Here is a 72089-nt window from a genome sequence, read left to right as displayed (position 1 = left end):
CATTTACCATTGAAAACTCTATGTGAGATGCCAGCAGCACCTATAAGCGAAGTCCAGATGGTAGGTGGAGGCATTCACTTTAGGAAGGAAGACAAAGAAGGGAAAAGAAGGCAGATGAAGGAAAAGGTGGTATTTTGAGGTAAAGAAGATGGATTGATTGAATGGTGAGGTGGTGAAGGTTTCTGACCCTCAGGGTGTGTGGGTCTGAGGGGTGAGAATTACAGAAAAATTACCGGGACACGGAGGGAATAAAGTGAAGACTTAGAGGCCTGATAAGCAGCCCGGTTTTGTTCTCTCTGGTCTTCTGGATGCACCTGCGGGCCTCAACTTCAAGCCACCCACAGGGGTCCCTTCAAAACCGCAAGGTCCCAACTCTAGGGTTGGGAATTCCAGGCATCAAGCCATGCCATTTGAGACTGCGATGAGAGGTGTTCCCAGGTCTCTCATAAAGAAAAGAGAGGCCTGGCGACAAGGCAAAGAAGTATCGTTGAAGAACCGGACGGGAGAGGAACCGTCTTCTCCCACTCGCTGTGCTGAAATGACAGAATTAGAGTAAATGCTTAGCTTAGTTTCTTGGGAAGAGTGAGGTGTCTATCAAAAATAAGAATCCTAAAAAGCTCATTGTGGAGAGCAGAATCCTAATAATTCGTCTTTTGATCCCTTTTAAATATTTGTGAAGTGGGCACTTCAGGGGTAAGGTAAATAGCCCCATTTTGTGGGGCACTTGATTAAATTCCAAGCATATCAAAGTCACGGGGCAAGCCGGGCGACTCTGCTACATCTCGGCAGGATTGCCAAGAAAGTGCAAATGTGAGACAAGCCCTGTGGGACAAGGAGGCCATTCTCACAGCAGCAAGCTGCAGGACTGTTCCAGAGAGGAATGCTCAGACGTCCGTCTCCCCAGCCAAAGGATATAGGAATGGAACAAATTAGCAGCATGGACAAGAGCTGTTACTATAGAACAATGATACCTTGTGCTGCACTCAGGAACCCTGCCCTCTGACAAGTCCTGGGCTCCTGCTTTCTCTTTGGCCTCTGAGAAGGCACTTGCGAAACTCATCTCAGGTCCCCACAGCAAGGTGAGCACGTGTCCCCATCTGCTCACTCTCGCCACACCCTCTGCTCCTTCTCAACAAACCTCTTGCCTTCCCGTCCTCTTGGCCCACTTTTGCCCATCCTCCACCACCAAGGAAGTCGCCTTTGTCTAGGACGGTGACGAATACACCGAGGATTCGTGGTGGTGGTACAGACAATCGCTTGCTGAGGTCATTCTGTGAGCCTCACGAGAACTGTCCAGGTGGGGTGGGCTGAGTTATGTACCCCAACCAACACACACATGTTTTTCATCTTAATCCACCACCCTTGGGTGTGAGTGAACCACCGCAAACAGGACTTTTGAAGCTGTTATTCTTAGTTACGTTCCAGCCTTCATGCGGATGACTGGAGGCCTCATAAAGAGAGAACCAGAGGGAGAAGCCAGAAGCTGGACATCAGCAGAAACTGGAGGGGCAGGGGGAGGGGAGGGGCCATGGGCATGTGCCATGAGGCCAGCCAGGGTGCCCCAAGGATTGCAGAAACCCAGTGCCAGAGGGTCACAGACCTGCTGTTTCTGAAGCTGTGAGACAATAAGTTCCTATGGTTTAAGCCAATCCATCACTTTCATTTGACTTTCACATTTCTTTAATTTCTCTTTCACTTCTAGCATTTATTTTATGGATATGTCTATTCAATTGTGTGTTGCCTGTCTAAAATATAAATGCATAATGTCATAGGATTCAGTGCCTGGTTCCAAGCCTGTTACCTGAAAGGTGCTCAGTAATATTCTTTGAATAAATGAATGAGTTTAAATGGCAAAAGGGTCTGCCTAGAACTATCAAGTAACAGCAGGAGGGAGCTATGCTAGGAAGTGGACACAGGTAGAGACAGGAGCTTCATTTCTCTGAGTCTTGTTTTCTCCAGGACTGACTTCAGGTCTTCAGCGTGGTGGGGGGGCAGGTGTGTGGAAGGGGAAATGTACTAGGATTCAATGAATATTTTTGGATCTTGCTTCCTTTTTGAATGCTTCCATTGATAGTTTGGATAATAAGAGGACAATTAACTTTAGAAAACAGATTCAGAATGGAGTCGAGCTGCTCCTTATTGGATTGGTTTTCCAATCACCAGGTGAAGGCCCCTCTGTCCTCCCCTTCACCTTCATTTGTGTTGGAAGGTGCGTATTGTTAACGTTGGGTATTAGACTTTATGGAGGGCCAGGAGAGAGGGAGGCTGTCTCGGTAAGCTTGACTCTGTGGTTTGGCAGTCATGCAATAAAATGACTTTATCCCTAAACCAGATGTTCAAGTTGTTTTAATAATATCTTATGATCCCTCCTCTAAATAAAACAAAAACTCACTCTATCAGAATGTTCTACAGAATTAAAAGTTCGATCTCTGCTATCTGGTTTTACCCACCAGAGGGTAGCACTAAGACAAAATTGGAATAAATCCTTGACCTTGGTTTTGGATAATTAGTCTTGGATTCTGTGTAGAAGCACCTGAGGCCACCAAGATATAGCCTTAAATGCCTTATAAAGTTTCTAGGGAGACCATAGCCTCTATTTGTTTCCAGTAATCGTGTTGGGACATTGAGTAAAAACTCATAACTTGGGACTGATTCACGTTCACCTTGCATAATTCGTATACCTGTAACCTTATTGTCAGCTTTTCTAGCCTATACGAAGTTGGGTTTAATTGTGAAATCTCTTGAACTCAATGACCCTAAGACATTTTTTTAAAGAATAACTTACATCCAGACTTGACAAAATCTGCTTCCAACTGTCCCACTGAATCCAGAGGATATTAATTCGGGGCATACCCATAGGGTGACCCATCTTACCCTTTGGGAAGATTGGGGAAGTTTTTCTCTGGGAAACAGGGCTTGTTTTGCTCAGTAGGATACGTTCTTGTCATACCTTATTCTTTTCTCCAGTATCAATATCCCAGTTAATAATGATACAATCCTGACTCTCTGTCCCCTGACAGTAGACTGAAAGCTTCTTATGAGCAGAAACCATGTAAATTTTCTGATCATGGTATTGCCAGACCCAGGAGAATGCTTAGCACAGAGTAGGGCCTCAAGAAATATCTGTTGAGTGAATGAATGAATCAATGAGTAGATGAAATAATGAATGGATATATGCATCAATAAGCACTCTTTTGTGATAAGCCTCTTGGGAAGTTGAAAATAAATTGCAATGTTTTTCACAATTAATTAAATGAATATTCCTTGAGCACTAGGTTCTAAGCGTAGAGAGATGAAACTCACAGGAGATTCATGAGGGAAGCAGGCCAGGAAACACAGGTCACAGGGGAAAGCGCAGCAAAGGGCTTTATAGGGAAATAGAGGACAATGTTGGCTGCGTCTGCGGGAGATTAGAGGTGAGTCCCGGAAGGGGCAATGCCCAATCTTACCGGGTAGGTGAGGGAAAATCCTTTTAAGGAGTGCCTCTAGCAGCACTAGAGTCTCCCTTCTGAGCATAAACCTCCTGGGGGGGGGGGGGAGGGTGAATAGCCACACAATAGACAATGTGGCAGAGATGCTAAGGCTTCAGTCCCTGGAGGCAGGATTCTGCTTCCACACCACCCATGACCTATGTGACCGGGAGCGAGTTACTCAACCTGCTTACCGCCCTTTCTTCATTTTAGACTGAGAATAACCATAGCACTGACCCCATGGGGTCCCATGAGGAATAATTGAAATGAAACATGCAAAGTACTTGGAGTAGTCCTTGACAACTGGAAGGACTCAATAAATGTAGTTATTGGTATCATTGTCACTGAAGCTGAGTACTTTCTGAATGAGACATTTGTTGAAGGCATGGTTTGGGGACAATGGGAGCGTTCGGAAAGAACCAAAAGGGTTTTTTTAAATGGTATCAATTGTGTCTAAATAATGACCACTAATTTTGGCCCACCCACCAATCCCCCATGGGATGAGCTAACATTGTTGATTGTCTGAAGAATCAAATTGCAAATCCACAGGTCTTGCCACATCACTTTCAAAAGAGCCTCCACAGTTCCTGGAAGAGGTTGGGAAATCAAACCATCATCATCACCACATTTATAAATATGTGAAAACCAGTCCACTTTTTCAAACTAAGTGCCAATTGTCAAACTGGTTTGATTAACCTTTACTGAGCACCTCCCATGTGCATGGGTGTCAAGGCAGACTGTGACACGACCCTTGCTTGTAGCATTTAGAGCCTTTTGAACTGGCAGACACATACACAGAAAATTGGAACCCAATGAGTGTGATGACCGTGGGAGGAGAAGTCTGCACAAAGTGCTGCTGAAGCATAAAGAGGGGAGCAGTAGGATTTGTCCAGGAGTCAGAAAAGTCTCCACAGAAGATATGTAGGAAAATGGTGAGCAAAGATGGAGGAGTCAAGAAGTCTCTAATCCACCTCGCTATACCTCCTTAGTCTAGGAAAGTCGTTGTTCACCGAGGTGCCCAATAAATAGCCAGAAAATTATTGAATGAATGAATGGATACAGAGGCTAGTTTTCCCCACTGACATATTCTTTTCTACCCCCTCTTCCTAACTGCTTTCCCCCACACGCGTCTTCAACCCCACAGACAACCTCCATTGGATTATTCATCCCTTTCACTCCCGGTCCTTTGTAGACCTCTCAGAGGCCCCCTCTGTGATTGCTCAAGAAACACAGGTGTGCTGGGTGAAGCATACAGCATTTGGATCATGAGGAAAGACTGAAAAAAATGAGCCTTTCCCATTAACTCTCCACAGAATGTGTGAAACGCTGAATCCAGGGAGGAAAGTGTGTGCCGAGTGGCTGTTATAAATCCCATGCCATGTCCTCCCTGCCTTTTCCCCACAACATCCCAGAGGAGACGCCTGTCCGGTCCGTTGGGTCTCCCACTGACATTCACGACCCAAAACATGTGCTCCCCACTGCACCATGAGGGCTGAGCTCGGCAGGCGCTTTGTCTCTTCACCACCTCATCAGAAAGAATGAAGACCCACAGGAGCCTAGAAGAAAGGGGCTGCAAACCCTCCTACAGCTGCAAGCAATGTAGCATCTCACTCAGCGCCAGACCCTGCGTCCTGTCCAGGCCAGCCTTCCCCTCCATGGCAGCCCCAGCCCCAGCCTCTCTCCCCCGCTTTCTGCACCCAGATTTTATTCTCAACACCAGACAGCCAACGAGCTGAAAGGTCTTCCAAACAAAAGTGCATTTCCTCCTCATGCTCTGGCTTACTTCTCTTTTCATCCCCAGAGCATGATGTGTCCAAACCACGTGGCAACTTCACTCCTCATAAATCAACTGTCTAATTGACAGGAGAGGGAATTTTATGTAGAGGAACACAAAACTCAGAATTTCATATGAACCGTCTTCTCTGAATGCCCAGAAGACTTTGACAGTCTATTGTTTTCCCGGGAAATTTGCAATCCCACAGTTTGGAGAGGGGTCTAAGAACCTCTCTCTACTTCTGTCCTCATTTCCCTCATTTAGGAAGACAAGAATATCGTGGGGGATTTGTGGTGAAGTAGAATTTGTGTGGCCTCTTTGCGTGAGGATGAGATTGAATGTTTGGTTGGAGAGTTTTTTTCTTATCCATATATGGCCCACACTGCTATACAGAGAACTCTCCAAGTTTTGGAGTGAAAAAAGAAAAAAAAAGAGCCTTCAAATATTTGAGGACGCATTTTAGAATGTGCTAAGGGTACAGAAAGTGGTAAGAAGATTATAGAGAGAAAGAAATGGAGAGAGAAAGTTTAATTATTTTCCTCCATTTCTTTCTTTTTATAATTTCAGAGGGAAAAGGAGGAGGAGAACAATGAGAGGAAATATCCACAATTTGAGCAGGCCTTCCACTTAAATGAAATTCTAAGTTCAGAGAGCAGGTAGTCAAAGTCTGTGCACTGATTTCCATGAGGCTTATCAGAGCATCAGTAAGTGGACATCTAAAAAGAGAGACACAAGAGGGAACAGCCCTGCTTTTTAATCAGAAAATGTGGGCTATTGCATCAGCTCTGCCAATAAAACATGTGATCTCTAGCAAGTCTTCATCCCTCTGGCCTCAATTATGTATCCTGTATGGTAGTCCAAATCCAACCTCTGACACCTCACTGCAACCACCATAATCTTCCTGCTGGAGAACTGTCCCCGCGTCAGGAAGGGTGGAGCGAGCCTCAGACCCAGTGATGCCCAGCCGTGCACACTTCACAATCACCTGGGCAGCTTTTAGAAATAACAATACCTCGGGCCTCCCCCAGCCTCCTTACATGGGAGTCTCTGGAGGATGGAGTTTGGGTACCATATTTTTTGAAAGCCCACCAGGGGGCTGTTGAGATAAGTTTCCACTTAGTAGACTCCAGTCCCCAATGCAAGAGACAAAGTTGAAAGTCCTGAAACTGCACCAATGGCAGGTGAGTTGCCACGCTGTTACAGCTGAGTTGGGTAATGAGCTGCCCAGGTGGGCCCCTCCCAGGGCGTCTTGGCTCCATGCTTCTTGCAACATTTCACAGCTTATCAACACCTCCACCCCAGAGAAAGGAACAGAGAAATTCCAACCACGTTATCACTTTCTATTAGCCCTGAGAAAGGTACTCTGCAAAAAGGTTAAATTTGTTTATCCAATGTTTGTTTCATTAATGTACTTAATTGTCTTTAAATACATAAGTAATGCATGCTCGCATTTTCCTTATTATAAAGCTAAAATGTTACAGATAAGGTGAAAGTCCTCTTTAGATACTACTTCCCAATCCCCAGAAGTAACTTCTATTAGCAGTTTCTACGCATTTGGGTACCTATCTATGCACCCATGGAAATGTACAGAATTTTTTTTTCTTTATGTCAATGGCATCACTGTGAGTGACTGCAAGGATGCCTGACCAAGAATGCTTACTGCAACATTGTAAAGAAAAAGTTATATGTATGGCCATCAGGAGGGAAAGGTTGAATTCTTTGAATATATTCAAATTATGAAATTCTATGCAGCTGTTTAGAAAAGGGAAAAATAAGAGAGTTCTAATTGCATAGTTAAAGCTTCAAGGCACGTTGCTATTGCTGAATTTCCTTAACTTTTTGTGGATTTAGTTTTGCTGTTTCTTTAGTCACGTCTCAGGGCTTGGGGAGGCCAATTACACACAGCAAGTCAAGGTGGCTGGAAGAGGGAGCAAAAATGGACCCCAGGCCTTCCCAGAAAGGTGCAGTGGGGAGATGTAGAGTGAGAGAGAAGGTTCAGTTTCGCAGGCTAAGCACAGCGTCCAAGGGGAGACGGCAACCTCATAATGGCTCAATCAAACAAGTAGTAATTGGAAAATAGTGCCCCAGAAGGTGGATGCAGCCCAGAGGCAGAGAATTTGAGCAGGTGCTGTGCCAACATGCTCAGCCATGGGCGGCCCAGCTAGTAGTAACCAGGTTTGGAAGCTGGGCTAGAGTTCAAGATCAGAACCCCACTTCTCAGAGGGAGCCAAGGAAGAGCAAGGCAGGATTGCCACCCATGGTTCCATTATTTATTTACTCATTCAATTTCATCACAAATCTTTTATGTGTTAACACTGATCTATGTGCTACAGATACAGCTCTTAAAAGGACAATGAATTCTGGCATCATAGAAGAATACATTTTCAGAAAATGACAAATAGTTAAGGAATTAAAGAGGGTCAGGTGTCTACGCCATGAGATAAGGGTCATGGAGGGCCTTTCTAAGGAGGTGCTATAGCAGAGACTCACATGAAGTAAGGGATAGAGACAGAGCAACCAATCTAGGGGAAGAAAGAGGATTCCAAGAAGAGGAAAAAAGAATGCTAAAACATGGAGATTCTCAAATGCAATGAGTGGACTTCAATCCACCTGGCTCCATTCATTCATCAAATATTTGTCAAGGACCCACTGCTCAAAGAATTCTGCTAAATCTTGGAGACAGAATAATAAACAAGGTAGACAGGGCTCTGCCCTCATGGATCTTATATTTTATTTGGGAAAGAAAGAAATAGCAGACATAAGGAACATATACAAAGACCTTAGGCATGGAAGAGCTTGAGTGTTTGAGGAATTGAAAGAAGGTCTCTGTAGCTGGGCTGAAGCTACAGCAGGGCTGAGGAAGTGGCACTAGGGGTCAGAGAGATAGGTAGGAGCAGTCTCTAAATAAGAATATGGCATTTGCATAAATTCAAACATAGTTGAGGGACATTGAAGGTTTCAGCTGTAGAAGGGGAGAAGGGATGGCACGATCCAGTTTATGTCTGAAGAATTTTGGAGAGAAGCAATGTGCAGCAGAGATTCTAGTGATGAGGCTATTGGAATGGTCTCAGCAAGATACGATGCTGCTTGCACTACAGTGGGGCAGGAGAGACAGAAAGAGGATGGCATATACAATCAGAGATGGACTGCAGAGCCTGGCCAAAGGATTGAAGTGAGGGACGAAGAAGAGCTAAAAGGAAGCAGGATGATATGCAGGTGGGTGATGGCCCAAAGGACTGGGCACAGGGCTGTGTGAGAGGAACAGGCTGTGGGGTGCCCAACTGACTTGCACACGTGTCCTCTGCCATGTTTTCAAATTGCACCCACCCTCATTTAGAGAGCGGCTAACTAGCTGTCCTACAGCATTCTGCAGTCCTTCAGATATTTTTTAGTTAATTGTGTCACTTATTAACAAGTAATACATCTACAGTCAAGCCTCAATATTCACAGAATCCATATTTGCAAACTCGCTTACATGCCAAAAGTTATTTGTAACCCCAAGATCAGGACTCATGCTTTTGCAGATGCAATGAACACGTGAGAGCCCACTCATGCAGCCCCCAGCCGAGGGCCAACGGCCTGGAGCTCAGCCTTCTCATCTCACTTCTCATATGTAAACAAGTGTCGTTTTCACATCATGTTTAGTGTCCCATTTTTCCCGTCTGTGCTTTTTGCTGGTGATTTCGCTGTTTAAAAAGGTCCGCAAACATTGTTCCGAAGTGCTCGCTCGTATGCCTTAGCACAAAGGTTATAAAGTGCCTTTTGGAGAAAATATGTGTTCGATGAATTTTGTTCAGACATGAATTCAATGCTAATGAATCAATGATGTGCATTAAATAAAGTGTCTTCAGACATAAGCACACAGAAAACAAGGTTATGCATTGACTGATTAACAAAAATCTTGTCACCAGAGGCTGGCGGGAATCCAACCCTTTATTTCCCCTACGAACAGGTTCAGCGTTCACTCATTCAGGGCTCACAGCTTTATGGACTATAGCTACTGAAATAACTTAGCTGTGCAAGTTTCAAAAATTTAAAGTGATATGCTAAGCCTCTGAAATGAGGCTTAACCACATTGAAATGAGGTATCCACATTGAGAAGTCCAGCTAATACTTCTGTCCCCATACCATTTCCCTCCCATCTCATTCTTTTTAGGTCTCTACTTGTATCAGCTCTTGTGCAAGAAACTTAGTGGCTTAAAACAATCACTTATTTAGATCATGATTCTTTGGTGGGCTCAGCAGTTCTGGCTGGAGCTTCTTGGCCGGTCTCTGTTGAGGACATGCACGCACTTGTGGTCAGCTGGGCAGCCTGACTGGAGGCCGCATGACCTAAGTGGTATCGTGGTTATACTGCATTAACTCAGCTTAACTACAAGGACATTTCCAAGAGTTCCCTTTCCCATAAAATTCTGGATTAGGGTAGACAGTGCTTACCAGTGGCATGTTTGGAGAGCAAGGCATTACGCTAGGAAGGTGGGTGCAGGCCCCCAGGCACTGTTTCAGCTCCCACATGCCACCCCTCATCTTCTGGCTCATCTCTCTGTCATGGGGCAGGGGAGGCAGCCAGACCCCCAACTCTTTTCGCTTCCATGGATCTCTTTCTTTAGCGTCCCCAAGTCCTTGCCGGGTGCATGCGCAGATCCATGGCAAAGAGGTTAGATGCAAAGGAATGCAGACATGGATTCCAGTTTGTTTTCATGGATTCTGGTTTGTCCTTGCTCTCTCCGGCTTTGTGTCTAGGGATTTTCTTCTTGACTCCCTGCCCTGCTGAACTCCAATGACTTCAGATGCTGCACCAGCTGCAAAAGCAACAACCTTCCATAGACTTCTGCACTGGCTCTCATTTGTAGTCTCTGGCTAATAATTTTCAATTATGCAAGATCTAACCCTTATAATAAATCCCTTATTCCATATTATTGCGCAGTTAATAGGCTATCAGCTGGGTTATGTGGGTGGGAGATGGGTGGACAGCTGGTCATTTATCTCTCATCATCCATCAGGCTAGCCTGGGCTTCCTCTCATGGCAGTCATGAGGCTCCAAGAGCAGCAGGAGAAGCCAGTTCCCAGTGGACACATACTTTTCCAGTTCTACTTTCTTCTCATTGGTCAAAGCAAACCACATAGCCAAGCCAGAGCCAGTGTGGCCAGAGACTACCAAAGGCAGCGGAGAAAGGAGGCGCAACATATGAGAACTTCACTGCACATAACATGTCACACCACTTTTGTTGGCTTCTTTTGTATCCCTTCAGCATTTTTATGGGAACCCAGCAAATATGAACATCTGTTTTACTTTCCCCCTTTATTCATGCTAAAGATAGTCCACTATACATACTGCTTTTTTCATTTAATTATGTATCTTAGCAGTAAATAATCGTCTCATTCTTCTGTGTAACTGCATATTATTTATTTATAGGAATGTCCCATAGTTTAAACATTGCTCTATATGGATACTTGAGTTTTGTCCAGTCTTGCTGTGTCAGTAATACTTCAGAGAATTAGCTTATGCATGTGTCATTTTTATCCTTGCTAGTTGCTCTTAAAATTTAGATTATTATATAGTTTCCTCCAGTAATTTTTTATAGAATTGGGATTTCTCTCTCTCCCTGTTTGCCATGTGGATGTCATAAAGCCTAGATAAGATAGGGGCTTATCTGTTAATCCCTGATACTGGGAAGGACACCTGTGACTCTAGGCATTATCCTTGGTTCAGCCATTCAACCCTGGAGAGCTAAATAAACATTCGTACTGCCAGGTCACATGCCCTAGAGCCTCCGAGCAAGTAGTTCCGAGGCGGAGCCAGAGATCTGTATTTTATACAAACATCTAAGACCATAATGAAGCAAATGATCCGTGGACACACACAGAACTAGGCTTTCAAATATTGGTTTCCTGGTAGACTAATAACATACCAGGAAGAAACTGCAGTGTTAAAAACAACCCACAATCTAGCACAAGTGTTCATTTGTTGATTCATTCATCCGGTCTTTTCTGATAATGCCCCGCGCCCCTTACGTATTATGGTATGCAAGTCACTGTGGGGATAGGGTAAGGTAAAGAATTAGAAGGTGGTTATGGAAGAATCAATGGGCTCTGAGATTCTAGGAGGCGGCTTGAGTTCACCAAAGTCTTCTAGGACACAACCAGACTGGGCTCTCTCCTCACTATGTTTTCTAACTACGCCAGGAAACAACGCTGTCGGCTGAGCACAGCAGATCCCTCTGGCGGTGACAGAACTTGAGACCAGGCTTTATGACATCCACATGGCAAACAGGGAGAGAGAGAAATCCCAAGTCCCTCTGTGACTCAGATCCGACTCTGTCGCTTTCCAGGTTGGCCATACTTGGTTCTCAGGAACCTCCTGGCACGCCCTGCTCCAACGTGGCCAGTCCCGACATGGTGGGCTGTCCCAATTCCAGCACCAGGATGCCGGGCTCCTCCCTTGCCCTGTAGTTTCCACAGGCAGGGGGCATACCTGGTCCACCAGGCCCCAGCTGCAGGCTCGTCTCTACTCGCCAGGTGGCTGAGCAGCTTGAGCAGAAAGCCCAATACAGGTGGAAGCTCGCCGTGGAAAATGAAATTCAGGAGTGAGGGAGAGGCTCTGTTATTCAATCTAGGGCTCCAAGGCGGGGTCAGATGCGCTCCCTCAGACTCCCAACCACATCGCCTGGGTCTCTGCTTTGTACTTCTTACATGAGCCATTACATAGTAATTACTGGTCAGCGTCCTGGCTTATGCACCTAACAAAGCAATGCTCATTTCCTCCAAAGCATCTATCGCCCATCTTGTTAAGATGGTTAACTGATGACTGTATGCTTCTCCTTAGCAGGCTGACAGCGCCATGAAATCAGGGGCATGGCTGGATTTTTCTTCCACTGCTCACTGTGTGAACTCTCTGGTGTCATGAATAGAAGGTGCAAAACCAGAGGCTGTTTCTCAAAATGAGTGGGTCCCGCAGTGATTAACACCAGAAGTCCACGGGTGGAGGAGAAGCCAGGCTGAACTACATGAAGTAAAAAAATCACACTGTTGAAAATTGTTCTAATCATCACACACGTAAGAGTATAAGCAGAGAATCAGTTCTCAAAGATGCTTACTTACAACCCACTTAAAAATGCAGTATATATAACCGTAAATGTCCAATGCATTTATTTACTTTTCTTTTTAGGGGAAAACAAATGAGATCAAATTTATAAGAATATATGTCGTTAGTACCACATACAAAACTGTAGCGGTAGTATAAACAAATTTAGGTCCATAGAAAGACAATATCCTCTTAGTTTATTTTCAGACAAGTGGTACCACTAAGCCATTGTCATATGAAGAAGCAATAGAAGAATATGCCATAAAAATGTACCTAAAAATATTACATCGGTATGCCGGGCAGTTAATAAAAATGTTACTTATAGTATTTTTCAAAATGTAATTTATAGCTTTTAAAATTTGGTAATTTGTTGAGATTTCTTTTCTTAGATTCAGATCCTAATAGGGGCCCCCAAATCCTGGATTTACCCATGAATATGTCCCCAGATCTTTCTGTACACCTTTAGGTAGCCGATACTTATAGTTATTTTAAATTGAGACTATCCCATCACTCCATTCTGAAATTTTCATGGCAATGAAACCAGGCAGCAGAATTTTGTTTTTTTCCTCCTTGTCCGTCTTAACTGTCCAGGTGCAAACTCAGGGCAGTCAGAGAATTGGTGTTAACTCAGTTTGGGCTTTTCCCAGGTGGGTAAAATTGCAGGGAAGAGAGGTGAAGTAACGGTGAGTATGTACAGGGGAGTTTGGGGTATTATTATAGTAGATCATGGAATCTAAATTGTTCAAAGAGGGAAGTGAGCATACCAAGGAGTATTGCATGAAAAATTGCTTGAGTTGGGGAACTAGAGAAAGCGAGCTTGGAAAGTAACATGGGGTTATTTTAAAAGCCTGCGGTCAGCCAATCTTTCCTCCTTAGTTTGGAAGTACTTCCAGTTGGAAAGGTGCCGGTTGATTTCTTCCATATTCCTCTACCTTGTATTTCTCAACCCTGTCCCTTCCTAGCTGGCCACTGGTTTCCAACCCCGCAGGCTGAGAAGGCAGAGGTCAGGAAAGGTCTTGATGGAGTGATAGGTGCTGTCCTGCATCTAAGCCCGTGTCTTCAGGGCGACTCTGAAGGAGTCTGGGAGGGGGGCCTTCACGGGGCTTCTCTTCCAGCAGGTCCTTGATCTGGGAAGTTGTGGATACATCTCTTTTCCTGACTCCTTCCTCATGTGAGATGCTGGCTTCCAGTTCCTCGGTGCTGAGATCCCTCTGTGACTCAGATCCAACTCTGTCTCTTTCCCTGTTGGCCACACTTGGTTCTCAGGAACCTCCTGGCACCCCCTGGTCCAACCTGGCCAGCCCCAACGTGGGGGGCTGTCCCAACCCCAGCACCAGAACCTCGGGTTCCTCCCTTGCCCTGTAGATTCCACAGGCAGGGGGCATACCTGGTCCACCAGGCCCCAGCTGCAGGCTCGTCTCTACTCGCCAGGTGGCTGAGCAGCTTGCCACCTGCACCCCCCTTCCTACCCTTTCTATGGTTTGATATGGCTGAGGGGTCAAAGCATTCATCAGCCTTTTCCTCGGGACCAGTCCCTTTGTCAGTATGCAAATGGGAACCTGGTACCTTTTTTTGGAATTTCCTGTCTGTTATGTTTTGAGGCATCACATCAATTTTAACATCCTGTTACAGCCTGAACGGCCTCTGTTCATTTCATGGTCTGCACCACCTTTGTTTTTTGGACCACTAAATTGACTGACTGAAAAGGAGGGACCTCTCATTTTTTTGTTGTATGCTGTATGGTGGGGTCACATTTCAGTATTTTTCCATATGAGTATCCTGTTACTGCAACACTGCTTGTTGAATTTTGTTTGTTTTGCTTGCCGTTTGTTTTTTGGGAAAGTGCATGGATCGGGAATCAAAACTGGGTCTCTAGCATGGCAGGCAAGAATTCTACCACTGAACTGTCCTTGCACCTCCAAGGGACCCATCTTTTTAAATGCTAGATATTGTGTGTTCAATTTAGCTCACTCACTTTTCCTTTCATATTTGCTTATTTTTTTATCCCTTTGGAAGGAACCGAATTGCACTGAAATACCTTTGCTCATGAAGGGTCCATATAAATTCAGTTATTTAGTTGATACCTTTATTCCATCAGTCATTGACCACATACTGAGCAGTTCTGTGCAAAGCACCGCACTGCACACAGAAACATCAGCACAGAGGGGAGGTAGGAAGAAAAGCTGTGTGGAGTGGTCTACATCCATTTCCCAGGCCCTCGGCCTTCTCACTTTGCCTACACTCTTCACAAATCCCAGAGACACTGAAGCTAGTGTGGTGGCAGGGCGCCTTGATGACCTGTCAGTGCCTGGTCTCAGTGTAACCCCACACCCTGCGTACTCTGAAACTGAGATGTCTTCTCCCTCAAGTTCCCCCAAAAGGGTTAACTCCCTTGGCAGTTTTGCTCAACCTCTCTCAAGTGCTAGATTTCAGTGCAGCAGCCCTTCTGCTCAGAAGGAGCTAAAACATCCTACCAACATGAATTCTCCTCACTCCTGGGCACCCAAAACTTCTCCTTGGTTTCCTACCTGGATTCTCATTTTTAAATTGGCAATTTTTGTTGAAATTAGGTCCCTCATATTGCACTATTTGATGGAATTTTCACAGTTCCTGTTGCTTATACAAGTTAGTGACTAATTCCCAAGTCATAGAAAAAGGACTTTTTCTATCTTCGGGCTGGGGTTTGGCAAGAATACTTTTCATGAGCCCTGAAAGAAGACAGAGTCCTTTTCCTGAAGTGTTAACTTCCTCAATCAAGCAAGCTGTGCTTAGAGTTGGCTCTCCTGCCAAAGCTCTTTGCCTTAGATGGGGGGGGGAAGTAAGTAAATTGCTTTCCTGGAACTCAGGAGAATATGGAGTGACCTTAGATGTCCCCTCCTACAGACTTCTGGGAAGATGTTGCAGCTGCCATTTTAGGATTCTTACAGACAGTATCCTGTGTCTTTTTTTTTTTATGGTTTCAAGGAGTAAAATCAAATATATCTTCCTTATGACCATGCCAGGTTCTACATTTTGCTAAGCTCTAAAGGTTTTCTTAGGTCTTAAAACAAGTGTCAAGGGTTTTAATTCTACAAAAAAGAAAGAACTGGATGTTCCAAAGGCAGACCACATGGTCACCACTTAAAGTACAAGTTTATAGCAAATGGCTGAAACTTTCTAGTAAGGCTGAAATAACTTTGTATAAATGTTCTGTTTCCAAATATTTTTCAGGATTCAGTTGGGAATGATTAAGCTAATGTTACATCTTTTCAGTGTTATGAAAAAGATGACTTTCAGTCAGAGAGAGAGATTTCAGTCGATCACCAAGGAAATAAGACTAACCCTGGTCCTCTTCTCCCCTCTGTAGGTGGAAGGCATGGGCACTTCAGGACATGCTAGAGCTCTCCTATGTATCCCAAAGAATGAGAAGCATGCGCTCTCTGGACCTCCCTAGGGAGTTTAGGACTGTGAACTGAGGGGTTAGAACTTTCAGTTAGAGCAGGGTATTTCTATCATATGCATAACCATCTTGGAACTTTCAGAAAGCATGCCATCAATTTACTCTACCGTTCCAGCAAGGATGTGCTTCATTGCATTACACAAATATACAAATGAAATGAAAAGGACCTGTCAGACCCATCTGGGAACAGGTCAAGAGAAGAATTTGTAAAGTCCATCCAGCCAACAGCTCAGTGGGTGTTGTAAGGACAATGTGCCTATGGGGGTCCCCTGCATGCATTTGGACAACCAATGCATGCTGGCAGGGAGGTGTCCTGAAAGTTTTATGAGCTGGCTACATTCCCTGAATACTTGCCTGAAGTCATTGATACATCATGAAGAAAGACACAGTTCACCCAAGATAAAATCTAGGAGAAGAAAAAGCAAAGCAGATACAGATAAAAGATGATTTACAAGTCTCTGGATTGGTTCCCCATTGTATCAAGGGAGGGTGGCAGGGCTGGAGATGAGGGCCCAGGATTGCTAGAAGACAGTTATAGACTAGTCTTATTGACCATATTAATCCAAGTACTACTTAATATGGCTGTATAAATCCTCAGGAAGTGCTACTTTATGGATTCTTATAAATTGTGTGTGTGTGTAACAGACAGAGAAAGGGGGAAGGAGGGGAGAGTGAGGGATATTATGTTTGGTGGTAGAGCATGTAGGCAAATGGATGAAATTTGGGGGCTTCTGGAGGTTAGAACTCTAAAGTCAAAATGTCTGGGTTCGAATTCAGATTCTGCCTTTTTACAGATGTGAAACTTTGAGCAAGTCACTCTACACATTTATAAATCTCCATGCCTCAGTCTCCTCACAGGGCTGTTGGGTATTTTAAATGAGCTGATCCTTGTGAGGCACTCAGAATGTGCCTAGCACATAATAAGTGTTCAATATTACCTATTCTTCCTCTCATTATCATTATTGCTATCATCATTATTAGAAACACTATTCCTTTAAAATCTGGAAAGACACAGAAACACACCTTAGAGACATGGGAAACGAGCAGCTGTGGCTTGTAATAGGCATTTTTCATTCAAGAAGTTGAGAACCACCTCAATATATGCCCTAAGCAATGGCACCAATTCTGGACTCTGATGAGCATGAGTTCCAATGCTAGTGCTGCCACTTGCTAGCTGCGTGACCTTGGGCAAGGTATTTTCACCTGTCTGTGGCTCAGTTTCAATATCTCTAGAGTGGGCTAATGAGTGTGCCTAACTCACAGAATTACTGTCATATGTGAAGAGAAAATTAATGAATAAAGCTCACCACAGTGCTGGCACAAAGTAGGCTCCTTAGAGACCAGACAACTCCAGAAAGCATCCGAGGTTAGAATTGATGGAATATCTTCTCCTAAGGCACCATCAGAAACATGTCCACTATAACTCATATTCCTCTCTACTTCAGATACCATCAAGAGTCCAAAGACTAAGCTCTATGACCTGGAATTTGATACCTACATGGCTCCATAATTTCCTGAATCTAACACAATCCCTATCTCTCTCCAGCTTGGAAATTCACAGTCTGTATTATGCACAATCCTCTAAATCCTTCTTGGATACTTTCCTTCCCCTTCTTGCTTTAGCTGAGGACATGGCTTCCTTCCCAGCTCTGTTTTCTTTCCACAACCCTCCTACCAGGGATCCTCCAGAGGCAGGGAATGCATCCCTTCCTTCCTTGAAAAGAAATTCCTCTAAGCACATGCCATCCAACCCTACCTCTTATTACTGCTCCTTTTCACAGCGTGCCCCTCATTTATGAATATTTTAGCACCTAGCTCACAGTTTGTGTCCCCCCTACACCCCTGCTGTTACACTTGTCATCATTTTCAATGCCTTCAAAACCACTGGAATGACGTATTCAACACCCTGGCTTCTCACTTCCTTGATTTCCTCTCCTCTGACAATCTCGCCCTCTATTAAAACTCAACTTTCCATGATTTTACTTGAGACATTTTCACCACCCCCAATATCTTGATTTCAAGCCATTTCACTCTAACCACATGTTATTTTCCCAGCTCACTTTCTCTAGTTCCCCAACTCAAGCAATTTTTTTTATAGAATACTCCTTTTTGTCTTCACTTCCTTCTTTAAACAATTTAGATTCCACAACCAACTATTATAATACCCCAAACTCCCCTGCACATATTCTCCATCACTTCACCTCTCTTTCTTGCAATTTTGCCCACCTAGGAAAACCCCAAACTGAGTTAGCACCAATTCTCTGCTTACCCTGAGCCTGAGCCTAGACAGTTAAGACTGATAAGGAGGAAAAAACAAAATTCTGCTCCCTGGTTGTTAGATTTATGGCTACCAAGTTCAAGTCCATCCTTAGAGTTGCCTGAGGATACTACTGCATTTCACACATCAGTTCACTCCTCATTCTCAAGATGGTTATTTCCCACCTCTCCTCTCCACCTTCCTTCTTCTCCAGCATCCTCCTTATTCTGTACTCTGGTGGCCTTGGTTCTTATCGCATGGAGAAAATGAAAGCAATCAAAAGAGAAACGCCAGATGTTCCCATTATCAGATGTAATCCATCTGCATCTGTATGCCTATTTACCCTTCAGAGTATTTTTTAGGTAAGAGCATGGGCTCTGGAACCAATGGCCTAGGTTCAGATGCTGTACCTACCTCTTCTAGATCTTGGGCAAGTGCTCTGTGTTCAGCTGAAAAGTCAAGATAATACTTACATGAATGAAGGTGGGGATGAAGATTAGATTAGTCAATCCAAGTAGAATACAGAGTAGAGTGACTGGAACAAAGTAAGTGCTCAGAAAATGTTAACTTCCTTCCTTCCAGTGGATGAACTGTCTGATCGGAGGCCAGCTCCTTCCCTCACATGGTAGGTCTGCGCCTCTCTCACCTCTCTTAGGACACTGCTCCTACCACTCTCTCCTTTCTCTCAGGTGTCAACATTTTCCCCACCTTACTCAATCACTCCAATCAACACAAAGCATGCATTATTATCTCCCAACATAACAACAAAAACAACTGTCTATCTAAACTCCTTTAAAAACCCATCCATGCTCACTGTTCCCATTCCTTCACTTCCCACTATTTCTTTAACCTTCTCCAATCAAGTTTTCATTCGCACCACTGGCAAAACGTACCTTATCAAGGTCACCAATATTTTCCATCTTGCCAACTCTGTAGACAAATCTGTCTTCATCTTCTGCCGAAACAGGACTCAACGCAGATGGTTCCTTCTTCATTTAGAAAGCTCCTTTCCTTCACTGGGCCTCTGACAGCCACAGATTCCTGGTTTGGCTCCTACCTCCCCAGTTTCTCCTTATAAGTTTCCATTACAGGTTTTTCTTCTTCTTACTTCTCTCTTGAATCACTTCAGAGTTAGTTCTCATTTATTTTCCCTTTGGCTTTAAATATTATACCACATCTTTTCTACTCCCCTTCTCTTTCTTGAGGTCTCACATCCCTAACAATATATAATATTTTCCAGGTGTGTATCCGCCTATCCTATACAAAGGGCACATTTTATTTTCACACGAGTCTCTAGATTACTAATTACTACTAGCATCCAGCATCCTCTTGGTGATGGGAGTAATAGCAACACAATGAGCTGATGTTTTCAAGCAGTGCACACAGTGGATCCCCTACACAGTTTTTATTCCATGAACATAAGCTAGATAGATTGTTGATTAACATTGTACCCTTTGGTTTAGACTTTACCAAATGTTCCATGAAAGTCCAAATAGTTATTACCCTGTGCCACATGAAAGGATGACCATTTGGATGCATTCTCAAACATTTCCAGAATTTCACTTTGAAGGCTTCTGTTGGGAGATGCTGTCAGGTCCCTGTGATTCATCTGAGTGCCTAGGTTTCCCTCAGTCATGAAAAGAAGCCCCAAATGTCCAAGAACCTTTTTAACTTGGGCCTCTCCTGGCCTAGTCAGGACCCTGATCTTAATGATGCCACTGGAGGTGACCCTGTTGAAGAGGCCAACAGGCTAATCATGAACATAGTAACATGTGCTCGAGCCCTTTTGTCCAAAGGAGGCTACGTTGGCAGGACTTCTCCAAAAAGGGTGGGAGATAGGGAGGATGACTCAGGTGATAAAATTGGCTACTAGTGACAAGTTAAATAATATGTTGGTTTGCAGGTATAAATGACCCAAGTAGGCTCTGAACAGTTGGAATCCAAGGAACGTATGAACATGGTAAATAAAATAGTCAAAGGAAGACTAAAAAATAATTTTGATCAAATAGCTACTGTGTGCCTACTGTGAGATGGCCCCTTTGCAGAATGAATCTCTGGGGCCAAGGAAGAGGCTTCCACACTGAGCTGGCCCAGCAGAGCCCATGGGCCTCGATTAGCAAGACCAAAGGTACCAACAAAAGCGGTTGCAAATCCACTCTGTCCTTGGAGGATGACACCTATGCTTTCCTGCAGCTTTGGAATGTGATAGGTGTTCTTGTACTCATTTTACACGTGAGTAACTGGAAGCCTGCAGGGTTTAAGTGACTGTTTTTCTGGGTCACATCTAGCAACTGGGCATTGTTTGGATTTAAACCCAAGTCTGCCTGACTCAACACAATCTGCAAGCTGAGTCATAGGCACAGCTGGACAACCTGAAGGGCTGCGAATTTCAAGACTTGAAAGGGTTTCTCTCCTCTGACCAGGCAATCCAGGCAATTGTGGATTTCTGGAGATTAATCCATGACGGAGTCCCTTGTTTATTTAATTCACCTAATGAGGATTCATTGTATTCCAAAGGATTTGAACATGCAAATGATTTGCAAACAATAACAGCAAGAAAAAGTTTCTCCGCCCACACTTACACTTGGCAGCCTCACCGGTGGCCCAAGGCAGGATGTAAGAAGAAGTACAATTAGCATCAACTCAGGCACAGATTCTTAGGCAGTTACTTACCCTGGTGTTAATCAATGCACATTAAGCTGTAGCCAACAAACACAACCCAGGACTCACAACTTCTCCAGCTTCTCCACCCAGGCCCCTGGCTCGGACACACAACAGGGCTAAAAAGAGCTTCCAGGTAGAGCCCTGGTCCCATTAGCTCACTCCATGGCAGAGGCAGGGGAACGTGTTTGGGATGGCAGGTTTTCCAACCCGTGGGGAATCTAAATCCAGACAGACACCCCCAAAGCAGCCGAGCATTCTTCAGTGGGGACTGCTCCAGCAAGCAGCAATTCAGCTTGGAAACTGCCCCTGTCCCACATGGGGCTACCCTGGCTGCGCTGGGAACCCGCCACAGCTGCATCGTCATCTCCTCGTCTAGACAGATGGGTCAGACACCCCTCCCTCGGAGCACCTCAGGGACCCGAGAGCCCACAGGTGCCCTCCCCCCAGAGGTTTTTAACATTTTTGTGCCCTCTAGCAGGCATGAGAGCCCATGAACCCCTTTTCAGAATTGTTTTAAATGCTTAAAATAAAGTGCATAAGATGACAAAGAAAGTCAGTCATATTAAAAATAATTTCCAAATATTTAAAAAATAAAACGTATTATGTAGCAATGTGTGATCTTCCTTAATAATTAATTAAACAAGATTTCCCTCCTCTTTATTTATGCCAGGGTGAAGTTTCAAGATCATAAAAAATAATCTCCGAAAGCACAATAACCCTCAGCATTGTTTTGCCTGGTGGTGGTTTTCAAGATCTTACCCCGATAATGTGGTTTTTTCCTTCTGTGCTCATTCATTTATTTATTCATTCATTCTGCTCAAAACACGTGCCAGGCTTTGGGATCGTTTCTGACCAGAGGTCAGAAAACTATGCCCACTGGCCAAAGCTGGCCACATGTACACATGGTCTGTGACTGCTTTCACACCACACCAGCAAAGTTGAACAGTTGTGCTTGAAACTATGGCTCACCAAGTCAAAATATTTACCATGTCCCTTTACAGAAAAAATAAGCCAATCCCTGAACTAGGTGTGACCCTTATTCTCAAGAGAAGAAAGATAAAAACAAACTTCAGGACAATGTATAAATGCACCAACTAAAATATTTTAGTAAAAATTACTAAAAAGAAGAATGAAGAAGGATGAGCAGGTATAAATAGCCTTGTGTTTCCTGGAAATTATAAGCATATGTGGCTAGTGCTACTACCCTGGGCAACTGTGGGTGATGGAAAATGAATTAAAAATTGAACTAGACAAATAGGATTTCACATCTTCTGCTTAACAAAAGTATTCTGGTTGGGATGAATTGGAAGAAAATAAGACAGTGAGACCACTTAGAAGACTATTGGATAGTTCTGCAGAGGGAAGATAAAGTTCTGATATAAAGCAGTAGTTTCTGATCTAAGACCCCAATAGGGAAGAGTGAAGTTTTGAGGTATATTAAAAAATAAAATCAGCAGGTCTTGGTGATCCATTAAAAATGGTTATGGAGCATGAAGGAGGAGTTAGAAATGCCTCAGTGGTTCCTGAGTGGCAGCTGGGCAAGGGGGTGGATGCTAAGATTGGTATAAAGGATGAAGAGTAGGCTTGAGGAGGGGGGAGGCGTCTGGAGGGGAAAATAAGTTGACCTTAAGTTGCCTGTGGGCAGTAGAGACATGGCTACCCTGGCCTGGTAAGAGGTCTGGTTTGAAGATATAGATTAAGTACATTAAGGTGTCATCGGGAGAACAGTATCATATAACCCAAGAAAATTAACATCTAGTCTTAGTTCTGCTATCAATAGTGGGGATGACAAGGGACATGTCACTTCCCTCTGGACTCAGTGTATTAGTTAAGGTTTTCAGAGAAACAGAACCAGCAAAGCCAAGATGGGCCATTGGCAAGTCCAAATGTTGTAGGGCCAGCTGCAAGCTGGAAATGCTGATAAAGGTGAGGTTGAAGACCTTTGTCTGAATTTCCCAGGGAAGCTGCCTGGATGGAAATTCTGGCAAGAGCTAATGGTGAAGGCGAGGCAGAAAGCATTTTGACCTCTGAAACCCTCAGTTTCAGATTTAAGACCTTCAACTAATCGGAGGAGGACACCACCCCCATTCCTGAAGGCAATCTCCCTGAATTCTACCATCTGAATTTCAGGTATTCCTTAGTGTCTGGCTTTTCTTCAACATTATGCTGATGCAATCCATCTCTGTTGTTGTACAATACAGTTTATTTTCATTTCTGTAAAATATTCCATTACATGTGCATGACATGATTTTTAAATTCATTCTACTATTGATATGAATTTAGGTCATTTTCTGTTTGGGGACACAGTGGTTAGGACTGCTATGAAGATAGTTGGATCTGGTTTGATGTACAGCTGTATGCACTTCCACTAGAAATGGAATTGCTGGGTCATAGTTGCATATGTTGTCTCAATTTTTAAGATTTTGATTTTGATTTTGATCAATTTTAAGATTTTGTAAACAGTTTTACAAAGATGTGGTACTAATTTGTACTGCCTCAGACAATATACAAAAGATCTAGTTACTTCATATTGTCACTACACTTGGTATATTAGTCTTTAATTTTAGCCTTCCTTGTGGGGTATAAGAATATTTCACTGCAGTTTTATTTTCATTTCCTTGATGATGAGAGTGTTGAGCACCTTTTTGCATACATTTTTGCCATTTGGATTCCCTCTTCTACACATTTTTCTATCAGTTACCTGTTGTAGAAGTTCTTCATATATTCTAGGTATGAGTATTTTGTCCAATATATAAATTGCAAATATCTTCTTCCACTCTTTGACTTGCCTTTTCATTCTTTTATTGGTATCTTTTGATAATAGAAATGCCTCCTTTTAATGTAGCCAAATTTATCAATATTTTCCTTTATGGTTAGTACTTTTGTGTCCTAAGAAATTTTCACCTATTCCAAGGTCATAAAATAAACTTCTACATTGCCCCATATAAGCTTCATTATCTTATACTTCACAATTAGATCTACACTACACCTGGAATTGATTTTCGTGGGACGTGGAGAGGTGTGCCGGTTGGGTTTCAGGTGTCAGCTTGGTCAGGTGATGATGCCCAGTTGTCTGGTCTAACAAGCAGTGGCCTGAGCATTGCTGCAATGAGATTTCATGGCTGGCTGATAACCAGAAGGCTGGTTTATTAAATCATCACTCAGTTGATTGCATCTGTGGCTGATTACTTTCTGTGATCAACTAAGCTGCCCAACTAGATAATATCCCACCTACTAGATAATCCAATCAGTCGAAGTCTTTCATGGCTTCTCCAGCCAGTGAGCCTCTCCTGTGGAGTTTGTCCAGACCCTTCATCTGAGCCACCAGCTTCCCAACCTGCCCTACGGATCTGGGACTCTTCCTTCTCCAAAGTTGCATGAGACACCTTTATAAATCTCTTATTTACAGAGCTCACCTGCTGGTTCTGTTTCTCTAGAGAACCCTGACTAATATGAGATGCCAAGATTTATTTACTTTTCATATGGATAGGCAACTGATCTAGTGACATCTTAAAGACTGTCTTTTTGTAACAGCATGCAATGTTGCATTTGCCATATGTTGCAACAATATAAATGTGGGTCTTTTTCTGGTGTCTCTGTTTTGCTCCACTTGTCATTGCTTATTCATGAAAATAATATATATCTCTTGTTTTAATTTGCTAGAGCTGCCAGAATGCAACACACCAGAGATGGGTTGGCTTTTAATAAGGGGATTTATTTAGTTAAGAATTTATAGTTCTTTAGAGGACAGGCAGCTGGCTTTCATATGAGGTTCTCTGTCACATGGGAAGGCACAGGGTCATATCTGCTGGCCTTCCCTCCTGGCCTCTGGGTTCCAGCAGCTTTCCCTGGGGAGATTCTTTTCTGCATCTCCAAACATCTGGGCTGAGCTGTGAGTGCTGAGACGAGGTGTGCTGACCTGCTGAGCTCTCTTCTGACTTATCTCTTTTAAGCCTCCAGCTGATTAAATTTAACCTCACTCATTATGGAAGGCCCTCCCCTTAGCCAACCACAGTAGCAATTGGACATAGATGAGTTTCACATGCTGATGATTTAAGGCCACAGCAACAAAACAATGGGGCACCATCACCTGGCCGGGTTGACACCTGGTCCCGACTACCACCCCCCCCCCCAGTTAATTAGTACTTCTTTAGATTTCTCTCAAAAATATTTAATAGTTTCCTCTATAGAGGTTTTGCCCATTTTTTTTAGTATCCACAGTAGTTTATTCTCATGCTTAGACTGGTTTCACAATGCCAACATCTTAGACATTAAAACCCTCAAAATAAAACACAGTTAAGATCTTAAATATTCTGTAGTATCTGAACATCAAAATGAGCTGCCGTGACATACTGCTTTTAAAATGGACAAGAAATATGAAGTACTTTTACTTGTAGAGTATTCATCACAATTTGCAATTGTGTATTTATGTTTGCTTAACATCAAGGAAACAGTTATGTTTCTTGACCAGCTGTAACCCTAACCCTAACCCTAACTCTTTTCTGTCTGGCCCTTCAGAGTGGCTCTCCACCTCGCCTCTGGTTTATATTTGGCTTCAACCAACAGGGACACCAGAAGAGATTAGGGGTGGAAAGAATGGATTTATTCCCTCAATGTCTTCATTTACAGAGGTACAGAAGAAAATTACACATTGATTGTAGCTTGTCACCTGGGTTGAAGTTGGATACATTTACTACTAAGAGGCGTTCATCTAGAGCTACCTTTAGTCGTCATGGATTTCATATACCGTCCCCACCGTCTTTTTCTGGACCATAAGACTTGTGGTCAAATTGTCTAACCACGGCCAGATAATTTGCGATGAAATAGCTAAGCACCGTGGGACAACTTCAATGACTTACGAACAGTAGGAAAAGCATATCAACTTGGGAATTATCTTGAAGAGATGAGCAAGATACTTTATATATATATACCTTTCAAGTTTGTAGTTTGTTTAAAATACACATGGGCACTTGCACAGTTTTCAATAGGCTTATTTCTAGATATCTGATGGTACTGCAAATGGCATCTTTTACAAGTTTTTATTTTCTAGTTGGTTTGTTTCTAGGAAATAGAAGTACAATTAATGTTTATATATGGACTTTGTATCCAGCAACCTTGCTGAATTCATTTACTAATTTAGATCTTAGTAATTTTAAAAACAGGATTTTGTCTTCTCCACAAGGAGTTTCATAGCCATAGTATATTAAGAAAGAAAAAAAATATTTTCCCTGAGGTGCTAAACATATGAACAAATTCTTGACTTTAATTTCCTTCCTGTCACCACCAGTACAATGTCTTGGCATTTGAATGAACCCCGGATGGAGCTCCAGGAGCCACCTAGCCCTCAGATATAGTCTCAAGGCCACATATTTAGTGTCAGCGATTGTGACACCTTACAGAATAATAAACCTGCCCTAATCCCATCTTAGTGTGACCTGAAATTATGAATACCTATGTCTGTGACTGCAGGTATACCTTATTTTCAAAGGACAATATTATTTTGCAGAATCACAGTCTTTACTGATCACTAATGCAAATAATGGATTTTTTTACACTTCCTAAAATATTTCCTCAGTGGAAAACCTCATCGAGTAAATGGTAATAACTATAAGTAAAATTTTATTCAGCTGGCTAGCTCTACCAGATACTGCAGTCATAAAAGAAGACAGTTTTTAAGATAAAAGAGGCCCTAGAGATAATCCAGTAAACTTCTTTTTACAAAGGAGGAAATAAATTTTAAAAAGTGGTGATTTGCTCAGTTTCAGAACCATTTGAGCCAGAACTGCAAACCAGGTATCTCAGTTTCTGGCCCATTTCTTTCCTCTAAAGCACGCTACCCTCCATGCTCGAATTGAACTGCAGGTGGTGACTCACAGAGCTCCCAGGTCTGGAGGTAGATGTCCATATAGAAAGGGCAAGGAGACTAACATGTGTTTTGTTTTCTCTCACGTGCCAGACAGTCACTGAGGCAGTTTGTGTATAGCATGTCACTTAATCCTCTCAGAACTGTACGAGGTGCTATTCCCACTGCACAGGTGAAGAGATGGGTCCAGATCAAATGTCCAGAGAACAGGGACTGGAGCCAGAGCTGCTCAACTGCAAACTGCACCCTTTCCCTCCTCAGAAGAGGAGACCAGAGTTTTACAAAATGTTTTATTTTTTAAATAGTCAAAGAATGACCAGAACCACAGCATGCCATGAAGGTGCCTGCACGCCTACTTTTTAAAATGTTTGGGTCAGTTGGAGATGTGAAAGAAGGTTTGAGAATTCTGAGCTTGGGTCCCACCTGCTTCTCACTGAACACGCTCTTCACCCGAGGGTCCCACCAGGCCCCCGACGCAACCACGGCAATGTGACAGCACTTGCTTAGATGTGTATGTCCTGTTTTGATTACTTATAAATGTATAGTTATCCTGTACACCAAGATTAAAAATCCGGCTTGCCAAATTGTCCCTCCACCCAAATGTTATATTTAGGAAACATAAAATCTCATTGGCACTCCATAAACCATCTTCTCATTCTACATGAATTAAATGACTCAATTAATAAAAGACTCCCCTCAAGAATCTGAGATTCCAAAGTATGAGGATTAGGGCGCATGGGTGGTTCAGTGGTAGAATGCTCACCTCCACGTGGGAGACCTGGGTTCGATTCCTGGACCATGTAACAGCCCCCCCCCCAAAAAAATGTATGAGAATTAAAAAAAAGTTACAGAATCATATCTGTAGAACACTGAGAGAGAACCGCCTTACTCATTCATTCACACAGTTATTCATGAAATTTATTGAGCGCTTTTTATGAATCAGCCTGTGACTAAGCACTGGCGAGACCTAAATAGATAAGAAGACACAATCTCTGACTTCTTATAATTTGTGAATGTGCATGGAGATATGCAAGCAAACATCTCACTTATCATGACCCAAGTGATAAGTTCCAAGAGAGGATGTGCGAAGTGCTGCGGGGGAATACTGAGAAAGGGCTGGTTCAGCTACATCCGCTCGTGGAGGGGAAGAAGCAGGGTCAGGAAAGCTCTAACTGACCCCATGGAGGTGACCTTTAAATTGGACCGTGAAGCATGAGAGCTCACTGGTCATCTTTTTAACGGAGAACTGCACCTGCCTTCGCAATGTCCTCCCGACCCAACCCTGCCACCCCACCCTGTCCACACAGCCCCAGTGTGAACTTAGTAAAACAAATCGGACCACGGCCAGCGCTCCAGCGGCTTCCAGTGAAGTCCATAGTCCTTATACAGCCTTCCACACTCGACGGGATCGAGCTCGCGGCTGTCTCTCTCCTCATTCACTCCATGCCCACCTCCCCCAAGCCCCATGGCTGCAGTCCAGATACTCCGGTTTTCTGGCTGTTCGTTCATGTCTTCTTTCTGGATATCATGTCTACACCAAAATAAATCTTTAGGTTTTCAAAATCCGTGTTGAAAATGATACACCACCATAAAGTTAAATGTCAGAATGTTTCCTACATCTTGTCCCAGGGACTTTGCCCTTGTTGTACCTTCTATTTGAAAAATTCTGTCCCCAGATCACTGCAAATAGGGTTTCAATTCCTGAGAGGTCTTCCCTGATCATCTTAGCTGAAACATCCCCTCCTGACCTGCCCCATAAACATACACAGAGGCTTACTCTTTACTTCATTACCTCACCTTCCTCATCATCTTACTCAGGACCAGAATCATTTCACTCACTTTTTCTATGCCTCTTATTCTTGCAGCTTAGAATCACAGGTTCCTCGAAGTCAGGACTATGTCTATTTCACTTTTCTGTTTCCCCAAGTCCCAAAACAGTGTTTGGCAGACAAGAAGTGTTCAGCAATAAATTCTGAAGTAGAGAAGGAGTGGAGAGTTTACAGTAAGAGTTCTTAAAGACTCTTCTCTTATTCTTTAATTTTATAATCAATTTGTTGGTAACAAAAGTTTTGGGGAGAATAGAGCTAAAAATACACAAACTGTTCTATAGCAACCTCACGAGCCTTTCTTTGTCCAGATGACACCAGCTCACTGGAATGACCGAGCAGACAGGGAACACATTTCCCCCACATGGATCAGCAAAAATCTCAAAATAAATTTTGGCTTTTTCATTCTGTTTTCATTGAAATTCTTTGATTTTAACAGCCAGTTGCCCAGCCTTCCTGTAAAGCATTTTAGGACACAGAAATGATATATTTAGGAAACTGTCAAAATGTAAATTGATGCTGTCACGGTTTTCAGCAGTCAGTCTCTGTGAAGCAGTAACAACCATATCATGGCTGAGCTGTCAGGAACTCTCACCAATACTTTGTTGTGTGCCTTGTAAACCTTAAAAAGCCCGTTACTAGCTTTAAACATGACATGACAGTCTTGTAACCTTCCTATATGACCCCCAAGAAGTCATAACCATGGTGAACTTCCTCTCCACCTGCCAGCAGTCTCACAGAGCTTCCCCTAGCACTTGTCTTCGCAAGGCTCCCGGAGCCATTTATGATTCCCTTTGTGCCCACCTGCAGTTGGAGGAGGGTCTGGAGATCACCCACAAGGTGGGCAAGAGGCATCTCCAGATTCGGAGTGAAGGTCAACAACTTGAAAAATGAGTTTTGGCTTGAAAAAGCCCTCCCAATGTAGGCTTCCAGTCTCATTCACAGAAACTGGGGAATTAATAGACAGAGAGGAATTAATAGACAGAGCAGTTCATGAGAAGATCAGATTAACTAAACTATATAAAGTGGTTAGCTGAATACCTGACAAAATAATAAGTGCTCCATAAATGGAAGCAATTAGCTGTAATTGTATAATATCTCTATCATATCATTTAACCCATGGTGTTTAAAATCTGCTTATATGAATGTCAGGGGATTGATTTCTGCAGCATCAGAAATTACCAAAGTGCCTGAAATATGTTCATCCCTCCATTTATGTGCCCTGATCCAATCTGGTTCAGAGGACAGCACATTGACTTCTGGGTTCCCTTCTAAAATAACCAGCTGTGAAACACTGGGCAACTCTGCTTGGCCTACCAGGCCCCCCAGTTCCCACTCATAAGAGGAAGAGGTTGGGTTTTCTGGTCTCTAAGGCCCTTTCCAGTTCTAACATTCCATGGCTCTACAAAAGCTGTGCATGTTAAGTTAAGGAGGATTATTAGGAAATGTTGGAGCCAAATTCCATTCCCATTTGATTGTCCTGGCCACATCCTTTACAATGATGAGTTATCCAAGCTGATTACTAAGTAATCCACGTGCTGTTTGGACATTATTAAGATTCCACCCTCACTTCTCAGAATTTATTCTGATGCAGCAAACATTCTGGAAGATGGTGATGGATATGAACTAAATTTTACCTTGGCCACTTTGCCCTGCTCTGCTTCCTAGCAGCCTAAGCATATAGATCAAGATAAACTGAGGCGCTCAGTTTAGCAAGTAATTGTTTAATTCAGTTCAGCAAACAAGTGTGCATGTCAGGTACTAGTTAGATTCTATAGATAGGGAGGTAGACGAGAAAAGTTAAAATCCATTATGATTTAATAATGTCATCTACAAAACTGATACTCATTCATAGCCAAGTTGAACATTTTTTTTTCAGATAACGACAATTAGATGCAAAGATCCAAGGCCAAGCCAGTTAAGTCCTAAAATGAGTAAAACACAAGAAATGCAGGTCTCCTGGGTTCCAGATGGCCACATGTGTAAATAATTAGCACAGAACCTAGAATTTGATAAAGTTATTTTCCTTCTTCACTTTGTTCAAGTTGACACCTGGAAGCCATCTGGATTCTCTCTCACTTCTCTGTAATTGTCAAGTCTGCCTTATTAATATTGCTGGAACTTAGCCACTGCTCTCCATTCCAACCTAAAATGAACTTTAAGCTTCTACTTAAGCTCTCTGAATTAAGCTCCTAACTTTCTCATATTGCCAGTTCTGCCCCCACTAGTCCATCATCCACGTTGAGGCCAGAAAGATTCTTCTACAGTTTGGATTTTGTCATTCCTATTTCACAGCCTTAGACCAGAGATCATGAGACGGGAACAGAGTCTAAAGATCATAAGAGAGACAACAATCAGTAATTGGTGACTGAGTACATCTAGGAAGGCAAAAGTGATAGAGAAGGAGTCAAAATGGCTCATTGAATCGCATTTACAACTTCATTGAATGTATGGGTGATGGGCCACCAGAAGGAGAAGAATGCAGAAGCGGGGGCAGGATTGGTGAGGATGGTCTGGTGAAAGTTATGGCACATGCCCAGGATTTAGGCTCTCATTCCCCTAGTGCTTATGGTTCAGAACGGATACTCTCCCCAGAAATTACCTTCAGCAATTGTGCCAGTGCTTTCCTTTCAGCTCACAACAATGCCTGCAAGTGAACACCTTTTGACCAAGTGGTGGAGAAAAATGCCACGTTACATTCATGTATGGGTCAACATGGCATACAGGTGCAACCAAAAACGGTTGCGGCTGGATTATAGCCCTATTCAGGTATCACCCTAAAAGATAATGGGGAAGGAAATTTTCCCCAATAGGAAGAATTTCAAGTGGTCCATCTGATTACCCACTTTTTGTGTGGAAATAGAGGTGGCCTGAGTACAGGTTATGTATGGATTCGTGGGCAGTACTAAATGATTTAACTGGCTGGCCCAATGTCTGAAAGGAGAAAACCTAGAAGATAAAGGACAATGAGGTCTGGAGAAGAGGTATATGGATTGATCTGTGAACAAATACATAGAGAACAATTTTGTATCATAGGTTAAGATCCACCAGAGGATTCACAATGAAACAGACACTAAACAACTAAGTAGCAGAATGATTAAGTCAGTTGGCATAAGTCATCAACCACTCCAGTGATGGTGCAATAAACACATGGACAAGAGTATCCACGGTGGTGGGTATAGAAGTTATATGTAGGCCAACAGCATGGACTCCCACTCTTCCAGGCAGATCTAGCTACTGCCATTGCCAAATGTCCAATCTGGAAACAGCAAAGGACCAACATGATGCCATCTCCTAAGGAAACAGCCAGCCAGTTAGTGGCAAGTCAACTACATTGGACTCCTTCCACCCTGGAAAAGGCAGAAATTCATTTTGGCCAGAATTGACACATATTCCAAGTATGGGTTTCCATTTCCTACTCACAAAGCCTCTATCAGCATCACTATCAGAGGTCTCAAAGAGTTTCATCCACCGCCAGGGGATGTTCATAATATCATACTAGACAAAATAGCCCAGTGAGCAGTAGAGGAGGTGTGGCAGTGGTCAAATGACCGTGAGATCCGCTGGTTCCGTCACGTATTTCACCACTCAGAACCTGCCAGCCAGATAGAGCAATGGAAAGCTTTTTGAATGTGCCACAGAGAAACCAGCTTGGAGGTGAGCATGTGGAGGTGGATTGCCATCCTCCAGTACAAAGTGTCCATCTTAAAGAAAAAAACAATTTATATGGTGCTGTGTTTCCATTAGATGGAACACACGGATCTAGGAGCCAAGAGGTGGAAGAAGGAGTAATCCTGTTTACCATTATCCCCAGTGACCTGGGTCAGGAATTTGGCTTTCCAACCCTCCAATTTTAGACCCCACAGGGCTAAAAATGTTCATTCCTAAAGGCAGAAAGCTCCCACTGGGGGATACAGCATGAATCCCAATAAAATGTAAAATTAAGGCTGCCTCCCAGTCACATTAGTCTCCTCGTGACAAAAGAGCTGCAGTCAAGGAAGAGAGTCACCACACTGTCAGGGAAAATTGTCCTGATCACAAAGAAGAGGAAGGGCTTGGGTTATACAGAGGGACAACGAAGAATAGATTTGGTGCCCACTTGATCCACTAGGGCATCTCTTGGTACCTCCCTACCCAATTTTGTCATTAAATGGATAGGGAAAGCAGCAAGGGCCTGAAAAGGGTGTGGTGAACAGATCCCTCGGAGAAGGTGGTCTGAATTATGTGCCCAGGTAAGCCACCCAGACCAGCAAACGTGCTAAGTGAGGGGAATCCAGAATGGATAGAAGAGGAGGGACGTGATAAGCATCGATTGAAGCACGAAGACCATCTGCAGCAGCGACATTTATAATGTCACTCAACTGACCTTGCTCTTGGAGGTTTCTCCAGGAAAAGAAGTCAACTGGAATCCTGGCAGGAGCTATGTCCACGTGAGAAGAACTTCGTATGAGAATGGAGAGGCTATCTGGTATCTCAAGGGGTGGGCTACACGGTGACCTACCCAGAAACCCCTCAGTACTGAGCCACTCACTCCCTCGGCTACCAGGAGTGTTACTGCTTCTCAGAAATTGATGACTCCCAAGGAACAACCTGCAGCTGAAGGGAGTTGCCTCAGTGCTAACTATTCTCCTCTAGAGGCAAAATTAATGTTGGACCTGAATTGACTCAAAATAAAATGAATTTTATAAGTAAACTCTAATAAATATTTTTGAAGAATTATTTCTAGAAAGTGTAAAATAAATAAAAGAATAGCATCCAAAACCACAAGATTTTATCAAACAAAATGAGCATAAATGAAACAAGAGCAGGTGGATATAAAAAGTAAATATCTTGAAGTTTTTGTAAAGTGTTGAAATAGTCAATAAATAGGAAGAAGAAAACTAGCTTGCACATGTTAAAGAGAAAGATTAGCGATAATGAGGATGTTACAAGGACTTCCCCATGAGGCAAACATAGAAATATAGATATTAAATAGAAGAGTAGTTTGCTGGGGAAACCTACTCCTTTTCTCCTCGTGCTTGTTTGGGTCCAGGTGTTTGTTATGTCTTTCACTTGTGTTTGTGGGCAAGTGTTTGATGTTTCTATCTTGCGAGAGACCTCAGGCAACTGGGGAAGGCGTTAAATCTCAACCAGTCCTAGCTGCTTGTCAAGTCACAAACATTGCTCATTAGCAGGGCCCCTTCCTTGGAGTGTATAAAAGCTCGGTACTCAAGCTGTGCATGTGTCCTTCATGCCTGGGTCAAAGCAGTACATGGGGAACTGCCCTTCACCTACCGAGACCCCTCTCCAGGGGACCAGACATGATGGGATCTTCCCCCTCCTCTTTTAGACCCTTTGTGCTGTGTGCGTCATAAAGCAGTCACCGGCTGAAAGTCTCTGCTGTGTCCCAGCCCATGTTCCCATGACATACCATAAAGCGACTCGCTCCACAGGATTTGGGTAGGGTTGCTTGGGGAAGTGTGAAGTGGCTTGATTTTTGATGGTTCTTTTCCTCACTCTTGCATTCCTTTTATGATATGGTTCCGTCAGTTAAGTTGAAGGATCACTCTGCCACCACCATCGGTACAGGCACTGACCTGAGGCTGGGCCCTAGGGCATGCATGTCCATCCTTTGGAGGAAGGATGGTGATAGGATCCCTCCATGAATGCCAGAAGTGGGCTAACCGGCTCCCCACTGAGGTCAATGCGGTTGGGGCCCTACCACCTGTGCAGACTCCTCTGGCTCGTGGCTTCCTGTATCTGTCATGTTCTAGAACCATCTCTGCACCCATACCACCACACTGACCTTGAGTTATGGTGAGGCTGGCCACTGTTCACATCCAGTATTCTATTAGGAAGGGCCCTGAATGGGGCAACAAGCTGAGTCTCCCCCTCACCCAGGCCTTCCTCTGGGAGCTGTGACTGGGTGAGATTATTGCACCCTCCCCCTCAGACCCCCCTCTTCCTGAGCTAGGTTTTTGTGGCTACCAGAGCAAGGGACCCTGAGAGACACTATAGACAGGCGCTTCCTTGGACAGCTTGGGAAAACATAAATCAGAAGGAGGGCCATGGTTCTACCCCTGCTTGACTCCCCACAGTCCCCAGATATGGTCAGTAGAGGAGGAAGACTCTTCAGATACCCCATTTCTCCCTTCAGCCTGACTGAGTGAATAGCCTCATCCCTGGAAAGGACATTTTTTTTTTCTTTTTTTGCATGGGCAGCCTCTGGGAATTGAACCCAGTTCTCCAGCATGACGGGTGAGAATTCTGCCACTGAGCTACCAGTGCACCGCCCTGGAAAGCCCTTTCAAAAAATGTCTTTATTTGAGAAGCTGTGGGTTTGCAGAAGCATTGTGCATAGACTGCAGGATGCCCATCTATGCTCCTGTTATTAACTCTCTGCATCGGTGTGGTATGAGAAGGGCCTCTCCACCCAGACCTGTCCGTACTGAAAGTGGACTAGGAGCAGGGCCAAGGGCCTCATTCGCCCTCCTGGGGAATCTGCCCCAGTGCCTGCACAATGTAGGGACAGTGGACAAACCTTTAGATGCAGACCCCCAGGTCACTGTCGTGCTGGGAGATGCAGATGGGAAGGGACGAATATCAGCCTCAAGAGGCTTGGGTATTCCACACAGGGCTGGGGACAGGAGGCTGCTGCTACCTGTGGGACGGTCCCTTTGGCCCCTTGGCCTTCTTGTTCCTACAGGGGTGCGTGATAAAGATTCACATCCTGCACCACTGCACATCCTAGTGGCGGCTGCAGGGATAACTTCCCCATTCCAGAGGATTCTGGCCCCTTTGAGAGGCAACATCTGGCTATTCCACCTTGATGGAAACAGACAGCATTACTGAGAGCACCAAGACCCCTTGAAACCAGAAATACACATTGTGTCCTGGGTCCTGGGCCATCAGAACACTCACCCAGGCAGTGCCCAATAACAGCATCAACAAATGGAAGCCGTAGGTTCAGGATCATGCTAGCCCAGGCCCCCAAGAAGTGACATGCTTGCATGAGTGGGTAGCGAAGTCCCTCTCAGCAATGACCAATTGCAATACCAGATAAAGGCCCTTCTCTCCCTGCATTGACATCTTGGGGACCCCGACTCAAGGATGCCCCACCAAATGCTCAACACTGGTTCCCTGACTGATTGGTCAAGCTGAAGCCATTGGTGTCTCCTGGGCAGCAACTGCTGTTCCTCTTGCCTTCCGCAGACTGTGTACCATCTCTGGCACCTGGAAAAGTGCCCAGTGGGTCAAACTGCTAGTGGTCCTCTTAGCCCTGGGCCATCTTTAACCAAGTGCCTGTGCTTATCTGTTTCCTGACTCATGGGCCACCATCAGTGGCTTGGTGTCTTGTCAGATTCATGGAGTGAACACATTGGGGAATCAAGATCTCCCCAGTGTGAGGAAGGGACCCTCGGAGACAATCAGCAGCACAGAAGCCCCACCAATGCTACCCATGTGGATGGCATGGCAAAGGCCCAAACCATGATGCGCATCATTGGAATGACAAGCTGATGAAGGAGGCACCAAGCTTCCCTGATGAGTCTGGAGGTCCTTCTGGCAAAGAACGAGCCCTGCCCAGAAGATGAGGATAACGAACTTACCTTCAGTGGCATTACATCCACGAGATAGCTGAGCTTCCCAGCTGCCTCTGCTGCTGGGTGACTCCACCATCAAATGGACATGGAAATTCCAACACCATGAAATCATGGGCCCAGGGACACAGACTACTTATTTCATTAAAAGAAATGTATCAATTCTCTTTATCAATATGAGAGATGCTAACTCCAAGTCAGGACTCAAAAACAGCATTTAGGGGCCACACCAGGTCACTCATGGTAGCTGAACTACATCAACCTTCTCCCTCCGTCCCAAGGTGTGTCTGATGTCTTGCTCATAGTAGCTGCCTCCTTAGGTTATGGCCTTGCCTGTCCACTTCACCACGTGGACAACTCTGCCACCCCTTGGGTGCCCAGAGGACTCCTCAGACCAAGGATCTCACTTTTCTGAATAATCCTCCTAACAGTGAACCCAGACACAAGGAATTGGATGGGCCTTCCATGCTCTACTACCCACAGGCAGCTGGCATTGTGGAGAACTTTATGGACCACTTGAAAAAGGAGCTTTGACATTGACACCCTGAAAACTCTCCTACAGATGGACTGTCCACCTTACTCTGGCCCCACGGAAGCTGAACTCAGCTGTTCCCTAGAAAGGAAACATGGCTTTATCCCATTTTAGCACAGGGTGGGGGAGGAAGCCCGTGCTTTGTTGTATGTCTGCCCTTATAAGTGACAAGATGAGAAATGACCCCAAAACAGGGACAAAGGACACATCACTTTGGGCTTGCTTTTTCAGCCATGGTGAGAAGATCCTGCTTTTTGCCCCTTTATGCCCTCCACACAATTCCCAAGATGGTGGGAAGTCAGGACTGCCAGGCAGGGGGACAGGATGACAGGAGTGGGCCTAGAAGCGCTTGATGCCCGTAGGGTGACAATCCAGTGGGTGGGACCCGATGGACAACACCGACCCTTATCTGGGCCCCAGTCCCCTCAGGAATGATCACGGAACACCTTTAAGGAGTCCTAGCAATTCTCCTCTGTCAGGAAGAGGCAGAAGTGGTCTGGAAGATATGGGTAAGGTACAGATCAAAAGGAACAAGGAGAGGTTGCCGCTCAAGGCAAGGTGCAGACAGACTGGCTCACCTTAAAGGGAAGAGGTAAGTTACTGCAGATAGGAAGAGACGTCGTAGTCTATGGGAGTTGGTGGCTGGCCACCCACTGGGAGTGGCTGCTGCCCCCCACCGCCCCCACTCGTTACTGCAGGTTTGGCACAGCGGCAACCCGGAAGGAAACGCCGTGGACCCACTGACCTGTGCAGTGGGCGTGGCTGATGGCTGGCCCTGCCATCTGAGCCCTCACCCCCTCTCCATCTTGCCCAGTCTGAAAGCATCACCCAGGGAGCTGACTTGTCCTGCCTCGCACAGGTGCTAACATCAGGAAGTCCCCCATTTATGCCCGTGACAAAGAAAATACTCAATTTGAACAGTTTAAGTATAGCAAAGTATAGACCCAATATAATTTAAGAATACTGATGCAAAAAGGTCCAAGTAAAACAACGAGCAAATCAAATGCATCTTATTTTAAAGAATATGTACAAAATACAAACAAGTGAGGCACATCATCAAAATATAAGAATGGTTCAATATTAGAAAAATATTGCTGTAATGCATCATAGTATAATTAAAATGCAAAAAAATATGATTATTTCCAGAGGGAAAAACATGATAAACTTGAACAATTATTCATGGTAAAAACTTAGGAAACAAGAGTAAAATGAAACTTCCTTAAATTAATAAAGAATATAAAATAAGTTTCAATGGTAAAACTTTAGAGGTAGATCTATCGAAGTCAGGAATGAATCAAAAATATCTCTAAATGTAGCCAAATCAATACGGCCAAGAAAAAAAGTAACAAGATCTCATACAGATTTTGGTACCTGAAAATGATGTAACCTGTAACGATGAAATGTAAAACCTGAAATGATGGTACCTGTAACAAATACCTAAAAATCCTTTTTTTTTATGTCTCTGTTACAATAGGCCCTTAAATACGTATAGATTCTGCCAATACATTAAAGACTCTGCCAATGAGGGCTCAGGAGGAAGTGAGGCCCGTGGTAGGGAAAAGCTGCATCATCCCAGAAAATGTGCATATCATCATAAACAAAATGTTGGGAGAACTATGGACGTTGAAGGTACTTCTGGTAAAATCTCATAAGGAAACAAGGAACATGTTAATGGAAACTGGAGCAAAGATGATCCTTGTGATATGGTGTAGAAAACATCACTGAACTGTACGTTATAAACTCGGATAGCTGAGGAGGCTTCCAGGAAAAGCGTTGAAGGTGCAGGCTGGTTTCTCCTTGCTGCTTATAGTAAAGTGTGAGAAGAAAAGAGATAAATTGAGGGAAGAAGTGTTAAACAAAAATGAAACCAGACCTTGTTGATTTGAGAAATTCTCAGCCTTTCCAGATCGCAAAAGAAGCCCAAATTAGGAGACTTACTTTTAGGAAATCATGCTCTGAAAGGAAAGCTGAGGTTGTGGCTGGACAACCATTGGCTGACACCTTGAAAGAATCAAAGTTCGGAGTATTTCCTCACACAGAGGGCTCTTTGGAGCACGTGGTTCCTGGGTCCACCCAACTACATCAACAGAAGCAAGGCATTGAGGAGAGATCCGGGAAAGATCTGTGGGAGCTCCTCTTGTCTGCTGGTGTGAAAACCCGTGACACATGGGAGGCTCACAGGGTTTTTGAGGAGATTGTATCAGAAACACTGCCAATCTAGACTGGAAGTGCCAGGGAGCAGACACGATGAAAGAAGGCTGTTAGACTCCAAATTTCTGCAGATGGGAAAAGGCTGACAAAACCACACATCTTCAAATGTGTGCCAGCTGCCCTGAAGGAAGAAGGCAGGGCCACTCTCAGGGTACAGCCTGGTCCCAGGGGACAGAGCCACCAGCCCAGAAAAAGAGGCCCGGCCACTGGTGCAGGGGGCACAGCTGCGAGTCCAGAGGGCAAGTCGCAGCCTGAAAGCTAGTGGCGTTTGCCCTGTAGTAAGTGCTTGGGGCTGATGACTCTTTCTTTTTTCCATTTCTCTTCTTTTGGAATGGACATGTCTCTGTTGCAATATGCCCATTCCATCATTATATTTGGGGAACAGATAACTTATTTTCTAGTTTCACAGGTCCAGGGATGGAGAGAAAATTTTCCCCAGGGTGAGTCACACTCAAAGTTGTACCCATATGTCATTTATTTTTCTGGTATCTGCGACCTTCTGTTAGCTTTGAGATTTTCTTTCATCCTTAAACTCTGCTACATTAGTTCCAGCTTTAATTTGAATCGAAGGGGTAAACTGAAGTGTATCATCACCATTTTTAGAGTCTAGAGAGCAATCAAAAGCATGCGAGAAGTGTGCAGAATTTGAAAACTGGAAATCTTTGGTCAAAATATCAATATTCTTATTCAATACTTTCAGTATTTTCATTCTTTCTTCTTATATAAGGCACAGAAAGCACAAGCCACAAAAGAAAAAAATTGATAAGGGAGAATATAAGCCACAGACTGGAAAAAACACGTATCTGACCAAAACATGTTGAAAAAGTATAAAGAACTCTTATAATAAAATAATTAGAAGATAAACAATCCAATTAAATATAGGCAAAAAATTCCAGCGGACACTTCACATGAAATGATAAATGAATTGCCAATAAGCACATGAAAATATGCTCCACTTCCTTAGTCAATAGGGAAACACAAATTAAAACCACAATGAGATACCATCGCACACCCATCATAAAAACAAATTTCAAAAGACTTACAAAAACAAATGTTGGCAAGGATGTGAAGCAACTGGAAGTTTCATGAATTGCTGGTGGGAAAGCAAAATGGCACAGCCACTTTGGCAGTCTGGCAAGTTCTTCTAAAGTTACACTTACCATATGACCCAAAATTTCACTTCTAGACATGAGTCTCAAAGTAACATACGGTATGAAAGAAGTCAAACATGAAAGAGTATATACTGGATGGTTTATGGTTTCATTTTTATAAAGCAGGGGTCAGCAAACTTCTTCTGTAAAGGACCAAATAGTAAATATTTTCAACTTTATGAGCCATACAGTCTCTGTTGCAACAACCCAACTCTGCTAAGATAGTGCAAATGAAGACGTAGACGATCCATAATGAATGGGTATGGCTGGGTTTGACCTGTAGTGGGTCAGATTTGGCCTGTGGGCTGTAGTTTGCTGAACCCTGCTCTAAAAAAGTTAAATATACAGTGACAGAAAGCAGATTAGTGGTTTTTGAGGCTGGGCCTGTGGTGTGGGCTAGACTGTGAAAGGGCACAAGGAAATCTTTGGGGTGATGGAAATTTCCTATGACTTGATCTCGGCGTTGGTTCTGGAAGCACACTCATTTGTCAAGGCCCATGGGCTGGAGGAGAGTCCAGAGGCCGGTGGCGCTGGGTGTGGTCACCCACGTCGTAGAAGGAAAGGAGGCACTCAGGCTCGCCCCCACCCTACTTGGGGCCACACGGGGTGAGATCTGGCGTCGCTCCCCTCAGCCCGCTCCTCTCTCAGTCCTCGGACTTCTCCTGTGGCCCCCATTTCACCTAGCCTCCAGAGGGCAAGAATCCCACTAATACAGCTGGGAACTACGAGGCAGGATTTTAACCCTATCAACATGCTGCACAGTATTTCCTCCAGATGGTTAAACTGAGGCACAGGGGGATAAAGCCAAGCAAAGTCTCAGGGTAAAGTGTAGCAGAAGAACTAAAGGAGCACTTGAAAAAGAAAAAGAAAAAAACCACAGAAGCCAGTGAAAGAGGGACAACTGAGTCTAGCAGGTGAGACAGGATGACAGCGACGGGAAAGAGAACCCTGTGACCTTCACAAATAAACTACAGGATCCACTCAAGGTACTATTGCTGTAGGCAACCGAATGTAGATTGGAGTTATGTGGCTGGCCGAGAGGAAGCCAAAGAAGCACCTAAGGAGGCTGGGATAGTGCCTGTTAAATTTTCTCAACTTTTTATGGGCAAGAGAACATCTTGGTGAGGCATTCTATCATTTGGACAACCTGGAATAGAAAAATCCTATTTAGCTAAAGCTGTAGTGGCAGAAACAAATAATTCAACATTTTTCCCCTGATATTTTTTCCTGATTTTGTTTCTAAGTGGTCAGGTGAAAGTGAAAAGTTAGTTAAGATTTTATCCCAACTTGCCAGGGAGAACAAACCTTCCATTTTCAGCATTAATGAAACTGATTCTCCGTGGTTCAAGAAGTGAAATGAAGTGAAGCTGCCTGCAGAACTGAGGGACTTCCTGGTTCAAACACAAGGGGTTGGTGTGGACAACCTGAAATTTTGGTTCTGGAAGCTGCAAACATATACTGGGTCCTGGATTCTGCCATTAGGTGAAGATTTGAGAAAGGAATTTGTATTTCTTTGTCTGTGGCCCATGCCCAAAGTTGAAATTGCACTGAGGGATCACTCTAAAGAGTCTAAAGGAAACAGACCTCTGAGAACTTGGGAAGAAGACTGGAGACTACCCAGGGCGGACCGAGTCGCGTTGAACACCGCACATGGGCAGCCTGTTGGTAAAGTACGGGCAGCTACTCATTTTGAAAAGCTTCCTGGACCTTGATGAGCTGACCCCAACGCGGTCGTAGAGGATCTGCTAACCCCAACCCCTCGTCCTCTGGGTGATTCTGGTGCCCCTGAGATGACACGGGTGATGTCCTGGGAACAGAATTTTGGGGTCAGTTGTCTCCATATCAGACATTGCCACTGTCACTACCCAACACCAGCCTGCAGTCACTGAGCACGACTTGTTGAAAGTACAGAAGTTGACAGAAGATTTTGGCCAAGGAGGCACAAACAAAGCAGTAAGGAAGAGGTTTCCCATACGTATGCTTTCTTTCATAGATATTTTTTCCTCTCTTGGGTTCCTTTCAGATCCTTTCTAATCTCTCTTTTACCACAGGGATCTCCCTTCAGAATGCCTTCAAGTGTTTTATTGTATTTTTCCTCCAGTACCTATTAAATTGCTCCTCTTTGCAAAAATTACAGAAGAAGGAGTTATGAAGAAATGAATGACATACGAATGGCAAATAAAAGAAATGACCTAGTAAAAGAGCAGATTATATTTGATTGAAAAACAAATATTTTAAATTTTTACGAATGATGGTCTTTGCAAAGAGCATTTATCATTTTTTTTAACTAAAATGAAACAGCTTTATTTATATTTTGGAAAAAATTCTTGAACGTCATTCTTATTATTAAAGTAAAATTTATTTACTTTTTAAAAATTAGAAAAGAAGATTCTCAGGGGTGGGCCATGTATGAAGGAGCAATAGTGAGCATTACGGTCAGGTGTGAAAGATTTTCAATATGAACATGATCTCTGACAGGTTGACGTTTTTCTCTCCGTGTGGACTAAATATTTTCTCTAAAAGCTTTATATTTTAACTAAATGATACCTTTTACTGTGTTCTCTCATGGGAACGACTTTCTAAATTAGGCATTGTCTTTACTTTGAGGAAGAATGCTGTCTATTTCCACGTCTTTTTGTGGCAAGTTTGACCAGCGCAGGGGCCACATAAGTAGGTGAGTTTTAAATAATTCATGAAATGCTGTAGTGGGAAGCTTTCCTAGCAGAGGCATGGCCTCTTCTGGACTCTGGAAAGGTCCCCTCGTGTGCTGTGCGTGCATGTGTACATAGCTACGTGTGAGTGTGTCTACATAAATGTGTAAGCTATATGCATAAACTACGCATATATACAAGCTTTCTAAAATGTAGAATAGCAAGGGTCTCGTCCTTTATCTTTTAATTTCAAGGCACAGTTTATCCTGGCCCAAAATATGTCATCAATGCAATGCTCTACGAGCCTTTAGAAATGCAGAGTCTCAATAAATAATAAAATACAGGCATGTTATTTCATTATTTTAATATCTTCAAATAAATAATCTGAAGATGGGTGTTAAAGCTTTAGCACCAGCAGTAGGTTGTTCCTGGTACCCTGCATTGCCTCTCCGTGCAGATGTTTATTGGTTAGAATGAGGTCGAGTCCTCCGTCTTATAAACTTCTGCCCTGCAAATGCTCTAGAGCAACTTGCACTTTAAGGTGCAGTTGCACATTTTACATGTTATGCTTTATGGTTGCCTTTGGGTTTTCTGTGCAGATTGTTTGTATTAATGTTAAATGGAAGTCATGGATCTGAAATACACTGTCCTTATATAAAGTAAATTTATATAACCTAAAAAAAAAGCCATAGGCCATATACTTAAAATGGGTGCATTCTATTATATATAAATTAAACCTCAAAGTTAGTTATGATAAACATCATCGGCACTAAGGAGGCTCCAGCAGAGTAAGTGTGAAACCACACTGGGAAGATGCTTTCAGAATTATGGCACCAGCTCTCCAGCAGAAACCCCATCCCCATTCTTTAAAGGGCACAAATCATAAAGTAAATAAACAATTTGAGAGAGATACAACTAATGGGAGAATTCACATTCCAAGAACCAGAGATAATAGAAAAATATGAAAGGGATTATTAACATGCGTGATTAAAATGTGCAAAGAGATAAGGAATAGAAACGATAAGGCAAGGCAAAACTGTTACAAAAATGTATAAGTGGGTTTGAGTAGAAACCAAATAGAAATTTTTAAAATGGAAAATGCATTTAAACTATGCACACAATGGATGGTTTAAAAAGTGTCTAGACACAGTCAAAACAGTGCTATCCAGTTGGAAGACAGAGCTGAAGACATCATCCACAGTACATAGAGCACAGAGGAACAAAGCAGATAGAAAGCACGAAAGCTCAGTTAAAACATACAGAACAAGAGGTAAGAGGCTCCAATAAACATCCAACAAAAGCTCAATAAGGAGAGAACAGGGGAGATGGGCCAGAGGTGATTGTCAAAGCAATACTGGCTGAGAATTTTCTAGAATTGAAAAAAGATATAAAATAAAATACCTATCTCGATACATTGTAGGAAACTGCAGAGTGTCAAAGACAAAGAAAATATATTAAAAGGAGGTACAAAAGCTAAAAGATAAGTTTTCTAAAGATGAATGAGTTCTATAATTAGGCCCCCAAAAACTCAACAAGACTAAAAATTGTCAGAAAACAAAATAATAACGTCTTCAAAGTGATGAGAGAAATGATCCATGCAGGCAGAGCTCTATATTTAGCTAAACTGCCATTCAAGATTATGGGTAAAATAAAGACTGAAAAAAAATTATTATTCACAGACCCTAAGAGAAAGATTCACTGAAGTCTGTAAGAGTGAGCATTATGAAATTAAATTCAAAAGGAAGGAGTAAGAAGCAAGAAACAATGGGAAGGAAGGAAGCAAGCACTGACTGCAAAGCAAACGCCTGACCGTGCCTTGTGTGGGATGGGCCAAATGTGAAAATACTTAAAAATCTAGTAGAAATCTTTCCTCCAAATGGATAGCTATTGTTTATTAAATAAATCATGTTCCTGATATAAGTGAAATGTCATCTTTTTTGTATATTAAATTCCTATATAAACCATTTATTTTGGACTTCCTATTATCTTCCCAAGGGAGCTATTTCCCTTGTCCCAAACGAGTATCACAATATTTTCTTTCTTTTAACAGTTATTGTTTTTAAACCATTTTAGGTTTACAGAAAATCATACTGAAGTGCATGGAAACTGTAATATTTTTATTGCAGTAGCACTATAACCTGTTTTTTAAAATCCATTTGTGAATGCGACCCTTTCTTATTTCTTCCAAAAATTTCTTGCTCACTTTCATGTTCTACACCAGGAATTGACAAACTTTTTTGGTAAAGAGACAGATAGTAAATATTTTAGGCTTTGATCAACTGCAAATGAATAGGTGTGGCTGTGTAATGATAAAGCCTTATTTACAAAGACAGGCAGCAAGTTGGATTTGCCTGGTAAGCAGTAACTACCAACCTCTGTTCTAAACCATTCCATGCCTCTACTTTGTTTTCACTACTAAACTGGCTCAGACATTTCCCTCTTGGATTCTGCCTTTGAGACTTATTGCTCCAAATTTCCATCAGTTCTTTTCCTATCACCTTGGATATCTCACCACTGTAATACCATCCTAGCACTTTTGAAGTCTATACATGGGACTTTTCCCCAGGTGAAAACAGGGACTCTCCCTCCTTCATCTTTATGACTCTAGATCTAATAGAGTGCTTAGTACAGAGTAGGTGTTCAATGAACAGTCAGAAGAAGGCGGGGTAGGAGAAATTTGGAATCTATTCTAACTCTTGGTAGACACCGTGGAACCATACTTCCTGAGATTTATGCAGTAAATTAGTGACAAAATGGAGACAAAAGTAAAAAGGTGATTGGCATACAGAGAAATAAATATAGGGTTGGAGTTAGCACAGAAGCTCTATTGGAGCTTATGATTGGCAGATGGGAGTCAGAGAGCAAACTGTGCCTAAGCAGAGACCTGAAGGGTGAGTAGGTATTAGCCAGGCAAAGGGGACAGAGAGAAGGGAGAATGTTGTAGAGAGAAGAGAAGGCATGGACAAAGGTGAGAGCATTGCCGGAACTCCAGTGGTTCAAGAGGGCTGGGAGACAGTAGCAGGGGATTGTGCAAATGATAAGCTCAGGGGAAGGAAAGAATAAGAAATGAGAGTAATTGAAATTTAGACTTGGAGGCAAAATCCTTCATCTAACAAAGATTTACCAGGCTGAGGAAACAAAGCTCTGGATGTAATAAAGGGGATGGCTGGATCCCAGCAAAGATAAGTGCTAGAGTCTTGGTCAAAATGTGATTAACCCAAAGCAAGGGGGTGGGAAGCAGTTTTGGTGTAGGGGACTGGGGAAAGAAAAGCCAGCTGGCCCATCAGGAGCATCTTCTCACAGCTGAAATGGGAACAGAGGGAGCAGCACACACCCAGGGGCCTGCCTGCCAAGCAGTCCTCAGTGTGGGATTCTCTTGTTTCTGCTCAGACTCTCCGGATCAAACGCACAGCAGCAGCACGATGTGCTCTCCGGGGTAGAGCAGTTTTCGGCAGTTGGAAAGACAGGGTGGAACTGGAACATCTGCTCTGTGAAGCCACTTGAAAAGTAATCCTCTAACTGCTTGGGGAAAACATCTGGGCTGCACACCCCAGACCACCAGTGGTGCCGTAAGTGGAAAAATGTTGGGGGAATTGATGAGGAAGGAGGAAGAGTGGGTGCAGAGGGAGTGGTGAGCTAGAGAGGGATGGCGTGTCTCAGGAAGGTGGCGTGGTCCCTCCGGAGAGAGCAGCCTCTTGGGGATGCTCACATGTGCACAAAGGGCAGATGGAATGTTCACCCACTGAGCTCAATGAAAGGCTCCCTTGGTCCATGCCCCTTGGAAGGCGATCCCCAACCCCCAGTCTGCAGAATGCTAACACAGCATGGACAACTACCATGATAAGGGAAGAATGAAGCTTCTAGAAACATCATTCACTTTCAGGAAGTGCATGAGGAAGAAAGGAGCCAGAGCACTATTTGAGATGAATAAGCAGAGCTCCCTCAACTCAGCATGTTTCCCATTTGTCAGCCTCCATCTTCAGTCAACCTTCCATTTGGGGAATGCAACATTGTTGCTCAAGGTGGATTAGAACCTTAGAAATTCTTAAGAGGTTTTCTTCAGTTCATCTACCCACAAGTGCTTGTTGAGTTTCCACCGGTTCATAGAAATCTGCAAGACTAAAGCAAATGAAGAGAAATAATTCTTAGCAATTGGAAGTAGATAGAGTTTTTCAACTCTCAGAAAGCTGGGAATTGAGGAAAATGACATCAAAGAAGTAAAAATAATGTCAATAATGATGTGACTGGTAAGGGTAGATCCTGGACTGGGCAGCCTTTGTGATCTAATCCTGATGTTCTTTCTAGTAACCCATGTTTTCCTCCTTTTGAGAAGAGGGAAAAAAGAAAAAGTCCTTTTTTAGTAGAAAGGTAAGGTCACAATGCGGAGAATAAAGAGAGATATTACAAAGCCAAGTCTTGAACAAAGCGTTTGCTTCCAACCACATGACTGTTAGATGCTAGCAAAAGAGAGAGGTCAATGGAGAGAAGAAAAGGGAGAAAAGATTCTTCTCGGGGAAAGGAATCTGGATGAGGAGGACTATGGTTTTCTCTCCATCTGATGTAACTTTGGCCAGACACATCTTTGTGCTCCAATGTCTCATTCCTGGGGCTCCCAGGTGGGACAAAAAGACACCTCCATACAGCGGAAACCTGGTGCCATTCTGGGAAGTAATGGCTGCAAAAGACAATAACTGAAAGACATAGGGATATATTTACTGAATAATGCAAGGATTGGTTCCAGTTCTTTATGTTTTCCGAACCACCTCTAAAGTGGGTGTTCTCACCATCAATTTATAAAAGAGGAAACTGAGGCTCAGATAAGTCATGCATCTAGGAAGTAAAAAGGGGAAGCTAGAAGGTGCTTTCCAACCCCCTCATGTCACAGATGCTTTGTGTGATGGGGGTCCAAGACTCCCCTACTGGAGTTCATCGCATGTGGCTTCTTACTACAGAAATGCAGGCCCCAGTCACAGCACAACAGGTGAGCCACACCCTGTTTCTCTACCTAACTTTTTGTGTTGAACAAATCAGGCTTAAATCAACCAAAAAAAGGTAGCAGAAGCAGACAGGTCCTGAAAGGGTAACCTGGCGTATATGTGAACTTGGTCAGGCATTGCTCTCTTCACTGCAGCTGATGGTACAGACTAGAGGGGATGGAGAAGTCTGGAAGGAGAGCAGTGAGGTGAGAGGACAGGTCGATCGGTGGGAGCTGTGAGGGAACGCAGGTAGAATAACGTCCTGAAGGAAAAGTGACAAAGGACAGGTGGTGGGTCAGCAAAGCCACGGGCATCAGAGAGGTGCATGCAAAGCACGGCATGTTCTGACCCACAGAGGAAACTGCTGCAGGGGGTTGTGGGGGGCAGGCAGGTCTGTGCACTTGAACGTGTGTGATGAAAGAAAGGGGCTTCTGTCTCAGCAGGCACAGCTTCAAAGGAGACATATCTGGAACATGGAAGTAGGAGAATCAGGAAAATGCAAGGCCAGACTATGCTAGGAAACTTGGGCAAACAGGCAGAGAGAGCTGGAACTGGGGAGGAGAGGTCCACCCAGGGACCAGGAGTGTAGTTCTTGGAAGGCACTGGCAAACAATGCGAGGCCTGCAGCAGTGGATGGGTTAGCAAGGACGGCTCCCACACAGAAACAATACAGGAATTCAGCTCCCAAAATGGCGGCACATGCGGGCCTCATTACATGACATTAACCCATTCCTAAAAAACTCCACATGAGTGGGAGCTCTAAAGGGCCAAAAGGGAACTATTTGGAGCTTTGTGGGCCAAGTGGTCTCCCATGTGACATCTCAGCTTTGTCTTGGTGGCCTGCAGGCAGCCACGGGCAATGCACAAAGGCATTGTTTTCAAGAGGAGAAGGTTCTCTAACACCCACAAAAATGGCTCGGGATCCTCAGATCCATAGAGTCTGAGGTTTTTAAACTTTTCCAAGTTTTAAAAATCCTGGCTTAAGTAAACTTTTGTTCCAAGAGCACGCCTTTGATTTGTCACTGATAAAATGACTGTTTTCTATATAAGTAGTAAGAGGCTTTTTTTTCAAGGCTACCCTTGAAGGAAAAGAACAATGAAAACTTCTACTGTTACCCAAGGATCCCCAGAGTCCCTGTGGCCATGTTTGGAAAACTGCACTGACCTAAGTTATTTCCATCCTTCCCCTTTGGGGGCCTAGGAGAGGGGGTGGGGATGCACAAAACATAAGACCGGCTTTTGTCACCATGGGAAGCATAGGGCTTGAGCTCTGTATGCCAACAGGAGGGTCCCAAAGCTTTCCATTTATTGTTCATAGTTGTTTTAACCCATCCTGCCCCATTCCCATCAGAATTGAAGAGTTCTGACTGTTGTAAGGTGTCGGGTGCTAAGGGCAGATCTTTGAAAAAAGAGCGGGAACTCTTTAAAAGTAAAATTCACAACATCTTACAGCAGCAGAGCCCCTGCTCACTCTTTACAGCTTCTCCCCAGTGCTCTTTGCAATGCTTCTGCTATCCCTTTGGTTTATAGGCTTCCCACTTGGAGGGCAAGGCCAACAATGCTGTCCCTTCTGCAAATACCTTTCAGGTTGTGGGTATCAGACCCTGCCTGGCTGCGGGGTCTCCTCTAATGCTCTACTTTCTCTAAATGGTGGGACTCACTTAACTGCCAGCTGCATGTTTAACTTCCAGCTTAGAGAAGGGCGTGCTCAGTGGGTGGTGGCTCCAATTATAGGAATGCCTCACAAGCATTTGAGGCTCCAAACTCTTTGGTTCCTTAGTCATACCTCACACCCCTTTGGGCCCCAGATTAGACCGTTCTCTTCCCATTTGTCTCCTTCTCCCACTATTCCTGCACATTTTGTGCTTGAGACATTATTAATCAATGTCAGGCCACCGCTTGACCAGTGGAGACGTTTCACCATTCCATGCCCTTGAGTAAGCAGTTTTGGTCTAGAAGGCCGTTCTCAGCCTGTCACCATTCTTCATTTGGCAAACCCAGTCATTCTGCAACACACAGCTCAGCTGCCTCCTCTCCAAAGCCCCCCTGCTCTCCGAGCCGGAGGGGCTACCACTTCTGGTCTTCCCTAAGCACCATGGTCATACGCTTATCCTAGCAGTTTTTGTACATTATAAGCAAGCTGTGTGTTTCCCAGGGGTTCCAAGAGAAAAGGGATATGCCGTACCCCCTCTGTGTTCCCCAACGCCTAGGCCTGGTAACAAGGGGCAGTCAGCACGGCTGACAGAACGAACAGGCAGTGCTGAGGAACCTGCAATGTGTTCCATACCGTGGGAAGAGCAAAAAAATAAAAGGAAGAATCACTAAGTGCAAAGACAACCCAGAAACCAAGACCTTCTTCCTTTATTCAGGTATCTGTCACTCCTTTGCAACTTTAGCAAGACCAGGCATGCCCAGACCGTATGACCTTTTCCTGCACAAGAAAAGTTTCTTGTCCCATCAGACCCCTCGTGGACTCTTCCCAGTGGGCCTGGTGGATCTCCAGTAGGTCAGGGCTCTAGGCAGCCACCCACCTTTAAACTAGTCTGCTTCCACAGTTCTCCCCTAGTACTCAGTGGTACGTGTGTGTGTGTGTGTGTGTGTGTGTGTGTGTGTGTGTGGTGTCATTTGGTAGCACCTTGAATTTCTAGTTTGTAGGTCAAAGTACAAAGATGACCTCTGGGTATCCTCAGTAGTTCAAGCATTGCTGGAGAGTTCACACACACACACACACACACACAATCACAATCACAAAGTAAATCAACAAACAAAAGCATCACCAAGTGCTTTTATTTTAGAGTGTTTTAAACTGGGGCCAAGTCTGACTTCCCTCTGGTCTAACCCAGCAGTTGTGAAGCGTCTGGCACCTTGGGACCCCAGGCATTCAGACAGAATTTAAGCCAAAGAAACTGTGTATCTTCTACTAATTTGGCCACACAAACCCACAACCATGAGCTTTCTACACACAGGCATAGACTGCGTGTGCGTGCTATTTCTGAGCTGCACTTTCAAAGCTGCTCCCACAGAAGTGGCACAAACACAAGAAGAGGACAGGGAGATGATAATGGAAAGCAGGCAGTTACACTTCTCACCTCCTCTCAAAGCCTGCAATCATTTCGTTTAATTGATTTTTTCAACATTGATTCAGCCTCACGTTCTTGGGATAAACTCAGTGGTGAACAGAAGCCAACCTCCACCAAGCCAACTGGCTCATGGCTGCCCAGGCCCTAGACCAGTAACTCCACCTGGGTGGTAGAGCAGGATGACACTATGGACATTGGAAAATGCCACAAATGACACCTCTTGATTTTTTTGTCCAAACAGCAGTTTGATGAATGTTTACCAGCATAACCTTGTAAACCCCAATATCCTTTTCATTCTGCTGGATTCTATTTGCTGGTATTTTGTGGGGGATTTTGCACCCATGTTCATGAGAGAGACTCTTCTACAATTTTTCTTTCTTTCCACGTCTTTATCTGCTCTTGGTATCAGAGTAATGATGGCCACATGAAATTACTTGGGTCGTATTCACTTCTCTTCAGTATTCTGGAAAACTCTGCATTGAATTGATATGATCTCTTCCTAAAATGTTTGGTGAAATTTGCCAAGAAACCATCTGACCTAGAGTTTTCTTTGTTGGAAAGTATAAATTCAATTTCTTTACTAAAGGACTATTCACTCACTTTATCTACTTCTTCTTGCATGACTTTTGGTAGCTTGTGTTTTTCAGGATTGGTCTATTTTAGGTTGTCAAATTATTGGGCATAGTGCCATTATTATTTGTTTAATGCCTGTAGTATCTGTAGCAATCGTCCCCTTTATTTCTAATACTGATAATTTGAGTCTCCTCTCTATTTTTTTAAATTCCCTTGGTCAGTCTAGCTAGAGATTTAACAATTTTATTGATCCTTTGAAGAAACATCCTTTTGTTTCATTTATTTTTTTCTTTCATTTTTCTATTCAATTTAATTAATTTCTACTCTCTATCATTTCCTTTATTTTGCTTGTTTTGAGTTTAATTTGTTCTTCATTTTCTATTTTCTTAATGTGGAAGCTTAGATTATGATTAGCGATTACTCTTTTCCAATATAAGCTTTAAATGCTATAATTTATTTATTTTTCTCTCTTTTTTTTTTTGCATGGGCAGGCACCAGAATTGAATCCAGGTCTGAGCCATGGCCTACCCTAGAATTTCTGTATATGCACAGAAATTTCTGTATATGCACATGTTGTGTTTTCTTTTTCATTCAGTACAAAATCCTTTCTAATTTCTTAAGCCTTTCTCTTTGATCCATAGGTTATTTAGGAGTATGTTGTTTAAATTCCAAATATTTGTGAATTTTCCAGATATCTTTGTTATTAAGTCCTCATTTGATTATCTTACATATAATTTTTTGGTATGATTTCAATTTTTAAAGTAGTGTACTAAGTTGTTATTGTTTTATGGCCGAGGCCACATTGGTTGAAGGTGTTGTTCAAGTTTACTGTGTTATTATTGATCTTCTTTCTAATTGTTCTATAGATATCAAGAAGAATGTTGAAGCTTCCTACAATTGCTGCTTTGTTTACTTCTTTCAGTTCTGTCCATTTTTGCTTCATGTGTTTTGACACTCTGTTTAGAGTACACACATTTAGGGTTGTTAAAATCCCTAGTGAACTGACCCCTTTTTCATTACAGAATGTTCCTCTTTGTCCCTGGGAGTTTTCCTTGTTCTAAAAGTCTGTCTTCTCTCATATTAATATAGCCATTTCGCTGTTCTGTTTACTGATATTTGCACAGTATATGTTTCTATCCTTTTACTTTTAACCTATATCATTTTATTTAAAGTGAGTTTCTTATACACAGCATATTGTTATGTATCCTTTGAGTCTATCATTTCACTATTTATTGTCCCTTCAACCCCTTTTGACTTTTGTTCTTCTGCTCTCCCTTTTCTTCCTTTTAAACTATTGAATATGTTTTAAATTTCGCTTGACTTTCTACATTGGCTTTCTGGATTTTTTTTTGGAAGGTTAATCTAAGAGATTACAATATTGGTACTTAACTTTTTTAATATCCTCAGTTCACATTTTACCACTTTGAGTAAACTGAACAGGTCTAACAACCAAAACATTCCTTTGCTCTCTCTTTTGTTGTTATAGCTATCACATGCATTTAATCCATAAACATTGAAAACTCAATCAGACAATGCTATACTTTTTCCTTTCATTAGTCATACAATTTTTTAAGGAATTTTAGAAAGAAAAAGAGTCCATTATACTCACCCAGCTAGCTACCATTTCCGTTGCTCCTTCTTCATTCCCGAAGTCTCAAGTTTCCCTGAGGTAAAGTTTTCCACAGCCTGGAGAGCTTTCATTAGCATTTCTCTTAGAGAAGGTCTGCTGGGGGCAAATTCTGTAAGTTTTCCTTCATCTGATAATGCTTCTATTTTGCTTTCACTCCTGATGGATATTTTTGCTGGATATAGAATTCTGGGTTGATAGCTTTTCTTTCAGCAGTTTTGTTTTAGTTCTTTTTGTGTCTGTGGCTTCTGATACAAAATCTACAGTTCTTTCAGTTGGTGCTAGTCTAATCTTTCCTAAAGCACTAAATTTTGAATTTTTTGAATTTTGGTTTTTCACACAGCAATAAATCACTGAAATGCCCTCAGACTCTGTCCCAGAAACATGAACACATGTTTAGTGGCTTGAAAGTCATTCACTCTCCTTCTCCTGGGACTTTACACCTGCCTCCTTCCCCACACCTCATCACACCCCAGGTGATAACTACACCTGCCTCCTTCCCCACGCCTCATCACACCCCAGGTGATAACTACACCTGCCTCCTTCCCCACGCCTCATCACACCCCAGGTGATAACCACACCTGCCTCCTTCCCCACGCCTCATCACACCCCAGGTGATAACTACACCTGCCTCCTTCCCCACGCCTCATCACACCCCAGGTGATAACTACACCTGCCTCCTTCCCCACGCCTCATCACACCCCAGGTGATAACTACACCTGCCTCCTTCCCCACGCCTCATCACACCCCAGGTGATAACCACACCTGCCTCCTTCCCCACGCCTCATCACACCCCAGGTGATAACCACACCTGCCTCCTTCCCCACGCCTCATCACACCCCAGGTGATAACCACACCTGCCTCCTTCCCCACGCCTCATCACACCCCAGGTGATAACCACACCTGCCTCCTTCCCCACGCCTCATCACACCCCAGGTGATAACCACACCTGCCTCCTTCCCCACGCCTCATCACACCCCAGGTGATAACCACACCTGCCTCCTTCCCCACGCCTCATCACACCCCAGGTGATAACCACACCTGCCTCCTTCCCCACGCCTCATCACACCCCAGGTGATAACTACACCTGCCTCTCTCCCTGCGACTCATCACACACCCGGTGAGCTAACTTACCTCCTTGCCTTGCAGGTTCAGGTTGACTGTTTCTTCCTCCTAAAGGAGCTTCCTTGACCCTCTACTCTCTTTAAGTCTAGATCAAGCGCCCCTCATATACATTCTAATAAAACATATCGTAGCCATTGAGGTAAAAGGAAACATAAATTAAGCATTCGCCATATATTATGAGATCTAGATCTAAATGCTTTGCATAAATCTATGAAACAATTGCATTACTGCCTCAGGTTAGGAGGTTAGAAAGCTCACTAATAGTCCAAGAAGTGGGATTGAAAATAACAATAGACCATTTTTAGTGTACTAAATTACCAAATTGAAATTAATCACACATAACGTTAACAAGAGTGTGGTGAAATGATACTAGAATTATCATACTTGTGGAGATTTTAATTGCTATATTTGTACCAATAATCCTTAAAAATACTTACATAATGGAGACTGTAATTCCTTTAATGAAAATCTTCTCCTAAAGAAATAATGAGGAACATGGACAAAGATTGAGATGCTTTGTTAGTTAAAATGGTAAAAAATGAAAATAAAATAAATAATTTAAAACAGAATCAACCAGGGTGGTGTGACAGTGGCTCAGTGGCAGAATTCTCGCCTGCCATGCCAGAGACCTGGGTTTGATTCCCGGAGCTGACCCATGCCAAAAAAAAAAATGAAAAAAACAGAATCAACCAAATTTATATAGCCATTATTTTTTTCTGTTTGGGAAGACAAGGAGATGTACAAACATTATGTACACATAGAAGAAAGCCTGAAAAATATTCCAAAATGTTAACTATGAGTCACTCTGGGTAATGGAAGTATGAGTGATCTGAATTTTCTTTTTTATGTTTTCCTGCATTTTTAAAAATTTTCAGCCATTGGCATGCATTTTTCTTTAATCAGATGAAAACAATAAATGCTTTTAAAAAGCCCCTGCAAAATAAGTTTTGCAGCTGACCACAATGTCCATCATAAATAAACAAGCTACAGCAAGCCATTTCAAGAAAACAGACGTAATAACTAACAGGGTGGTGGGAAAGCATGCAAGCCAAAGGTCCTTCTCCTTCAGCAAAGCAAAGATTGTGCTGCTAAAGACGCCTTGGGAATGGAGTATACGCCTCCAGGAACACAAGCTCCAAGAGCTGTTGGAAGCAGAACATATAGGTTTACATCTGCCGATTAAATTTGTGTTGGAGGAAACTTTAAAGCAAACAAATCCCAGATCTCTCATGGTCTGTGTGAACTGCCAGTCCACAGCCAGAGCCAATTCAAGCTTTGGACCCTTGACTCTTAGTGGGAAGGGACTTGGAGACCTAAGAGCTTCGTTCCTAGCCCACCCTCATCACGTGTATTCCCCTTGGCCGGCATTGCACTGATGGCCGGCCTGGCTGAGAGTCTCTCTCTGCTTCTTGACCTCCTTCCCCAAAGCCTGATGACACCTGGCCACCAGGATACTAGGGAGATGATGCAACGGCCCTCTCTATATCTCTGTCCTTTCCTTTGAATTGTCCTGCCGGAAACCAACACATTTCCACACTTCAAAGCCTGATAACTAAAGAAAAGTTAGGATTTCTTTTCTTCTTAAATTCTATAATGAAGATGTACTTCTTCCCAGCCATATTGTAAGAACAATATTCCTCTCTATTTCTCAGTGGTGCCAAGCCCATTATGGGCAATACTTTATCCAGGAAATAGAATATGGTCAATAAATATGGAATGATTCATTCATTGGTTGATTGACTGGTGGTTTTTCATTTTCCACAGATGGGTAACAAATGCAGTAATTCCACTGGACTTGCCATTTCTCCTCCAACACCATCAGTGGGCATAGAAATCATTCACGGCACTTTTCCAGAGGTGCAGAAGGGACCTCATAAAGCTCCCCAAATAATGCCCCTAGTAGACACAACCAATGTTTTTGCACATGGAAGGAAACCTACCTGCTATCCATTCTACCAGACAAAGTCCAAGCTCATTAGCCCCCAACAGTGTGACCAAAGTCCATTTCCCATTGCACAGCACCTTTCCCCGAAGGCCCTTCCCCAAGTCGTCACTGCACTCGCATTCCTCTCATTTCCTACACCAAGTCACTTCGTGCTCTGTAATGCACTCAGCAGTTCGCTTTTAGTTCAGCTGTAGCATGTACTCTATTCGACCTTGGAGTCTCAATCTTACCCACCACAGCATTAATCTTTGAGAATCAGGATTCCTTTCTTCAACATCAAAAACTTCCATGGGCTCCTTCTTGGGAGAAAGGCAGGGAATGCATCTGTCTTATTCATACCTGTTACTCCAGCACCCAGCGCAGTGCCTGCCCACACAGTGGGCATGTGGGAGATGTCTACCATGTGAATGAATGGTGCCCATGAATTGTGAAGTACATAGTAACAAAAGCTGTTATGAATTTGGTATTTTTTAATGAATTTGTATTTCAGTAGTTATATCGAAATCTATATATTTTTTAAAGAAACATACTGAGTTGGAAATTACATTAACTTTTTCTTGAAGTTGTTTTCCCTTTGTTAAAATATTGGAGATAGTTAAGTATATTTATGCTATTCAGAGATTACTAACATCTGAAAACTTCAAAAACAGACAATACTACTGTTAGACCGAACATAATTTCAATTCTTTTTTTTATTCAGTGGTATTAATTATGTTCATAATATTGTGCAGTGTTTTCCCTTTTGTGTCTGGCTCCTTTCCCTTAGCTTAACATTTTCAAGGTTTGTCCGTGTGGTAGCATCAATCAGAGCTTCCTTTTTACAGCTAAATATATTCCCCTGTGCGTGTGTACCAGATTTTCTTTATCCATGCACTTACTGATGGAACTTGGATTGTTTCCACCTTTGGGCCATTGAGAAGAATGTTACCGTGAAAATCGGTTTGATTCCCTGGTTTCCATTACTTTTGGGTATGTACACAGACATGGAATTTCCAGGTTATGTGCTTTACATTCTGTTTAAATTTGTTTTAGCTTTTTCTTTATTGTGAAATATATATACAAGAAAGCAATAAATACCCAAGTACATTTTAGCAAATAGCTATACAACAGATTTTAAGGTTTGATATGGGTTATAGTTCATGATTTTTCATTTTTTCTTCTAGCCTCAACAAGACACTGGAGACCAAAAGAAATATCACTATAATGATTCAGCAGTCATATTGACTTGTTAAATCCTATCTTCTCTGTTATACACCTCCTTCTCTCTTTTTTCTTTTTTGTGAAAAATAACGTGTAGGAAAAAGTAATACATTTCAAAGTACATCACAACAATTAGTTGTAGAACAGATTTCAGAGTGGCATGGGTTACAATTCCATTGTTTCAGGTTTTTATTTCTTGCTACTCTAGGGTACCAGAGATTAAAATAAATATTAATATAATGATTCAGCACTCATACTTGTTAAATCCTACCTTCTCTGCACAACTCCACCGTCACCTTTGATCTTTCTCCCACTCTTTAGGGTATTTGGGCTGTGCCCATTCTAACTTTTTCATGTTGGAAGAGGCTGTCGATGATATGGGATAGGGGGATAGAACTAGTTGATATTATGGAGAGACTGGCCCCTCTGCATTTCAGGACTTATCTGGTCCAAGGACCCATCTGGAGGTTTTAGGTTTCTGGAAAGTTATCCTAGTGCATGAAACCTTTGTAGAATTTTATATATTGCCCTAGATGCTCTTTAGGATTGGCTGGAATAGTCCTGGTTGGGGTTGGCAGGTTATGATAGGTACCGAGGTCTACCTGAACTTGCATTAGAGCAACTTCCAGAGTAGCCTCTCGACTCTATTTGAACTCTCTCAGCCACTGGTACCTTATTAGTTACACTTCTTTTCCCATTTTGGTCAGGATGACATTGTTGATTCCATGGTGCCAGGGACACACTCAGCCCTGGGAGTCATCTCCCACATCACAAGGAGACATCTGCCCCTGGATATCATGTCCCGCATAGGGGGTAGGGCAATGGTTTCACTTGCAATTTCATTTCCCTTTGATTATTTGGAAGGCACTTGATGACCAAGCAATACCCTGGGACCATCACTGTGTATCAGTTACTCTCCCCCAAAAATCCTTGTAATAGCAATGTCTGGTAGCTCCGTGCCAGATAAACAAGCTGTCCCTGCCTTCGGAGTCCTTGGGTACACACGCTCTGTCAGTCCCAGGCTGAATGGAGAACAGTTTTTGTTTTATTGTTTTTAAAGTTTTCCCAGCAGAGGAATTCAAAGTCTAATGACATTGGGGGGCATTTCAACTGGTCTTTAACATGGCCAGTGCCCACACCTGCCTCCAGATAGCATGCTGTCCCTGACCTGGCATGCCCTGGGCAGCCGCAGCCTCTACTTTTGTAGACTATATGCGGCCTTAACAAAGTCATTTAACTTCTCTCTTACGTGGTTTCCTTATTTTCTTTATCATTTTACTATTGCTATCACACCTATCATCATCATAATGACCCCCTTATCTCTTCATATGGATAAACATCGTACCTGCCTCACGACATCCCGGCAAGGGAACCAGCGAAAACATAATAGGTGTCATAATAGGTGTTTTGCTATCTCAGAACTGTGATGTCGATGATGATGTGGTTTATTCTCTGCCCACCATAAAATCACATTTCTGACCAAAGAGCATCATTCCCTACTCACCCAGAGACCCTTATTTATTCATTCAATCAGCACATTCAGTATCTGAGTGCCTGCCGTACTCCCGTCTCTGAGTCAGGAATTAGAAAAATGAAGAGGAAAAGGCTCAGTCCTTGAGGAGCCCATGCCCAGTGTGTGCACGTCGCCCACAGAGATGGGCTGGAGGGGCCTCCCTGGGCCTGAGTCTGAGCTTGTCTCAGCACCAGGAAGGGGCAGGGTGGGGAGGACAAGGGGAGGCGCTGGGAAGAGAGCATTTCAGGCTGAAGGAACCTTCGAAACAGAGTCAAAAAAGAGCACGGGTCAGTTCCAGAAGGACAAGGGCTAAACATAAAGTGCAAGGTAAAGAGGGGCGAGAGAGGAGGTGGGAGGGGTCGGCAGGGCCAGGCCACAGAGCGCGTCTACATCGCGAGCCCCAAAGGCTGTCACAGAGCAGAAGCCCGAGTCGCGGCGGGGCTGGGGGCGTCCCCAGCGCACCACGCTCAGAGGCCCTGACGGTAAGCGGGTTTCTCGGACGGTGCCGGGTCGAAGCAAGGCAGAGGACGTAGGAAACAGCCTGCTCCTGAGCGAATGGCTGCCCAGCAGTTGGTCTTTGGGAGTGGCCAGGGCTCCAAAATCTGGCAGATCACAGAAATGCCCAGTTAGCCCTGGACCGCCCCCCTTTCTCTTCAGCTCTAAGCAAAAAGCTGGTCGGCAAAAACAAGGACCTTTGCTTGTGGAAGCTGAATTTGGAGGCTGCCCTGGGTCTCTCCTCTTTAGATGCGCTTAGGGGCCACCGAGCCTCCCCCAGGTGGGCACACGGTCTGCCTGGGCGTGTGGGCATCTGTGCTTTCTAACCAGCAAAGTGCTGTGCCCGCTGCGCCCCCAGCCCGCGGCCCGGGGCTTGTCGGCTGCATTCCAGGAAGTCCAGCATCCTCAGAGCTCAGCCAATGTTGGACATAAATGCCCTAAAATCAGCAGATAAATGTTGAACTGTGGTCAAGGCCACAGCAGCTGCTTCTGAGAATATGATGGGGTAAAGAAGGGACACAAAATGCTTTGCCAAATTCGCTTTCTACAGGAAACTGCAATACAAATCAGGCAAAATTCAAATTACTTTTTATGATTAATAACCCTTCACAAAAATACGTAGGCACTGTGTTTATACAGAGTGACGTGGAGAACTGAGTCCTTGGTTTAGGAGGTTGCAGCTAAAGTGTTTTCTTAACACATCCACCTAACATATTTAGATAATGGAGGAAAAACCTCATTTACCTTGGAATTATCTGAAATGCTCTACTTTGCCGGATTGTTAAGGCACAGTTCTGAATTGCATTTCCCAAAAGACAGTACCGGAAATGCTGCTTGGAGAAGAAAGCATGACATTTGAGGAGAGGAAAGGACCTCCTCAAAGCAATCCAAGATTTAAAAAAATAAAACCCAGCTTCAGAAAAACTCAACAGAAAAAAATTCAACTTCCCTGTCGTTCCTGGGTCCACACAGCTCACCTGTCTCCAGGGAGCAGAAACGTGCGCCTTCAAATCGAGAGCAGCCTCCCCGCGTGATGACATTTGGATCCCTGTCCCTCGGAAAGACCCCAGCGACGCGCGGCCGCCTGCGTCCAGGGCAGGGAGGTCAGAATGGAGCAGGGAGCCGTCTCTGAAGGCGGCACCGATGGGCCCCGTCATGAGCCGTCGGGGGTCTCAGGTGGATTCCCCTAAAGCAGCCGAGACACACAGAGACTTGACCTTTCGGGGAACAGACACCCCAGCAGCTGTGACATCACCTCCAAGACCGCAAAGACAAAAAGTCAGGCTGTGATGGCTCTCCTTGTTCTCCTGCTCATTGTCCCCGGCCCTTCGCTTGTCTCAACACTGAGTCAAAACCCAAAGGGTTGGGTACGTGCATCATTTACAGACGGCTGTCCAGGCGCTGGGGAAGGAGCAGCACGGTCCTAATGATTTGGTCTTCTCGTATATTTTCATACTAAAACTGCCCCCGTAATATACTCACTCACTAACATGCACACCAGACGAGAAAAAGTGTTACAATTCCATTGACGCTTGCGTGCGGGTTATACCAAAGTATTTTTTCATCCACAGTCTGTATGGAGAGTCCCTTCAGATGCCTGGTTGTCTTGGAAGAATGGCTGAAAACACCAATTTCAACAAAAGACATGTGCGTTCTGTTATGCGACGTAATGTGGAGAACTGAGCTCTAGATGTGGATTATTTCAGCTGGTCTTGGCAGCTCCGTAGTTCTCCTCTCACCAAACCTCGGCCCCGGATGATATTAGCTGATACTGCAACTGTCTCCGCTGGTTAATTCCCTCTGACCACACTGAGCCTCCGGGAAGGCAGGGACTGGGGTTCTACCCTTCGCTTGTCTCTTCATAGCAAAGAATCGGTCATGGAAAGGGCTCGGTGAGAATTATATGTGAGTTAACCGAAACACAGAAAAACAGGGCCAGATTTGGAATGAATCAAAAAAGACGAAGTGTTGAACAACGACTTCTGGAAACTTATGAGCTGGCATTAGGGATTCAGGACACATCCTCGGGGAAGAAGAGGCTTGGCGGGGGCCGGGGCAGCTCTGAGCTCTCAACACCACTCATGCCACACCCCCAGGTCGCTTACAGCAAGACGGGAGCGCAGCGCTCAGCTTCGGGGAAAGGAAGCGGGGCCCTCCCAGGCCCACACAGCCAATCAGGTTTTTCTACCTGCAAGTCTGGCACGTTTGACTATGAGAATGCAAGTTGTCAAGTCCCCAGAGAGGCCAGAGGATCACAAAGCAGATCACCAGCGCGAACCTGGCTTTGGTGCACAGAAGGGCGCAGAGCCCAGGGAACCATGCAAACGTGAATACACGGAGGAAATGGCTCTGGCGGCGTCAAGGAGGCCAAGGGAAACAAACGAGCCTTTATTTGGGGTTGTATGAAATGAGACCATGTCAGAGACATAAATCATTGGGGGACCGGGTTCAAATCCAAGGTAAACCAGAGCTACATTTTCTCTGTCTGGACAGCCCGCCCTCCAGGAGAGCTGAGTTTACCCGAGGTCAAACGGAAATCAAGGTCGGGGGTGGCCCTGGCTTGAGACCCGAAGCCCGCCCCAGCTCCCACCCCAGGCTGAGCGTTACACACACCCACGGCCGACACGAGCATCAGGTCAGAATTTCGTCAGCCTTGAGTAAAATGAAACAAGTTCAAGGAAATCACAGAAGTCCCATCTTTGAACAACTTGGTTTTAGACCTGACGGGGCCCTCCCTGTGAGATGGGAGAAGGTCCGGCAAGGAAGCAGCTTGCTGACATGGCAGTGATGCCGAATGCAGATTCACAGGCGTCGCAGGCCCCTCGATGGCCAGGGCCCTCTGCAAGGTGCACGGGGCAGGTCGCCACGGCCACACGCGGCGACAGCACTGAGGCCGCGAGAACCCAAGGCGCTGCCCACTGCCTCCGTGCTGAGGAGGGGCGTGCTGAGCCCCCTGCTCTTTACCCCCACGATGCGCCCGTCCACAAGCAAATGCTCGCTCACGAGCCCTCCAAGACCGAGATGAAAGGAGCGGAGAGAAAGCGCGAGGGAAATCCTGACTCCACCGGCCTTGCAGACCGCTTTGCAAGGCAGGGCTGATGAGTCACTGGTTCCTCACCAAATAGAAGAAGCCCTCAGTGGTCAGATGCAGCCCTTTTCAAAGACGTCAAAATGTCCCAAGCCCTGGCTGATGGTGAGTTGCAAGACCCTCAAAATCAAAGATGCGTCCTAATTTCTGAAATGAAATGTGAACAAAAAAAAGTGTGTGTCTTGGAATCCACAGTAATTCAAGATGACATTTAAATGTACTAACCCGAGAAGGAGCAATGCCTCCTATCCTTTCAGATTAGGGGGTGAATGGACTCTGAGAGGGCCAGGGTGAGCTAGTAAGTGAGACACGTTCAGCATCTGATGGGAATGGAAAGGGAAGGTGTGTGACATCTGAAGTGTCTCATGGGATTTCCTAAGGAACAGTCAAGCCGCCTCTGGGGACCATGGACACCACAGGTCATGGTTCTCCTAGGTGGACTTTAAATCAGACAGGTCCACATACTGATACGAACCGTGACACGGAACAAAATAAAATGAAAGTTGTTTCTGAGAAATTGGATTTTATGCTGTACCCAGATGTCTTATAGATATTGCTCAAAGTTGGAAATGACAAATGCTCAAATAAATCACAAGTTTTTAAAGATGCTGGAAATTGTCCACATCTAAAAACGTGACTGTTTTCAGTGGAGCCTGTCTCAGCCCTATGACCCTCTGGGCACTTGAGCAAAATCTGTCTTCTCACCATCACCTTGTTCTCATTCCCTTGTGTGAAGCACGGTAAGGCCAGGCACAGATCAACAGAGGGAGAGCGAAGAGTTTCCAAGATTTATTATACTCACAGGTCCTTGGGGAAGACACAGCATCTGCAGCACAGCGTAGAGGAAAAACCGGGCTCGATCACGAGGCAGAGAGAACTGCAGCAGAACTCAGGAAGTTCTGTTACTGTGGTTTCAGCAGGAAGCTTGTAAAGGTGAGAAGCAGGGGTAGCTGATGTGGGTGGGGTTGACTCCATTTGACAGGGGCTACCCTACAAGGTTGAGTTGTTTACCTGTCAGCAGGCTGGGGTCACAATTACCTAGGAGTAACAGGTATTTGGATGGGGGTTGCCACCTGGCACCATCTAGAGATGTTAAAGCATCAATTCACAGAACTAGAAAATATGGTTAAGATGTACTTACTTTGCTGAAGAGTGGCAGGAAGGGAGATGGATGAACTGTCTTTGCAAAGAAAGCTTAGAGCTTAGAGGTGGGAGGGGTAAGCAGACACAACCGTCTGATTAAACAGGAGGGGGATGAAAGGAGAATCTTTCTAGACTGAAGACAGCAACTCAAATGATCCCTTAAGTATGTATTATCTATAAAAGCAGCCTTGACCACATTGTTCCAAGGAACGCTCATTCCATAGTCAAAGAAGTTTCAGAAATTCTGACTGTGGTATTCTCATCCGAAAGCCTCTCAGTGCACATCCGCACACTAAAAGCACTGAGAGGTCCTGCAGCGTGGTGCTCCATGTCACTTTAACAGCAGTTAAAGCAGCAGAGCCGGGATTCTGACCTAGTCCATCTTTGAAGTTCATGCTGTTAGCCACTATGCGCTACTGTTCCATTCTAAATGGATTATTTTTTTCTCTTTTTCTTAATTTTGAAAAGTTGAAATAATGCGTAAAAATAGAAATAATAAAACAAATGCATCCATGCGCCCAACAGCAGAAGTTAACAAATGTTAGTATTTTGTCATTTTTGTTACTTATTTTTTATATGAAACCTTCTAGATAATGCTGAGGTCTTCTTTACTCCCCACAGTGGAGATCCTTTTTCATCCCTTGTAAGTCTCCTCCCTCCCTAACCAGAAGCAAACAGTGGATGAATTTGGTATGTATCCTTGTATTCAAGATTTTCTATTTTATAACAGTCTATAGCACTGCATTTAAATACATATATATAAATACTGTCATGCTATAAGTACCATTCTGAATTCTCTTTTTTCGTTGTATATCATGTTTCTGAGAGCTAACCTATTAGTTTATCTGCTGTACAACATTTCATCATATGAAGAGAAAACTATTCATTCATTCATTGTCCTGCAGATGGAATCAAGTTGTTTCTAACCTTTTCTATTACCGACACGGAGCAGGAAGGTTCCTTGTCCGCGGACACCTGGGCCCTCTGAGGGACCCCGGGGGCCTCTTCCAAGAAGCAGAGTTGTTGGGCCATGAAATTTGCACAGCTTCAATATTACAGGATTTTGCCAAAGGACCTTTTCATCCTGACTCTATAGAGTCCACGCATGCTCCCAAAATGCAAGAAGCCAGGGAAAGGGTCACAGGGTTTCACAAAAGAGTCAGCAAGCCCAAGTTCAGATGCCCCAGCTGTGGCTTTAAGACAGTCACAGATAATTCCCAAGTCTTAGTCTCTTTGTCTGTCAGATGGGGCTGCTAAAACTCCCCTGGCCTTATTCCCTTGGCTTTGGTAAAGCAGCGGCATTTCGATTGTGAATGTGATTTGTAAACTCATTGCTGAGTCATGTTCATGCCTTTTGTTAATTCCTCTTGCTAAGTCACCAGGTATTTGAAGGTCTGAACGTAGAAAGTGCTAGGCGAAAGACTCGGCTCCTGCCCAAAGAACTTGCGAGCAACTGAATTTAACTATTTTCAAATTCTCAAGTGTCCTTATGCTAAGTACTTTGTAGCCAACTCCTGGTTGTAAATGCTTCTGAAATTCATTTGCCAACTGGTAGTTTGAAATTGGAAAGGCAGCGTTCAAAGGGCACTGTAGACAGACGGCCTGGGTCTAAACTGGCTTTGTTTAAGGGAAGGGACCCGACATAAAACAGAGTACCTGCGACGAAGCAGAAATAATTCTGTGTGTATACATAGCATCCTCTCCCTCACAATCCTGACATGCATAGCTTAATAACTCCATCTCACAAAGAGGGGACTTGAGGTACAGAGAGTTATTGAGCCTGCCTGAGGTCACACGCTAGAAAACAGTCGAGTGCTGACATAATCCCAGGTCTGGTTTGCTTCATGTCTCTTTATCTATGACTCTACCTCACGTGTGCATGCAGGGCTACTTCACTACGTGCAGCCTTCACCCTACGGGAAAGCCACTGCCAGCAAGTGGTAAGAAAAGGTGGTGGGAGCGCATATGTGTGCTTTGGCCAGAGCTGCCTCAATAGACGCTAACTCGGGAGCAATAAATGTGACTGGAGTGTTAGTTCTCTTTCCAACAATGGTCCCAGAAAGCACTGGTCGAGAGAAGGAACTAGGAGGAAAAACACGTTTCCCTGGGCTTGGAGACAGAATCACTTCCCGAACCCGTCACCGCAGAATGAATGACCGTCCCTGTGCAGCGCACACAGCTCGCACACCCAAGGTTTAACTGCAAAACGTGAAAACAGAGAGAGGGGTATGGATGTACAAGGGCTGGGACCTCAGAGACTGCTTTTCCATCCTTTCACTTCCCTTTTCAAATTGGATGCTCATAACTCAGAGTTCACATCTACACTGCACAAATCATCATGACCATGAAACTATGAGACACCTATGGAAACTGAACATGAAACTAAAAAGTCAAGGCCCCCATACACTCAATCCATTAGGTTGAGCTCAGAATCCTTCTAAATAGAATCTTAGTTGAAGCAGCAGGAACCATTTACAACACTTTTATTATAAACAAAATAAAAGAATAATAAATAAAATGTATTTTTAATGGATTTATTTTATGAATAAAATTAATAGAAATAAAATTAACACAAAAACAAAAACACGACAGGCCAAATTTCGCTTGTGAATGTAGTCTGGTTTCGATGTCACGGTAAAGCGAGCCTTACAAGATGAGCTGGAGGCGCCCACAGGCTTTTGCATGTCTGGACATATTCCTGCCATGTGACAGGGATTTCGCATCCCTGGAGTCTCTGTGAGGTTCTGTTCCCCTCTCCTGTGCGTTTATTGGCTGTGTTACTGAACCCCGTTGGATACTTCGCATTTTCCTTAAACTATTCTGCTTATCTAGGTTCCAAATTCCTTGGTACAAAGATGTCCATGGCATTTTCATAATTTCTTAGAAATTTCTTAAGTCTTTTTGTTTAAGCTTCCACTATTTATTTATTTACTTATTCATTGTGTTTTCTTTATCTTCTCATTCATTTTTGTTTTCCAGGGTATTGCTTATTTTAAAGGACATTTCAAGGAAACTAGATTTGGTTTGTTAATCAACTCAACTGTTTATTTAGTATTTGTGCATTTTTTAAAATTTATTAAATTTTGCTTTTATCTTTATTATTTCCTCCTTTCAGTTATCTTTGGATTTTTTTTTCTAGCTTCCTGAATGGAAAGATTTGTTGATTTATTTTTAATCTTTTTATTTTCTAATAAAACACTGAAGGTTATAAATTGCCCCCTAAGCACCACGTTGGTTAATATCTCACCATTTTTTATTTAATTCCATTCTAAATATTGTGTTATTTCCATTTGATCCATGAATTAAATTGGAATGTTTTTGCTTGGTTGGTTTAATTTCCAGATATCTGATCTTTGGGAAAGTATATTTTTGTTACTAACGTTTCATTTTATTTTACTGCAGCCAGTGAACATGTCTAATGTAAATCGATTTTGATGAGTTTTCCCATAGTATACAATCTTCTGAGTTCTCATTTTCTTCTTGTATACACAAACACACACGTACATACATACATATTTCTTCATAAAATCTCTAATTTTTTTAACATCCAACTGTTCTTGTTTTATAAGCTCCTGTTCTTATTTCACAAATTCCTCCTTTATATCTTTAAGGAATTTTAACTTATTTAAAGTCTTGTTGATTGGTTTACTGTTCCTTAAGATGAGAATTTTTATGTTCAATGTGACGCTTTTGAGGAATAGTTATTTCTTGTCGACTTGGCAATGTTTGTGGTGAGCCCATCTCCTGCAAGGGCCTCTCTTCTCTACGTCCTGAGCTGTGGTGTCTTCCCTATGCCTTGTGACTTTCCAGAGTAGCCCCCTGCTTATAAGCGGCTCGTTGCAGAAGCCATCTGAACCCGTTGCTGGAACTGCCACCACTCTCCTTGTTCCATCGCTTGGCCTGATCCAAGAACAATTCTGTTGTCTGTTTCTAAATATGATTTTAATCCAATATTTCAATATATCTTTTAATTCATTTTTTAGAGTTTGGATTGAGAAGAAAAGATTATAGTGCATGTTCATCCCATTTTACTTGTATTTCCAATAGGCTTTGCCTTATCGAATTCAACATGATAGCCTCATCAAGAAGAAGTTCATGATAGCTATATCTTTATTGTGCATCAAAATAATTGCCACGTTATGATTTTTCCTTGAATTTTGCCTTGACATTAATATTACTATCTCTGCTTCCTTGAGCAATGAATTTATCACTGCTCAAATTTTGCTCCTAGTGTTTTAAAGTATATTAGTGTGTTCCTCATAAAAAAACAAAGAATTAGATTTTGGTTTTTTTTTTGATAGTCTGAGAGCCTAACTTTTAATAAGGTAAATTTGCCTATGAATGTTTTTGGTTAAACTAATAAATATGATCTTCATTTACCTTGTACTATATCACTTTACAAATAGCCACCTATAAGATTTTCAAAAGCATTATTAACATCTTGTTCTTTTTGTTTTGTTTTGTTTTGTTTTTGTTTTCAGATGCCTGGTCTGGGAGTCAGACCTGGGTCTCCCCCCTGGAAGGGACGCACTCTATCCCTGCTCCACCCAGGCACACTCTTGTTCTTTTCGTCTCGGGGAAGAACGAGAAGAATCTTCTTAGTCACCTTATTTAGCACTTTTACTTCTAATTTTTCCCACCCCTCCCTCATTTCATGGCTTTGGTGATATCATCTTGGATTTAAATTCAGGTTATTTATAGTATAGTATTACTGTTCATTTTATATTTTCAATTTGAGAAAAATTTGAATTTTACATTGAGCTCTATAACCATATCTACTGTAATTTAGTCCTATCTACCTTCTACTTTCACTGCCTTCACTTTCTGTGCCCAAAACTTTCATACTGTTTCATCAGGCCTGGTTGTTTTGCGCTGCTACATTTTTCAGTAGGTTAGAGAAGGTCTTTAAGTGCAAAGTTTCAAGAAGGGTATTTTCTCAGCTTATGCATATCTGTCTTGTTTGCTTTTGTATCTATAGTGCCGAACATCTAATAATCCTGGATATATTTGTGGACATTCTGATACTTTCCCATATGAAAGAGTAAGATAACTTGGTTTGATATAAAATTCGTGTTCATAGTTTTTTTTTTCCATTCAAAATCTGTAAGCATAGAATTTATTGCTACAAAAGAGAACAGAAAGGCTAGATTTTTCCACTATTGCTTTTTCTGCCTGGTTTTACAATGAATTTTTATTTATCTTCCTAATCCAGAAATCTTGTTTGATGAATGTAAGCTTAAAATCACTTTTCATTGATTTTCTCCTGGATCAGAGAAGTGATTGCCTCTGTTCATCCAGTTAAAATGATTTTCTCTTAGATTTTGAATTATTTAGTTGTATTTGAGCTGTTCTCTTCTTCCAAGAGAATAAAGTATTTGTCATAGTGTTCTCAGTTTTCTACCTTCACATCTGTCATCTCTCTTTCAATTTTTAAACTTTCATGACCCTTCTTCTGCATTCTAGGAGAATAACCCAGATTGATTTTTTAATGTCATTTTTTGGATTTTTTACAGTATTGATCATGCTCTCTACTGACTCCACTGTGGATTTTAAGTTTGTTGTTGAATTTGATCTTCCCTTATTTAGCTCATCATTTTCTTGTTCAGTCTATTCCTTTTTCATCATGTCCTGTTGTATTTCATTCTAAACTGTTCATTTCATATTGGTATATTTTAATTTCTGCCTGCCTTTGCTGAGGATTTTCTGCTGTGTCTATTTGCATGTAACGTGCTACCAGGGAGCCACCTTCCAGCTTAAAAATGGGAATAACACTTCGGACAGTGCTACTCAAAGTGTGCCTACAGGCCGATGCAGCCTGCAAACATTTCTACTGGTCGGTGGCAAGACAGGTGTGCTTGTCTGTACGCTGGAGTTAGCCACAAAGGGATAAACATGTGCTCGCCATCTCTGGAGTGTCCATTGCCGACTGGTGGCAAGCACATTCCAGGCCAACCCTGGAGTGGACACCCCCCCAGGAACATTGTTCCAGGTGACCACACGGTGACAAGATAGAAGGGACCGAGGCCCTTAGAGCTGCCTTCTCAGATGGCCCGCCTGGCTCTAGACCACGAGGTGAGGGAGGGTAGGCTTCCACCCCCACCAGAGCATGCTGTTTGACGGCATCTTTTAAACAGCTCAGCTTGTGCACTAACTAGTATGTTACATCCTTTTCAGAGCTAGGCTCTTCCTTTGCATCTTCCAAAATGCTTCCTTTCCCCTTATGCTGCAGTTGTTTTTGTTGTTGTTTTCACAAACCCATATTATCTTTTCCCCATCTACAATCATTCTTAAACAGGGAAAAGTGTTTTCAGACAGAGTTTGTCCACAGAGGATGTGGGTTGCCCTTGGGTCTACCCTCCATCGTGCAATAGACAAACCTCTTTCTCAGCTCTACAGCTTCAGGGAGGAAGGGTGCGATAATTCGTTCAGTGTGAACCCCAGTTTCTGCCACGGTTGCACCTGATGCATCTGCTTCCCTATTCTCCCCACTTCATTCTCTAGTACTCTAAACTCATGGTATTTATTTAAAATTAAATTCCCATCATTCACTGTTATCAGAGTTCCTTATTCAGCATTGGCCGCCCCCTCTCACACAGCACGCACACACACAATGCAGAGTGGCTTTACACTGCTATGACACACAATCATTAGCTCCTCTCAGTTGCTTTTGGAGAGGGGGCTCTCCCTAGATACGCGAAAAATAAAGGAAAGGGCACTAAATGGTGAGTTGGCTGTCATACAGAATGGACGCTGGGGGAATGAAGGGATGTCTGCTCCATTTGAACTCACTCTGGGAGTTCTGCATTGGGAAATGAAGAGAAAGGAAGAGGGGCAGGACAGATCTGCATTATCAAGCATAAGGTTAAACCTAAACAATCTTATTCAATCTGGCTTAACAAATATTTATGGGACACCCGGGTCTAAGGTCTTGCGCTTCAGCATTCCGGATACAAGGGCCACCAAGGGATACAGGGAGCTCGCAGCACGTCAGAGAGGATGGACCAATACACAGCAAACAAGAAGTGATTGAGACTGCCAAGGCAGTGAGTGAGAAAGCCACCACAGAGGCACACAGTTGGGTCACCTAACCCAGGTGAGAGAGCGAGAGAAAGGCTCCTGGATGAAGTGCTACTTAAGTCAAAACTTAAAGGATGCATCAGCATTAACCAGAAACCAATGTTCCAGCCCACGGAAAAGCACGTGCAAAAGTCCAGTGTCAGGTGAGACATCAAGGAACTAAATGTGACAATGGCACGGTTGGAACCCGGGGCAAGTGGGAGAGTGACACGGGCTGAGTCTCGAGAGTAGGAAGGTGTCCACTCAGAGAACTGACAAGCCACAATTTTTAAAGCCCGGGTTTTAAAGTCCGGGCTGATAATCTAAGATTTGGTTTCAAGAAAACTTATCGCGCTTTCAGCATGGAAAATGGAGCAAGACGGGCTCCTGAGGAGCAGACAGGAGACCCTGGAATGGCACAGCTGAGAGCGCGGTGGCTGGGACCAGGGTGGGGTGGAATGGGGGTGGGGGAGCATCCACGGGATTTAAAGGTTTTGGGAAATAGAGTTGACGAGTGTCATAACTCCGTGGTGACACAGGAAGTTCCATCCAAGGTCAGACTCAGGTGTTGAAAGTAAATGACAGTGGCCCTTTGGTAGGAGAAAGAAAAGTTTCTAACTCACCCAGTTGGGGAATTTGCAGGATGAAGGGTGAGGGCGGCCACGGCGGTGCAGGGGCAGAGTTCTCACCCACTGTGCCGGAGACGTGGGTTCGCGTCCCCGTGCCTGCCCTTGCCAAAAAAAAAAAGAAAGGAAAGTAAGATGAAGGGTGAGGAGGTGAGAGGGTGGCCCTTCAGGAGATCAGAGCAGAAAACGGTGAGGGAACGGGACTCCCCAGGGGTAACAGAGCCAGCACCAGGGGGGAAGCAAAGAGGCTGCGAGAGGCTTGGGCCATGGGTGCCTGGTGAGGGGAAGGGCTGTGATTCCTTCAGGATGGTGCAGGAAACTATAAATACAAGTGGGAGACGAAGCTTAGAGGTTGCTGACACTAAATCAATGTCAGGTTCTTTCCTGTGCTCTTCACAACGGGACTTGGGAACTGGTTGGATATTGAGGAGGAAAGAGAGGGAGAATTCCAGCATAATTCCCAGGCTTCTTGACTGAATGACTCAGCAGATGGAAAAGAAACATTTATCCGAAAGTAGCAGGCTTGTGGGAAAGAAGATGAGTTTAGTCACAATAGGAGATACTTTTGATACCCCATATGTAACTCCAAGTAGAAGTTTCTAGAAGGCAAGGGGTTACATACTCAGGAGCTATAGAGTGAACATAAAGATTTAAAAATCATCAGCATATGGATAGTTACAGAAATTGCGTTGGGCGCACTCTAAGGGGGTGTGTATAGTGAGAGAGAAGGCAGCCCAGGAACTACCCTAGGGAAACCATTAAAGGGTCAAGTAGGGAAGGAGGAATAAGGAAAATGGGCAAAGACACGGCCAAAGAGCTGTAAAGACTCTTAGAAGAAAGTAGAGTCATGGGGGCCAAAGAAAGACAGAAGAGCTGACAGTAACAAAGGCCATTGGGAGTTTAAGACAAATAAGAATTGAAAATTCAGCCTCCCAATTCTGGAATTAGGATGAGCCAGCAGCCTCAGTTTTCTATGTTATTATGAACTGTTTAAAAACCCTTTAATTTATATGTATTTTTGTGGGAAATCAAGAAATGCTATAGTAGAAGTTGTTCTCCAACTGAGTTTTAAAACAGAAATAAACGATTACTGGGTTTTTTGTTTTTGCTTTGTTTAATTTTTAGTATTCTTGCAATTCTTCT

General features: G+C 43.5%; 1 long non-coding RNA gene and 1 pseudogene across 2 annotated transcripts; one reads left to right on the top strand and one right to left on the bottom strand.

Annotated features, from left to right (window-relative positions):
* Positions 1–29079: 29079 nt before the first annotated feature.
* Positions 29080–47714, top strand: LOC143690736 (vacuolar protein sorting-associated protein 4B-like; annotated as a pseudogene).
* A 1698-nt stretch (positions 47715–49412) lies between these two features.
* LOC143690319 (uncharacterized) lies at positions 49413–58393 on the bottom strand. 2 transcript variants are annotated; one of them, XR_013179130.1, is made up of 3 exons: positions 58371–58393; positions 54318–54355; positions 49413–52854 (listed from the first exon to the last, which is right to left on the bottom strand). It is a non-coding gene; the product is annotated as an uncharacterized LOC143690319 (long non-coding RNA). The 2 variants fall into 2 exon arrangements; XR_013179131.1 differs by having other exon boundaries at positions 49413–52851.
* Between the last annotated feature and the right edge of the window lie 13696 nt (positions 58394–72089).

The sequence above is a fragment of the Tamandua tetradactyla genome, chromosome 7, assembly GCF_023851605.1.
Source record: "Tamandua tetradactyla isolate mTamTet1 chromosome 7, mTamTet1.pri, whole genome shotgun sequence".
Classification (NCBI taxonomy): domain Eukaryota; kingdom Metazoa; phylum Chordata; class Mammalia; order Pilosa; family Myrmecophagidae; genus Tamandua; species Tamandua tetradactyla.
This window is presented reverse-complemented; position numbering and strand designations above follow the sequence as displayed.